This window comes from Leptodactylus fuscus, chromosome 11, assembly GCF_031893055.1.
Source record: "Leptodactylus fuscus isolate aLepFus1 chromosome 11, aLepFus1.hap2, whole genome shotgun sequence".
NCBI lineage: Eukaryota > Metazoa > Chordata > Amphibia > Anura > Leptodactylidae > Leptodactylus > Leptodactylus fuscus.
Genome location: NC_134275.1, coordinates 26490438 through 26562526, shown reverse-complemented (window position 1 = coordinate 26562526; position 72089 = coordinate 26490438). Strand labels below are relative to the sequence as shown.

General features: G+C 46.4%; 1 protein-coding gene across 1 annotated transcript; it reads left to right on the top strand.

Moving 5' to 3' along the window:
- Nucleotides 1–17392: 17392 nt before the first annotated feature.
- On the top strand, nucleotides 17393–65807 carry WDR38 (WD repeat domain 38). The gene is made up of 9 exons (XM_075260862.1): nucleotides 17393–17503; nucleotides 29910–30030; nucleotides 42306–42422; nucleotides 49254–49351; nucleotides 52055–52135; nucleotides 55492–55614; nucleotides 58838–58987; nucleotides 60458–60505; nucleotides 65715–65807. The coding sequence occupies exons 1-9, from the start codon at nucleotides 17435–17437 to the stop codon at nucleotides 65805–65807; spliced, it is 900 nt and encodes a 299-aa protein (XP_075116963.1). The 5' UTR covers nucleotides 17393–17434.
- The last annotated feature ends 6282 nt before the right edge of the window (nucleotides 65808–72089 follow it).

Sequence of the window (72089 nt, the reverse complement as noted above, 5' to 3'; positions counted from 1 at the left end):
CAATACCTCTAGGGGCAAAGCTAAAAAGACAAGATTGTGAAATTCTGGGCAGTTAATGTTGTTCATATGGTAAAGCAACAGATGCTCAATTCACCTTTCTCCAAGTATTATCGTAAATTCACTGTATCATATGATCTTACGGCCTCTACATGGTGATGGCGACCTCTGGCCTTCATTAGAACATCACACGTGCTGCAGCTCTACACCTACTGGCCTTCATTACCACACCCCAGTCTACCCTGTATGACATAATATTTAATACAATACAGCCCACCACCACAGTACTACACATACATGGCTCATACATGGCTCACCCTATGAAAAGGTTTCGATTTGGCTGAACCTGTTATCTCTTAAGAATAGAATTCTTTATCTTTGCTTGGAAACGTATGGCCAGAAAGAAAAAACTAAGTATAACACAAGGACAGGAAAAACCGAGCATAGAACAGAAATCTTTTCAACATACGGTAAATTTCTGTAGTGATATGAAACCTGTCACATCACAAGCAAATCATTTCAACATATACCCCATCAAATAGGGGAATGGATGAAATGTATCTATTGGAGAAAAGTTATCTGGAAACCATCAGCATGTAGGTCAGCTGCTAGCTATAGATTTGATTTATTATAATGTACTAGATTTGGAGAAAAAGAACTTTGAAGTGTTATGTAAATGAGGCAGCTGATGCACTGGGGGCAGACCTTCAGCTTTGGGAGCACTGCTCTTGTTAATTGAGTGGGATGGATGATATAGCAGCATAGAGCAGTGCAGACAGGAGATGGTAGGGCTTTGAGCGACAAGAGCAGTGCTCCAGGAAGCTGAAGGCCCACCCCAAGTGCACCTACTCCCTCAAGGCTTCACAGTTGTTTTTGTTCAAATCTACAAAAATGACATACGTAACAGAGATATGTTGTATAACATGGTGGTGGAATTTTATTATGCTTTGGGGAGGTAATAGACTCCCTTTCAATGCCACGGCTAGGCCTTATGCTACAGGTTAGCAGACCGATCAACTGACTGATCAACTTTAATATATGCTTTGTGTATTAAAGGGGTTTCCCCATTACAGACACTGATCCCCTATATACAGGAATGCCACGTCACTGGGGGCTTGACCCCTGCCCCTGTCTGTTATTACAATAACTGCTGCACTTTTCCCCTGTGCTAGTTTGCATAAATCTCTCCCAATGCATGTGAAGTGTCATATAGGCATACCCCCCAACCATCCCAGATTCTGTGGGGCAGTCCTGCACTCGGGGTTGTGCCCTGCAGTCCTGGTCGGTGGGAGGTTTGTCCCGTATTCAACTCATCCAGAGAGGATGCAGATGAGTTTAATACAGCAGTGAAGCGGGAGGGGCCTCTGAGAGGAGGGCGGGGTCTCTTCCATCATGACTCTGTGCTGTATTCTGGAAGAACTGAATGCAGTGAGATGTTTTGTGGGACTGCAGGAAGGAAGGGGAGTCAGAGGATTGTTTAGCATGGGACTGGTGTCTGGGGGATTGGATTAATGTTTACATAGTTACATAGTAGATGAGGTTGGATAAAGACATTAGTCCATCAAGTCCAACCTATAACCCTACAATCCCTACAGTGTTGATCCAGGGGAAGGCAAAAAACCCCATGAGGCTCATGCCAATCGCCCTATTTCAGGGGAAAAAAATCTTTCTTGACTCCAAATCTGGCAGTCAGTATAAAACCCTGGATCAACGTGTCCTTAAAATCTAGAATCCATAACCTGTTATATTTTCCTCTTTAAGAAAGGCATCCAGGCCCTCTTTGAACTTGTTTAATGAATCCATCATCACCACTTCCTGGGGCAGAGAGTTGCAGAGCCTCGCTGTTCTTACTGTGAAGAATCCCCTTCTATGTTTCTGGTGAAACCTTCTCTCCTCCAGACGTAGAGGATGTCCTCTTGTTACTGTCACTGGCCTAGGACTAAAAATATCCTTAGAAAGCTCTTTGTATTGTCCCTTCATGTATTTGTACGTTGTTATTAGATCTCCCCGTAGACGTCTTTTCTCTAAACTGAATAACCCCAAGTTTGTTAATCTATCGTTGTACTCCAGTGCACCCATTCCCCTAATCATTTTGGTTCCCCGTCTTTGCACTTTTTCAAGTTCACTTATGTATTTCTTGTATATCGGGGCCCAAAATTGCGCACAATATTCTAAGTGTGGCCGTACCAGTGATTTGTATAGAGGCATAACTATGTCCTTGTCATGAGAATCTATACCTCTTTTGATGCATCCCATAATTTTATTTGCCTTGGCATCAGTTGCCTGACACTGGTCACTAAGGTAAGCTTGCTGTCCACCAAAATCCCTAAGTCTTTTTCATTGACAGTCTTACCCAGTAATTTACTATTTAGTACATAGTCATACATTTTATTACATCGCCCAAAGTGCATTGTCTTACATTTGTCAACATTGAACTTCATTTGCCAAGTCTCCGCCCCCCTCATGCTTCCAGTTTCCTTAGATCCTCTTGTAATATTCTACTATCCTCCTCATTATTGATTGCCCTACAAAGTTTAGTATCATCTGCAAATATGGACACCCTGCTTTGTAAACCCTCTACCAGGTCATTAATAGAGATATTAAAGGGGTTGTCCCATCACAAGGATCCTATCTATACTGCTTGTTAATGTGAATGTAAGACTTTTCCTAAATATATTGCTTCAGCAAAACTGCTTTGTTTGTCCACTATCTTACTTTATTCATTTTTTTTTTTTTTACACATCCATTGACTTATCTGGTCATAAGTCAAGTGATGTAACTGCTGCTCTCAGGGGGGAGGGAGGAGGGGCTAAGAGCACGGGAGTGAGTCTGGAGGGGGGGTAGTTTACCCTTTGGGGGGAAGGGACCGCCAATACAGACTGTGCCGGCATCTACACTCCCCAGCATCTGCCTCTCTATTACAGCGGATGCCAGGGAGTGTAGACGCCAGCACAGGTGCCTGCAACATCGCTATGCTTCTGTCCTGCATGAAGCCAGCAGCGGCAGGAGTGATGCTGCTATTCCAGGGGGGGGGGGAGCAAAATAACAGGAGCTCCTGCCGCTGCTGGCTTCATGCAGGACAGAAGCATAGCGATGTTGCAGGCACCTGTGCCGGCGTCTACACTCCCCGGCATCCGCCTCTCTATTACAGCAGATGCCAGGTCTGTAGTCGCACTGTCAAGGCTACACTGGTCTCACTATCTATGAGCGTGCACGCAGGGCCAGCGGCCTCTCGCCGCTTGGCTTTGCATATGTGACCCCGCCCACCAATGACGCAACAAAACAGGAAGAAAGAAGAATTTATAGAAACGAAGACTGGTGTGTATACGACGTGGGACAACCCCTTTAAACAAGAGAGGACCTAATACAGACCCCAGTCTGAATATTTATCATTAACAAGTACCCTCTGTTTCCTATCAGTGAGCCAGTTGCTAACCCAAATGCATATGTTTTCTCCCAGTCCCAACATTCTCATTTTGCATACCAACCTTTTATGTGGAACAGTATCAAAAGCCTTTGAAAAGTCCAGGTACACCACGTCTACTGCATTACCCATGTCCAGGTACACCACGTCTACTGCATTACCCATGTCCAGGTACACCACGTCTACTGCATTACCCATGTCCAGCCTTGAACTGACCTCCTCATAGAAGCTGATCAGATTAGTCTGACAGGACTGATTCCTCATAAACCCATGCTGATTGGGTGTTATAAGATTATTTACATTGAGATACTCCAGGATAGCATCTCTTAGAAAGCCTTCAAATATCTTTCCCACCGCAGAAGTTAAACTTACTGGACTATAGTTTCCAGCTTCACTTTTACTCCCCTATTTGAAAATTGGCACCACATTTGTTATTCGCCAATCCTGTGGAACAGACCCAGTCATTACTGAATCCTTAAATATTAGATACAAGGGTCTATCTATGACCATGCTTAATTCCCTCAGAACTCGGGGGTGTATTCCATCTGGACCAGGCAATTTCGCTATTTTAGTGATTTGCAGGCGCCGCCGTACTTCTTCCTGGGTTAGGCGTTGGCATCGAGGGAGACATGATCTTTTGGGTTCTGCTGGCATCTGATGGAGGGCAGGGATCCTTAAACTGGGGGAACATTGGGGAGAACATTACAATGGAGATAACTGGAGGAGGACATTTAACTGTGGGGTTAGCTGGGGGGGACACTAAACTAGAGGAGGACATTAAACTGGGGCTGCTGGAGGAAGAAATTAATGTCCCCCTCTAGTTACCCCCAGTTTAGTGTCCCCCTCCAGCTGCCCCCAAAGTTTGTTCTCCTCTGGTTGCCCCAGTTTAATGTCCCCCACGAGCTAACCCCACAGTTTAATGTCCTCTTCCAGCTGCCCCAATTTAATGTCCCCCACCAGCTAACTCCATAGTTTAATGTTCCCCTCTAGTTCCCCCAGTTTAACTGGGGCAACTGGAGGGGGACATTAAACTGTAGGTGCACCAAGAGAGAGACTTTATACTATGGGGTCAATTTGAGGAGAGCATTATAATGTGCGGCATATAATATTAGGGTTATTGTGTGGGGAGCATAAAGAGAAATGGATTGAAATGGGAGGAGACAATTTACAAGTGGGTGGAACTACATTTGCAGCAGCACGCTATTTGTGCCACATATTTTGTCCCTCTTTTTGTCCTTTGAAAGTTGGGAGGTATGTATAAGTGTCACTTGATTACGGGGCAGAACTATAGGTCCACTCCACGGGCAGCATACAAACAACACTTATCACTGGGGACCTAGGTGTCAAACTGAGCAAGGGCGACCATTACACCATCCTGGCACTGTATATTTATATACCAATACACTAAGTAACATCTACACCCAGGGGCAATCCTGAGAGTGAAAGGCGATCCACTGCTTATCTCCACTATATTGTACTGACTTCAAATACAGAACCATACCGCCATCTGCTGGAATAATCTGCATATTTCCAGTATGAGCACTTTTTTCAGTTGTATTTTTCTGTGGGACCATTTTAGGGAATCTATCATGTTTCTGCAAATTTTTTAGAATATTTTCTGTCACAAAAAAACTGTTTTTTTGAAAGGTTTTTTTTAATAGTACAAAATATGTGGGTTTTTAATAGTGAATGGGGTTTACTTAATCTTTTCTTTAGAGGACTTTTCATTAACCTCTTTTGAAAGCCAAAACTCTTTGTAGTTTTCCATCATAGCTGAATGACACCAAACCATTTAAGGTAGATGCAGTGCCTGAGGAGCTAGGTTTAGGCCTAATGAACGTGGCCGAGTGTGCAGGCCAAGGGACTGTCCAATGCTCCTTTCTAATGATTATTGAGCAGGTCCTATCCTGCTCCATGTCATCAGAACAGATCGGACGAAAACTACTGTATTGGCACATGGCAGAGCAAAGAAGGCAGGGCGCACCAGTAGGTTTTTGGAAGGAAGTATCATTTTCAGGTGCTAATACAGTGGAAAGTATCATGAAGTGACTTCATTTTGGAAACTGTACCCCTCAAAGGGTATAGTGATCATTTTGACCACAAAGATGGTTTCCAAAAAGAAATATGCAGCAGATGGTGCAAAATGAAAATTGACACTTTCCCATATAGGCCATTTCAGTGGCTAATAGGTCCTGCCCATATCACGGCAATGTAAAATGTCATCTCTCTTGTTATTAGGCCATGTCTCCTGATTTCGGAAACATCCTATATGTGACTACTCTTTTGCCTACAAATATTGCAAGGCTTGGAAATTAAGAGACACCATATTTATTTGAGGCCTAATGTGGTTATTTGCATTTGCGAGCTATTGCAGAGGGACTAAGGCAAAAATAAAAAATGCACCCTCTATTTTGAAAACAACTACCATTCAAGGAATGTATGAAGAGGCATAGCGAGCATTTTTAACCCTTGAGTATTACATTATTTTAATTTAAAAAAAATAAATGCGCAGTGAAAAGTAAAAATTGCAATTTTTCCAGAGATACACCATTTCAGTGCCCGATATGTTGTGCCCGATTGTGACAGCAGAAACACACACTCCACAAACTATTCAGCAGGTTACCCTTGGTACAACAGCCTTTGGAGCGTTTGTCTCTGACACAAGCTGGACACAACATATTGTGCAATGAAATTATGGATTCCTGGAAAAATTGTGATTTTTACTCTGCGCAGCTGACGGTGAAATCATTACTAGAGAATAAATTAATGCAACACTTGGGGGGTAAAAATGCTCACTGTAACCCAGGATAAATTCCATGAGGGGTGTAGTTTCCAAAATGGGCTCACATATCAGGCGATTCCACTTTACTGGCATTTTAAGAACTCTGCAAAAGTGTCATGATGTCAAAAAACCAACTTGTTCCAAAACCCAAATAGTGCTACTCCTTTTGTGCACCCTGCTGTATGCCAAACAGCAGTTTGTACCCACATATATTGGTTAAGTGGAGTGTCCCAGGTACAACAATGTCAAATATGTCGGCATAAACTACTGCTGAGGCACACAGCAAGGCACAGAAGGGAAGAAGCGCAGTTCGGCTTTCAGAGCGCAGATTTAGATGGTTTGGTTTTGGACGCCATGTTTGCAGAGTCCCTAAGGTGCGAGTAAATTGGAAGCCACCAGAAAGTGACCCCTTTTTGAAAACTTCACCACTCAAAGAATTTATCAAGTGGTGTAGTGAGCATTGGTATCCAGAAGTGGATATGTAAGTTGTGCAGAGTAAATTGGGTACACCAAATCCAATGTTATTTAACCACTAGCTCATATGAAACTGGGGGGGGGGGGGGGGGGCAGAGCTCGTGTTTTCTCTCTCATAAGCTGAAAATCTCGGATGTGCCCTGATAACCAGTCGCACAGCTTATACATTTCCTTCCTGCTGCAGCCAGTTATGTCCTAGTGATTTTTCAATTTTGGGGGGTTTTGTCTTCACATTGTACAAGCTACATATATTTTTCTATTTTCTGATGATGTGGCCATATGATGGCTTGTTGTTTGCGGTATGAGATGTACTTTTCAATGCCACCGTTTTAGTACTCTTTCTGGGAGGGATGTAAAAGAAACATCAATTCTGTCATTGATTTTTAGCATTCATTTTTTTTTTCATGCAGCGTACAGCATAAGTAACATGTTACCTTTATTCTGCAGGTCCTTACTATTGCATAATGGAGGGTATGCTGTTGTGATGTAAATCTAAGCAGGTACTGAAGACATGTTCTCATACCGGACAGTAGTTCTATAGACAGGCAGGGTCTTCTTCTAGCACCATAGATAACTATGACATATCTCCCAACTTTCAAAGGACAGAAAGAGGGACAAAATGTGCGTAGCCCGATGTAGCAAATGTAGCTCCACCCACATCTAAATTCACACCGCCCATTCCCATTCATTTTTCTTTGTGCTCCCCACACAGTATAATGCTTCTAAAGTCACCCTATTATTTATTTATTTTTTTAAAATAAATTTATTTATAAAAAATTTACCAATAGACAAAGCAAGACAATAACCAAGCAGGGCCGCAACAACGGGGCCCGCGGAAACAAAACACACAGCTATAATCTTTTATGTGCAAATTTGAGAATTCTGGCACATTGTGAGTCAGTGAAAGACAAATTCAGGTCCGACTCCCATTTGGCCAAGAAGGAGGGGAGGTGGTCTGGAGGAGGGGAAACCAACAGCAGATAGAAATCCAAGAGGGAGTGTCATATTGGGCCAGAACCAGAGCAGGCCTCCTCAAACCTAGTGAGTGGTCTATCAAAACCCAGAGAGCTGGGTAGAGAGGCGAGGAAGTGAGACAGCTGAATAGGAGATCACGATACGACCGCTAAGTTCCTGAAGTGGGTGGCCCTCAGCTGACCCGAGTCCCTCCACAACTTGAAAGGGCCAGGAGAAAGACCCGCCGGAAAGTCCGGGTTACCCAAGATCGGAAAAAGGGGGATGGAAAAGGGGAAAGCTGGGTCTTAGGGAAAAGCAGCCTACACACACGGAGGGTGGGGTGGGGTGGGTTGGTTGGGGTGGGATCTCAGAGAGGCTGGACACGGGGCATCCAACCAAGGGAGCAAACACAAAGGAGAATCATGGAAGGAGTTCTCAAGAGAGACCCACTGTTTGAAAAAGGAGTGGCGGCATCAATCCAGAACTCTCTGTAGCATGGAGGCTTAATAATACCTACGAGGGTCAGGGAGTCTCAAACCACCCTATTGTTTAAACAACGTCAAGGCAGAGCGAGACAATCTGGGGTGCTTACCCTGCCAAATGAAATTCAGAAGGTCACTATACAATAACTTGAAAAAACCAGGGGGAACATGAATAGGCAGAGTCTGAAGAATATACAACAGGCGAGGCATTACGTTTATCGTATAGATGGCGCAGTGCCCAAATCATGTGTACGTCCCTTTAGACCATCGTCTTAAATCAGACCTGATAGCTCGAGAGAGGGGCAAATGGTTATTATTGTACCGCTCTCCTAGGTCTCCAGATATCCAAACCCTAAGATACTTGATAGCCGAACTGGCCCACTTAAAGGGGATGGATGCCTCCAGGAAAGACTGGAGGCCCTGCGGAAGTGAGACATTAAGAGCCTCAGATTTCTGAAAATTGATTTGAAAATTAGAGAGGTGGTGGAAAGCTTCCAGTTCGGACATCAAGGCCGGGAGGGAGATAGCTGGGTCTTGTAAGAAAAACAGAAAATCATCCACATAGGCTGCAATCTTCAGAATCTGACTACCCATATGTCTCCGTACTGCCTATGTAGGCATACACTCTCCCTGATGTGTACGATTATCCCCTGACCCTGGTCTATAGTCTCTCACTCTGCCAAATCAGTATCCCTGCGCTATGCTGAGGAGGCCCAATAGGCCGAAACAGCGCTGTCCATAGCTGGGAATCTGTTTCTTTTGGAATAGAAATACTAATTTGGCAATTAAATCCGCATCATGACAGTAGGACTTTTTAACTGAGTCATGCATGATGTTAAGGATGCTGCCCTCTAGAGGGCAGCATACAGAGTACACTGTTCTCCTAATTACATCCTGGAGAATAGATTTGCATATTTTTTACCCATATGTAGACTGTAATGACAAAGCAAAATTCAGAGGGGAGAGGGGACAGCCCTGATGTTCTCAATCGAGAAGGAAGAAGACAACACTCCATTAACTCTCGTAGAGGCCAAGGGGTTGGAATACAAAGAGGAGGTCCAGGACCGCATAGATTGGCCTATACCCATGTGATCCAATACCACAAACAGGAAGGGCCAACCGACTCGATCAAATGTCAGCATCAGTGAAGAGAAGGCATAAAGGAAGGTCACGAGCATGGGCACAATGGATGGCATTAAGCACCTTAACAGTGTTGTCTCTGGTTTCCCGAGTGGGAACGAAACCAACCTGGTCAGAATGTACTAGGTCAGGGAGATAGGGGGCCAACCTCAACGCCAAGATCTTAGAAAAAATTTTTAGATCAACATTAAGGAGGGAAATGGGCCTATAGTTTGCACACAGTGCAAAATCCTTGCCCTCCTTGTGTGATGTGAGCCCTAGTAAATCAGGGGGAGGGGTCCCACCTGCCAACAAAGAATTCAGAGCCCAGACTAAGAGGACACCAGAGTCTGGGAGTATTTCTTGTAACATGAGGCCGGCAGACTGTCCAGGCCAGGAGCTTTGCTAGGTTGCATCGACTGCAGCGCCAGGGCAACCTCCTCACCAGTAATGGAGAGTTTGAGAGCGACCCGAGCCTCTGAGGGAAGAGTAACCGAACCCTCAATATATTGCTTAATCGCATCCTAAAAAGGGGGGGGGGGAGCGCTAAGGTCAGGAGCTGGGGAGGGGAGGTTATAGAGGTTGTAATAAAACCAGGCAAATTTCTCCGCAATATGGTGCGGATTCGACATGCGGCCGCCTGTCATGTCGGATATTGTGGGAACATAATTACGGGTTTTCTGCTCTCTAAGGGACCGACTGCACTTGTTGCCAAATTCGTAAAAGTGCCTGCGGCCCCTGGCAAGAAGGCACCTGGTACGAATGTCAAGGCGCTCTATCAGTTTTTACGGGCCGGTAGAAGAGCAGCTTGAGTATCAGGGGCAAGCGTGCGTTTGTGCACCTGTTCCAGGGAAACCACATCTGCAATCAAAGACACCACTTCACGTGACCTCTCCTTCTTTAGCCGGGTAACATGCTGCACAAACACCCCCCAGAACACACACTTATGGGCGACCAACTTGCGTCGACAGAGACTGGATCTCAGATTTAAATTCCGTCACAATCTTTTCCTGTGGCTCCTCAACCCTGCGGACCATGGCTTCTAGGTCCATTCTAGTAGGCAAAGCATGGGGAAGGTGCCATATGTCGGTCAGGTTTAGGACGCTTAGAGCGGTGCGACTGCGAGGAAGCATCCTGTTGCGAAGAATCAGAGGAGTCCGAAGAGAGTGGGGTGCGCAGGGCAGCAGGGGTGTAGGAATAATCCGGGTCAGGGCCAGAGGAGGCAACAACAACAGCAGCTGAGGCAGGAGCAACTTGTGGGTGACCCCGGGGTGGCCTCTGGGGCAGTGAGATACCTGCATCAGGAGGGATAACGTCCATGTCCCTGGGGAACACAGAAGAAGGCTCAGCAGGGGGAGGCAAGGCAGAAGGAGAGCCCCTGGTATCCACTGCAGCCAAGTTCACCATAAGGGGCTGGGGGCTGAGCAGGCCATAAACTGAGGGTACTCCAACGTCTGGGAGGGGAGGCTGCTGAGGCATCAGTGGAGAAGGAGAGAGTCCAGGTATGCAGGCCTAGATCTCCAGGCCCGGATGCAGGGAGAGCCACAGGCGGCAGGGGCATCACTGAACTTTGTGCCTGACCTGGAGGGGGTGGGGGGAGAGCGGGCTCACAAATGCGGCCACCATCTTGCAAGGCCAGAGGGGGCACCGCCGGCGATTTTGGAGGAAGTGCAGAGTTCGGAACCATAGAGGCTTGAGGGATCGGCGCTGGAGGAGCCGCTGAAGAGGGAGTCGGGGCAGAGCAGGACATCGTAATAGCCACCGGCACCTGAGAGAGCTGGTCCGGTTCAGCTGCTGTGGCACCTGTCGGTGCCATTTTGTAGCCGCCGGAGCAGGCAGGAGCGGGAGAGGAGGCCATGGACATCAGAAAAGGGGCCAGCTGCGGTTCCTTGCGCCCCAGATGATGTACCATCGCCAGGAGAGGTGCTTGGAAGGTTCAGACCTCCAAAAGGTGCGGTAAAACTGCTTGGGGCCCAGTAACTGAGAGTTTGTGCGCTTCACACTAACATGGCTCAAATCACCTTATTATTATATGCTCCCACATTATAACATACCTCCCAACTTTTGGAAAACATAAAGAGGGACAAAATGTGCGGTGCACTGTGTACGCCGCAGGAAAATATAGCTCTGCCCGCTTTTAAGTTGACTCCGCCCATTTTCATTAATTTTTCATGTGCCCACACACAGTATGATCCTCCTACAGTCACCCTTAAATTATATGTCCCCACATTATAATGTTCCCTTCCAACTGCCCCACAGTATTAAGTCCCTCTCCTGGTGCCACAGTTTAAACTGGCAGAAAGTATAAGTGGACATGAAACTGGGGCAGCTGGAGGGGGGCATTAATCAGTGGGGGTAGTTGGAGGGAAGCAATAAATTAATGGCAGCTGGAGCAAGACATGAAACTGGGGGCAACTAGAGGCAAACAGATCCCCCTCTAGCTACTCCCATGGTTTAATGTCCTCCTCCAGTGACCCACATTGTTTAACATCCCCTCCAGTTGTCCCCATTTTAATGTCCCTTTTAATTAATCCCCCCAGTTTAATTGCCACTAGTTTAATTGCCACCTTCATCAGTCCTCAGTTTAATATTCCCCTTCATCTGCCCCAATTTAATATCCCCCCTTCATCTGCCCCTAGTTGAATGTTTCCCCTTTGTCTGCCCCAGTTTAATGCCCCCCTTCCTCTGCTCCAGTTTAATGCCCCCCCTCCATTTCTGCCCCAGTTTCATGTCCCCCCTACATCTCTGCCCCTAGTATAATGTCCCCTCTCCATCTACATACCTCCCAACCGTCCCGATTTCCGCGGGACATTCACGATTTGGGTGACCTGTCCCATGGTCCCGGTTGGAGGGAGGTATGTCCCGATTTCAACTCAGATCTGCGTCCAGAGGACGCAGATCTGAGTTGAACACATATGCGGCTGAAGCAAGGAGCTGACACAGGTACATCTACAAGCCAGGAGCCGGCAGCAGCGGCGAAGCGAGGAGCTGACACGTCAGCTCCTCGCTTCAGCCGCATATGTGTCAGCGAGAGAGACACGCAGCGGCGAAGCGAGGAGCTGACCTGTGTCAGCTCCTTCCTTCAGCCGCATTTGTCAGCGAGAGGCGCGCAGAGAGCGGCGAGGGAGCGGAGGAGAAGGTAAATTTAATGTGGAGGTGGAACGTGAATCTGGGGGCAGATGAAGGAGAGGACGGCATGACACTGGGGGCAGATGAAGGAGGGGACGGCATGACACTGGGGGCAGATGAAGGAGGGGACGGCATGACACTGGGGGCAGAGATGTGGGGACATGAATCTGGGGGCACAGATGGAGAGAACATGAATCTGGGGGCAGAGATGTGGAGACATGAATCTGGGGGCAGAGATGGGGGACATGAATCTGGGGGCAGAGATGGAGGGACATGAATCTTGGGGCAAAGATGGAGGGGACAAGAATCTGGGGGCAGAGATGGGGGGACATGAATCTGAGGGCAGAGATGGGGGGACATGAATCTGGGGGCAGAGATGGGGGACATGAATCTGGGGGCAGAGATGGAGGGGGGACATAAATCTGGGGGCAGAGATGGGGGGACATGAATCTGGGGGCAGAGATGGGGGACATGAATCTGGGGCAGAGATGGAGGGGGGACATGAATCTGGGGGCAGAGATGGGGGGACATGAATCTGGGGGCAGAGATGGAGAGGACATGAATCTGGGGGCAGAGATGTGGAGACATGAATCTGGGGGCAGAGATGGGGGACATGAATCTGGGGGCAGAGATGGGGGACATGAATCTGGGGGCAGAGATGGGGGACATGAATCTGGGGGCAGAGATGAGGGACATGAATCTGGGGGCAGAGATGGGGGACATGAATCTGGGGGCAGAGATGGAGGGACATGAATCTTGGGGCAAAGATGGAGGGGACATGAATCTGGGGGCAGAGATGGAGAGGACATGAATCTGGGGGCAGAGATGGGGGGGACATGAATCTGAGGGCAGAGATTGGGGGACATGAATCTGGGGGCAGAGATGGGGGACATGAATCTGGGGGCAGAGATGGAGGGGGGACATAAATCTGAGGGCAGAGATGGGGGGACATGAATCTGGGGGCAGAGATGGGGGACATGAATCTGGGGGCAGAGATGGAGGGGGGACATGAAACTGGGGGCAGAGATGGGGGACATGAATCTGGGGGCAGAGATGGGGGACATGAATCTGGGGGCAGAGATGGAAGGGGGACATGAAACTGGAGGCAGATGAAGGGTGTATATGAAACTGGGGGAGAGATAGAGGGGGGACATATAATTTACGGGTGACTGTAGGAGGATTATACTGTGTGCGGGCACATGAAAAATTAACGAGTGGGCGGAGTCAACACAAAAGTGGGTGGGGCTAAATTTGCCGCACACTTTGTCCCTCTTTCGGTTCTTCAAAAGTTGGGAGGTATGCATCTATGCCCCCAGTATAATGTTCTCTCTCCATCTCTGCCCCCAGTTTAATGTTGCCACTCCATCTCTGCCCCCAGTATAATGTCCCCCCTCCATCTCTGTCCCCAATATAATGTTCCCCTTCCATCTTTTCCCCCAGTATAATGTCCCCCCTCCATCTCTTCTCCCAGTATAATGATCCCCTTCCATCTCTGCTCCTAGTTTCATGTCCCCCCTCCATCTCTGCTCCCAGTATAACGTTCCCCTTCCATCTCTGCCCCCAGTATAACGTTCCCCTTCCATCTCTGCCCCCAGTATAACGTTCCCCTTCCATCTCTACCCCTACATTACTGTCCCTCCTCAATTTGCCGTCAAAGTTTAATATAAAAACACTGATACTCACCTTTCCTCAATCCCATGTCTGCAGTCTCAGTCTGTTCTTAAAACCTACGGGTGTGATGTGAGTGGCGTCATCACATCGCGCCCAGAGATGCAGCACAGTGCTGAAGCAGGAGCTTCCTTCTACACTGTATTCAGTGAGACTGTGGGACATGACCCTGAATCCGGGAATGTCCCATAGAATCTGGGAGGGTTGGGACGTATGATTATAATTAGAGATGAGCGAACACTAAAATGTTCGAGGTTCGAAATTCGATTCGAACAGCCGCTCACTGTTCGAGTGTTCGAATGGGTTTCGAACCCCATTATAGTCTATGGGGAACATAAACTCGTTAAGGGGGAAACCCAAATTCGTGTCTGGAGGGTCACCAAGTCCACTATGACACCCCAGGAAATGATACCAACACCCTGGAATGACACTGGGACAGCAGGGGAAGCATGTCTGGGGGCATAAAAGTCACTTTATTTCATGGAAATCCCTGTCAGTTTGCGATTTTCGCAAGCTAACTTTTCCCCATAGAAATGCATTGGCCAGTGCTGATTGGCCAGAGTACGGAACTCGACCAATCAGCGCTGGCTCTGCTGGAGGAGGCGGAGTCTAAGATCGCTCCACACCAGTCTCCATTCAGGTCCGACCTTAGACTCCGCCTCCTCCGGCAGAGCCAGCGCTGATTGGCCGAAGGCTGGCCAATGCATTCCTATGCGAATGCAGAGACTTAGCAGTGCTGAGTCAGTTTTGCTCAACTACACATCTGATGCACACTCGGCACTGCTACATCAGATGTAGCAATCTGATGTAGCAGAGCCGAGGGTGCACTAGAACCCCTGTGCAAACTCAGTTCACGCTAATAGAATGCATTGGCCAGCGCTGATTGGCCAATGCATTCTATTAGCCCGATGAAGTAGAGCTGAATGTGTGTGCTAAGCACACTCATTCAGCACTGCTTCATCACGCCAATACAATGCATTAGCCAGTGCTGATTGGCCAGAGTACGGAATTCGGCCAATCAGCGCTGGCCAATGCATTCTATTAGCCCGATGAAGTAGAGCTGAATGTGTGTGCTAAGCACACACATTCAGCACTGCTTCATCACGCCAATACAATGCATTAGCCAGTGCTGATTGGCCAGAGTACGGAATTCGGCCAATCAGCGCTGGCCAATGCATTCTATTAGCCCGATGAAGTAGAGCTGAATGTGTGTGCTAAGCACACACATTCAGCACTGCTTCATCACGCCAATACAATGCATTAGCCAGTGCTGATTGGCCAGAGTACGGAATTCGGCCAATCAGCGCTGGCTCTGCTGGAGGAGGCGGAGTCTAAGGTCGGACCTGAATGGAGACTGGTGTGGAGCGATCTTAGACTCCGCCTCCTCCAGCAGAGCCAGCGCTGATTGGCCGAATTCCGTACTCTGGCCAATCAGCGCTGGCCAATGCATTCTATTAGCCCGATGAAGTAGAGCTGAATGTGTGTGCTAAGCACACTCATTCAGCACTGCTTCATCACGCCAATACAATGCATTAGCCAGTGCTGATTGGCCAGAGTACGGAATTCGGCCAATCAGCGCTGGCCAATGCATTCTATTAGCCCGATGAAGTAGAGCTGAATGTGTGTGCTAAGCACACACATTCAGCACTGCTTCATCACGCCAATACAATGCATTAGCCAGTGCTGATTGGCCAGAGTACGGAATTCGGCCAATCAGCGCTGGCCAATGCATTCTATTAGCCCGATGAAGTAGAGCTGAATGTGTGTGCTAAGCACACACATTCAGCACTGCTTCATCACGCCAATACAATGCATTAGCCAGTGCTGATTGGCCAGAGTACGGAATTCGGCCAATCAGCGCTGGCTCTGCTGGAGGAGGCGGAGTCTAAGATCGCTCCACACCAGTCTCCATTCAGGTCCGACCTTAGACTCCGCCTCCTCCAGCAGAGCCAGCGCTGATTGGCCGAATTCCGTACTCTGGCCAATCAGCACTGGCTAATGCATTGTATTGGCGTGATGAAGCAGTGCTGAATGTGTGTGCTTAGCACACACATTCAGCTCTACTTCATCAGGCTAATAGAATACATTGGCCAATCAGCGCTGGCCAATGCATTCTATTAGCTTGATGAAGCAGAGTGTGCACAAGGGTTCAAGCGCACCCTCGGCTCTGATGTAGCAGAGCTGAGGGTGCACAAGGGTTCAAGTGCACCCTCGGCTCTCCTACATCAGAGCCGAGGGTGCGCTTGAACCCTTGTGCAGCCTCGGCTCTGCTACATCAGAGCCGAGGGTGCGCTTGAACCCTTGTGCACACTCTGCTTCATCAAGCTAATAGAATGCATTGGCCAGCACTGATTGGCCAGAGTACGGAATTCGGCCAATCAGCGCTGGCCAATGCATCCCTATGGGAAAAAGTTTATCTCACAAAAATCACAATTACACACCCGATAGAGCCCCAAAAAGTTATTTTTAATAACATTCCCCCCTAAATAAAGGTTATCCCTAGCTATCCCTGCCTGTACAGCTATCCCTGTCTCATAGTCACAAAGTTCACATTCTCATATGACCCGGATTTGAAATCCACTATTCATCTAAAATGGAGGTCACCTGATTTCGGCAGCCAATGACTTTTTCCAATTTTTTTCAATGCCCCCGGTGTCGTAGTTCCTGTCCCACCTCCCCTGCGCTGTTATTGGTGCAAAAAAGGCGCCAGGGAAGGTGGGAGGGGAATCGAATTTTGGCGCACTTTACCACGCGGTGTTCGATTCGATTCGAACATGGCGAACACCCTGATATCCGATCGAACATGTGTTCGATAGAACACTGTTCGCTCATCTCTAATTATAATGTTCTCAAATTAACCCCACAGTATAAAGTCTCTCTCCTGGTGCACCCACAGTTTAATGACTCCCTCCAGCTGCCCTAGTTTAATGCCCCCTTCATCTGTCCCAGTTTAATATCCCCCCTCCAGCTACCCCAGTTTAATCTCCCCCTTCATCTGCCCCAGTTTAAACTGAGGGCAACTAGAGGGGGACATTAAACTGGGGTAGCTGCAGGGGGACATTACACTAGATAGGTTCTCTCATAATTTCAGCTGGCAAAACATCACCAAATAGAACCCACATAAAACTGAGGTTCCCTTTCTGATGTGAACCTAGATTCCACTGCAATAGGATGACTTAGTGAAAAGTTTTCCAGTGACTCCATTACTACAGAATCCTGCACTTTACAAGGAGAGGAGGTGACAGAGTGTTTGCTGCAGGCCCAGGCTACAATGGAATGTAAATAGCCTCGGTCCAGCCTACCATTCAGCTAATAGTTACCGAGGTGACAGGGAAGCTTTCTGTATACGGCAAGGCCTAGCTAATAATCTAACACAGCCTGGCAACTCAAGAACATGAGGAGAAGATGTGGAAGAATCCATCGGAATACTTCACAACAACAACAATGAAATATTTTGAGAGGCATAAAGGGGAGGTTAGTAATAACTAAATCTAATATAGAGGAATCTTCATTTTATGATGTTCTCTATAATAATTCCTATAGGCTTGTGCTATCCAGTGAAACTTGTACGCAATAAAGACAGTTGTGCGGCTTGTCTGCAACTTACTACAGCAAAACTTTTTTGGGCTAAGGCTCCACGTAGCGGGCCACAGTCTAAAAGCATTGTAGGAAAAACCATGGCAGAAATGCGTCGCAGCTCTTCCCACAGAGCTTTTCAGAGAAAGTCCACAGATTTTTCCTCTGCGGACTTTCTGCTTCTTTCTATGCAGAAAATGACAGCTTTTTTTGTAAGTATAATTGACATGCTGCATTTCCATGGCAGGGTTTTATTGCACTTTGCAAATATTGTAGGGTCCCAGACTTACAGCTGAAATTTGGCGGTAAAAACACTGTCAAGTTGCAGACTTGTTGCATGTGAGTCGCACTCATATGTGACTTCAATTAAAGTCCATAGTAAAAAAGTCACACAATTTGTGACCTGTGACTGAAATCCAATACGTATTAGATTTTCTGCTGTGGTCACATCGCATTCACATAATGATAAATTTCACAATGCGATACCATTTTCACATAAGGCTACGACTAGATATCGACCTTGGCTGCGACTCCTACTGCGTGAACAAGGATGTTAGTAAATGGAGTCACACTGTAATCCCTAGGGTGTTGCTAAATTGTGTAGTGTTCAATATTTTTGCAACTAAAAGTCGACATGGCGGAATCATTGGTGTTACAATGTAATCTTTGGGCACGTCAGCAGTTGCAGGTAAAGTCACCTTGTTGCCTCATCCTTTTGGTTGCATACAATTATTTTCTTATTTTTAGATTGGAAACAGTAAAGCCGTGGTGCCTTTGATACACATTGATACTCTATGAGATTTGTGGTGATCAAAGTCACCATGTAACCGCAGCCTAAGAAGTATTTGGGTCCAATCATCTTGTACTAGCTTTTCAATGTGATTTACCATTTTCCACTGTGAAAACGCTGTGTTTTTTCTCACGGGTTCTGATCATGTGATCAGATGGGGTCGCAAACAGCTAGGTAAAGCATCTAAAACCACCACAGAGGAAGTAAGCCTAGAAAGACTCCCTGGAAAACCCGAGGCATACAAACTAATGGTAGATGATCAAAATTGTGATCTGAACAGTGCCATGCACATAGCTGAGATCGGGAAAATATGAATTTGCATGCAAATAGTGGGGCCAAGTTTTCAAATGATATTACCAGAAAGCTGGTGCTCTTTATTTATTAAAGAGTTGCGCCATTTGTCCCAATACATTGTGGCATATATGATAGATTTTAAAGGGAGTCTGTCACCAAGATGAGGCATATTAAACCAACAGCACAATCGGATAGGCCAGGCTCACCTGACTGTAATGCTTTTATTCCCTGTGTAGCAGTTTAGAGCAAACAAGCCGCCCTCAGTGCTCCAGACTGCTCATTTGCATATTGTGACATAAATTAATATTGTAGCAATAACTGCAAAAACTTTCATGGGGAAAAAGGAGTTACAGGTGACTCTGACCGTTCGGTTCACATCTGCGTTCGGGCCTTTCTGTTGCCCTCTCTGCATGAAAAATGTGGAAAGAAAAGTCCTGTAAGCCGCACATTTCTCCCCGCATTTTTCGTGCGGAAACTGAGTGGAAACCACATGCACCCCATTATAGTCTATGGGTTCTGCGGGTTTCCTTAGGTAACCACTTTTTTATGCTGATTAGGTTTCCGTTCGGGGGGTCCCCAAGCGGACTTCCCGAATGGAAACCCGAACAAAGATGTAAACCGGGCCTAACTGTGTTGCTGGTTTGATATTCTCACCCAGTAACAGAATACCATTACGAAGATGCATTCTGTGACTAAAGTAAATGCTACCTGTGTTACACCTTGATGTGACTATTGCAGCTGATTTTTCAGGGACTTTATCCTTTGCATGAAAATCCACAGCATATCTGCAACAGAATGATCATGCATGTGGTTTGGGCATACTGCAGATTCTTTTTTCACTTCTTGGGTATTTTACTGTAAATTGTTTGAGATTTTCAGTGTAGTGAACATACACAACAAATCCTTGAGATCTAAACAGTCAGATAAAGAGTCACCGCTCTGAGACAATAAAGCGGTCATAAGAATGTATCACTTCTAAAGGAGTTGGCAGTAGGGATGAAACAGGTAACCATGGGGCCCTGTTGCAAAATGAAGCAAGTTCAGAACCTGAAAAGAGTAGGATTATTTTGGTCTCCACAACATCCACAATGATGTCACAGTACATGGATAATATAAACATTGATCTCACAGTACAGGGATAATACACAAAGTGATGTCACAATATAGCAAAAATATAAACAATAATGCCACAGTACAGGGATACAGTACAGGAATATTGCGCACACACACAGCATACCTCCCAACCGATATACAAATATACAAAAAAGTATTCAGCTCACCAAACTTTTTTCTCCTGACTTCCCCTGGGAGACCAGAAAAACGGAATGGACGTCCGACACCAAGGTAGCAATGAATGTGAATAAAATTCGGCTCCAAAAAGAGTGAAGAAAATTTCAAAGATCCAAGGTTGTAAAAATTAAAACTTTCTACTTTATTGAATATCCATTTAAAATAGTGAAGATAGGTCACGACACAGCTACGTGTTTCGGTGCACCTACCGTGACGAAGGTGCAGGTGCACCGAAACGCATAGCTGTGTCGTGACCTATCTTCACTATTTTAAATGGATATTCAATAAAGTGGAAAGTTTTAATTTTTACAACCTTGGATCTTTGAAATTTTCTTCATTCTGGTTGGAGCCGAATTTTATTCACATTCATTGATACTTCCCAACCGTCCCGATTTCCGCGGGACATTCACGATTTCAGTGACGTGTCCCGCGGTCCTGGTTGGAGGGAGGTATGTCCCGATTTCAACTCAGATCTGCGTCCAGAGGACGCAGATCTGAGTTGAACACATACGCGGCTAAAGCAAGGAGCTGACACGGGTAAGCTCCTTGCTTCGCCGCTGCACGCCGCGTACTGGCTGTGTAGACACGATGTGATGACGTCACATCGCGTCTACAACTGTGTCAGCGAGAGAGAGAGAGGCGCGCAGAGAGCGGCGAGGGAGCGAAGGAGAAGGTAAATGTAATGTGGAACGTAAAACTGGGGGCAGATGAAGGAGAGGACGGCATGACACTGGGGGCAGAGATGTGGGGACATGAATCTGGGGGCAGAGATGTGGAGACATGAATCTGGGGGCAGAGATGGGGGGACATGAATCTGGGGGCAGAGATGGAGGGGACATGAATCTGGGGGCAGAAATGTGGGGACATGAATGTGGAACGTAAAACTGGGGGCAGATGAAGGAGGGGACGGCATGACACTGGGGGCAGAGATGTGGGGACATGAATCTGGGGGCAGAGATGGAGGGACATGAAACTGGGGGCAGAGATGGGGGGACATGAATCTGGGGGCAGAGATGGAGGGGACATGAATCTGGGGGCAGAGATGGGGGGACAAGAAACTGGAGGCAGAGATGGGGGAACATGAATCTGGGGACAGAGAAGGAGGGACATGAAACTGGGGGCAGAGAAGGGGGACAAGAATCTGGGGGCGGAGATGGGGGACATGAATCTGGGGACAGAGATGGAGGGACATGAAACTGGGGGCAGAGATGGGGGACATGAATCTGGGGGCAGAGATGTGGGGACATGAATCTGGGGGCAGAGATGGAGGGACATGAAACTGGGGGCAGAGATGGAGGGGACATGAATCTGGGGCAGAGATGGAGGGGACATGAATCTGGGGGCAGAGATGGGGGAACAAGAAACTGGAGGCAGAGATGGGGGGACATGAATCTGGGGACAGAGATGGAGGGACATGAAACTGGGGGCAGAGAAGGGGGACAAGAATCTGGGGGCAGAGATGGGGGACATGAATCTGGGGACAGAGATATAGGGACATGAAACTGGGGGCAGAGATGGGGGACATAAATCTGGGGGCAGAGATGGAGGGGACATGAAACTGGGGGCAGAGATGGAGGGGGGACATGAAACTGGGGGCAGATGAAGGGTGTATATTAAACTGGGGGGAGAAATAGAGGGGGGACATATAATTTACGGGTGACTGTAGGAGGATTATACTGTGTGCGGGCACATGAAAAATTAATGAGTGGGTGGAGTCAACACAAAAGTGGGCGTGGTTAGATTTGCACATTTTGTCCCTCTTTCAGTTCTTCAAAAGTTGGGCGGTATGACACAGTGATGTCACACTACAGGGATAATTCACACAGTGACGTCACAGTACAGGGATAATAAATAAGGCGATATCATAGTACAGAGATTCTAAACACAGTGATGTCACAATACAGAGATAATACACCTAGTGATATGATAATAAAGGGATAATAAATACAGTGATGTCACAGTACAGGGATAATAAAAACAGATTTCATGGTACCAGGATATTGCACTCTATAGCATCATAGCACAAGAATAATGTACACACAAAAAATGTGTATACTGTGACATCACAGCATATGAAGAAAGTAATTATAATTATGTCAGCTGCAAACATTACGATAAAGTGAAATAATGGAGGTGCATTCAGCTTTTCACATCCCTTTCCATTATCTATAGATATCACTAACTGCACCCTAGTTCTCAGTGGAAATGGGCCCCTTAGTTATTGGATCCCATAGCAGCTGTTTACGCCTGCTACCTTAGTAATAGCACCCTTGGTTCTCAATATCCATATTAAATATTAGAGCATATGGACATCATATAGGATAAAAGGAGCATTACAGGTAGTCTTAGACTTACGACGTTCTTACGTGGCATTGTAAAACGAATTTCGACGTAAGTCGGAAACATGTACCATACAACGCCGTGTAGGAACGGATCAACGTGATTCAGTGTGCAGCGGCTCGGAACCGAGGAAGACTTTACCATATACAGTACAGTACAGTACAGTACAGTCTTCCTTGGTTCCGAGCCGCTGCACACTAAATCACGTACTGTACAGGGAGAGCTGGCAGCTTGCGTATATGCGGGAGTTGACTTTTTCTCATAGGAGTGCATTGGCCAGCGTTTAGTGGCCAGTGCACAGCATTTGGCCAATCAACACTGGTTCTGCCGGAGGCTCGTCTGTGAGGAGGCGGAGTCTAATATCGGACCACAATGGAGACTGCTGCAGTCCGATCTTAGACTCCGTCTCCTCAGAGACGAGCCTCCGGCAGAACCAGCGTTGATTGGCCGAATGCTGTACACTGGCAAATAAACGCTGGTCAATTCATTCCTATGAGAAAAAGTCAGCTCCCCCAGCTAGCAAAGACGAGCCTGTGGCAAATCAATACTGGTTCTGCAGCAGGCTCGTCCTTGCTAGTCAGGAGAGCTGGCAGCTTGCTGTTACAAGGGAGCTTACTTTTTCTCATAGGAATGAATTAAACAGCGTTGATTGGCCAGTGTACTGCATTCGACCAATCAACGTTGGTTCTGCCGGAGACTCGTCTGTCAGGAGGCGGAGTCTAAGATCGGACCACAGCAGTCTCCATTGTGGTCCAATTTTAGACTCCGTCTCCTCTCAGATGAGCCTCCGGCAGAACCAGCGTTGTTTGGCTGAATGCTGTACACTGGCCAATGTATTCCTATGAGAAAAAGTAAGCTCCCTCATAACAGCAAGCTGCCAACTCTCCTGGCTAGCAAGGACCTACTCGCTCATCTCTAGTCGTAACCACGAAACGTCGTAACCCGAGACCGTCGTAACCCTAGGACTACCTGTATACTGTGTGGGGGCTAGTTAAGGGAGTCTTATACTGTGTGGACATCGGTAAAATGGATTTTACACTGTGTGGAGACCAAGAAAGAGATGTTATAGTGTATGGAGGGCCAGGCAAGGGGATTCTATACCAGGTGGGGGCTTGGGGGCACTGGTCAAATGTTTGTTAATGGGGCCCAATCTTTCCTAGTTATGCTCCTGTTTAAAGCCAAAAACGCAATTCAAAACCCTGTGTATAAAAGCTCTGAAATTTATTCAAATCTATTTTAAATATTTATCGATGAAATAAATGATTAAGATAAAATAATAATAATAATAATAATAATAATAATAAATAACAGGGCTTGTGGTGAGAATGTCAAATCTCCGCAGAATTTTTATTTTGAGCAAAAGACTGACTTTAATTTACTCACCTTCAAAAGGTCCATAGAACTAAATAATGACTAAAGTACAACCATCTGGGTAGGATTAAGGGCACATATGGAATATCCATCAGGCATCCACCTTTTTGGGGCCGTCACCTACACTCCCTAAACAGGCTAGTGCTTCTGATCCAATCCTCAAAGTTACAACCAAATAAACCAAAAAACTTGCCAGTGCCATATGCTTACCATTGTGCAGACCATAAAGAGAGATGTTGTTTCACACAGTCTTTGCTATGGGGCCTTGCATTTTCTTATTATGCCCCTGGCATGTATATGGGGTAGTAAACACTTCTCCCTAGGAAGACCACCTATCAAAAAGTAGAAGCCCTGATGATTTTTGGCAAACCTCTTTAACAAAAGAGGTGGAATTGTTAGCATGTGACTCTACTGAGTTGTTGGTGGCTTCCACAGAGTTAGGTCCAGTGATAAGGAGATAGGAAAGGCATGGGGTTTCCACCAAGGTTTTTGCCCAGAGGCCTCCACCAACCCAATCCTGTCCATCACGTTTATGAATAATCTACACAAAGCAACAAATTGGCTTCATGAAACAACATGGGATCTAGAATTTACTTGGGGTCAGCAATTCAGGTCCATAATGTATGTGCTAATTTTTTTGCTAATGAACCTCAGCTTGTGTGTATTAACTGAGGCATATTCACCTGCTCATTAGATTGAGGTTGTGGCCTGCAACGCAAGCTGGACTTTTTTAAGAGTTCCCTGGACCACAGCCAAGTCATGATATAACCACCATACTAAGAAGAGTGTGCACACATCATACTAAATGATTGGAGAATTCACCCTGGGGATCATTTTGTCATCATTAGACATAATGAAACTCCTGAAGTCATCGGCCATTTTAAAAAATTGCACGCTTGGCTATTATGGTGTGAATTAGCCTCAATGGCACAGACGTCAGCAAATATCAAACCAAATTAAGTAAAAAAGTATTTCCAACTCAGAGGTATTCAGAATGTATGTACAAAGAAAATAAGGAAAAACCTTCAGTGGAATTTTAATGCTTAGAATGGGGCTAAGAGGCCTGACTTTACCATTCATTGCAGGGGAAGGTAAGTGATAGCCCCTATGGGGAATCACGAACATTAGAAAATTGCCAGAAAATTGTGCAAGTAGAGCCTTTTTTTTAAATTTCCTTCTGAAAGCATTCCCATAAGCTGCCATTATAAACATGGGAAAAGGAATGGGGAGTAACTTTCATCCAATATTCTGTTCAAAAATTCCCAGCCAGAAAGTAACCTATCTTCAGAACATGTGCAAGACATTGGTGTCAGACTGAACTTTTATGGTCCCACTAAATAATGTGATTCAATAACCCCTACTATATGGATCATAGCAGGTCTTGAAATTTGGATATATGGACCATTATTGTGTTCGAGTGTCTACCTGCCAGAAGCTCCTCTGTGTCTCAAGACATGTCCAAACCTAGGCTCTGTTCGCATTATGTTTATGTATATGAAAAACGTAACACCTCGAGTTATGCTATAGTGGTTTATAAAAAGCTCAAACCTGCAAGAAAAGATCAGAGAGATCACTCACTGTGCTAAACCTTCAACCAGACTTATAAGTGAACCCAATAACCCTTGACCCTAGAGGTTGGGTGCTCAACTTTAGCAGTTGTGTTAAGCCACAATAATTGTAAGCACATAGAGATGGCAATGGAAAGGCTGTGGTCTGTGGTGTAACAAGTGTCTTGTGGGCCTGGGTGCAAACTTTGTCCAGGCCAACCTTCCCAACGCCCCTTTCCCCCTCACAGTACTGCCCCCCTCCCCCACAGCATCCCCCAGTGGTCCCCCCCCCACAGTATTATATGCCCAGCAGTGGCCCCACACACAGTATTCCAGTGTTCCCTTCACAGTATTAAATACCCTTCAGTGTTCCCTCCACAGTATTATATGCCCAACAGTAAGGCCACAGTAATATATACCCATCAGTGTCCACTGTATCTTACCGGGCTTGGTAGCACACCCTGCGACCACGATTGTTACGCCCATGGCTGTGGTCATTGGTAGCCAGGGGTGAACCTAGCTTTATTGCCGCTTGAGGCGGACGACAGAAAGCCCCCCCCCCCCCGGGAAGAGGGGGCGGAGTTAGCAGGCATAGAGCAGGCAGGGAGCGGACCTGCTCTCTGCTAAGCGTGAGGGGAGGCCGCTGGAGCAGCGCTGCGTCCACAGGGCCTCCCCAATCCACCACTCGCTTCCCGTGCCTGGCTGCCGAGACGGTGACGCTAAGCCAGTCCAGTCCAGCTTGTATGCATATGAATGGTGCAAGGGGTTCCTTAGTTATGACAGATATTGAAAACTCCTTTAGTAAGTATATGGTGGTGTGGGGAGGGCGATCACTTGTATTGTTTGAAGTTCCCATTTTGCTTTGAGATTTGTTGCTTTGAGATGCTGCCCCTCTCTCCATGTCACTCAGTCCTCACTAGTGCTGTCCCTCCTCCCTCTCTGTCACCAGGGCCGGCGTTAGGGGAAGGCAAACTGGGCAATTGCCCAGGGCACCGACAGCTTAAAGGAATCCTATCTTTTAAACACGGCCACAAGAAAAATGGCCGCCTCCACAGTATTGTAAGCGTCCATTTTCTCGTGGCCGGCGGGCATGCGCAGTTGGCTTGCCTGAGGCCTAGAAGTAAGAAGACGCCGCCAGAACAAGACGCGGTGAAGACCTCGTCGCAGAAGAAGATGGAGGCGTGCTGAAGAGCTCTCTGGCAGTATTGGGGACGCCCCCAGTGCTGTTTGAGTGCTGGGGACCACCCCCAGTGCTGCGTGATAGCTCATTTGCATACCGAGAAAAAACGGGATTGCAGGCGAACAGCGGCGTGGAGAAGACAAGGAAAGGTAGGATAAGAATAGCCTTTCTTAAGGCTATTCCGACATGTTAGGAAGAAAAAATTGTGTTTAAACGATAGGATCCCTTTAAGGGGCCCCCTGGCTTCAGCACTGCACCACCATTAGCTGAGCCAGGCTATGAACAATGATTTGGACTGTCAGATTGCAGAAGAGCAGGAGCATTGACGTGCAGCTATGGAGTACTGATAATCCTTTGTTTACTTTCACTTTGTAGAAGCAGCTTCCTGGCTGTTATTTGTAGCTCCGCCTACAGACCAGCGGGGGAGGGGGTCTCAGCAGAAGTCCTTACCTGCATATCTCAGCACACAGTGTCTCCTGCCTCAGTCTCACTTCCTATGCAGAGTAGTAGTTGAACAACATGAAAGGCAGCCATTAGCTTTACAGCCAGCAAGGCCCGGGATACCGTTGACATGACAGCGGGGAGTCTTGTGAAGGCTCCCCAGCCTGTCATTCAGTGGATTCAATTGCAGGTTACTCTGTGTAGCCTACAGTAGAAGCCCCGGTATTTTGCAATGCATTAGCATTGTAATGCATTGTATTAGTGATCAGACCCCTGGGGTTCAAGATCTCTAGGGGGTCTAATAAATGCATAAAAGAAAAAATGTAAAAAAAAAAAATTATAATCACCCCTCTTTCCCCAGAACACATATAAAAGTAGTTAAATACTGTGAAACACATACACATTAGTTATCCCTGAGTCCAAAAATGCCTGCTCTACAAATCTATAAAACCAAAAATTCCTAAGGCCCAGTACACATCTGGGTTCAGTATTCCATTCAGGGAGTCCACTTGGGGACACCCCGAATGGAAACCTATACGCATTAAAAAGCAGTTAGCTAAGAAACCATGCAAAGACAATAGATTATAATGGGGTCCATGTGTTTTCCACACGGTTTGTGCATAAATCATGTGGAGAGAAAAGTATTTTATAGTGATTATATGTTTTTGATTACTCCTTATTTTGATGGTGAGACTTACGTATTGAAGGTGTGGTCAAGGGATGTGACCCAAAATAGGTAATAACATACAGACACTAGACAGAGGGTGCTTTGTCTGCATCTGTCTGTGAAAAAGCAGCATTTTATAGTGCCTGCAAAGTGGATGGAATCCTGATTAATCACATCCACACATTACAGAAAAAATCCACAGTGAAAAACTCTGCAGACTTTCTGTAAAAAAAAAACAAAAAAAAACCGCAGCAGAAAAAAACACAATACAATACGTTTCCACAGTATTTTTTGCTGCAGCTTTCTACATGGAACCTTAGCTTAAATGTCCGTTGTTCTCATCCTGTGATGTGAGCAATGGACATTAAATGATGGTAGTGTGAAAATACCCTTACTGGTTTAAGAAAAATATAATTGATCTTCACGCATCTATATATGGTGTATCAAAAGATTTTGCACATACAATTGTTCCTAGTAAACAACTATAAAATTAGACAACTCTGGGTCTGTGTGGGAAAAAAATTGCAGAATGCACTGTTCCATTCTATATTATAAAGGACATGGACATCCAAAGAGCAGTCTCCTTCAGAGACATACATTCATGTGAATCAAGCCATTAGAATGCTGAATTTAAAGTTCTATTAATAGTACTTGGCTTATATTTCATTTCTTTAGTTTAATGTAATTAAAAATATATGTTTTAAATGATCATGTATTTTCATTTACTGAATTAGTTGTGTGTTGTTGGTATAGTATCTTGGAATTTAGCGCTCCACTTGTAAACTTGCCCAGAACCCCACTTTATCTAAAACCAGCCCTGCCTGTCACCCAATCCTCACTAGTTCTGCCCCTCTATCCCTGTCACCCAATCCTCACTAGTTCTGCCCCTCTATCCCTGTCACTTTATCCTCACTAGTGCTGCCCCTCTCTCCATCATTCAGTTCTCATTAGAACCTTTGCAACCTTTAGTCACACAGTGGGAGTTGCGGTAGAAAGGTGTAGCTCTAACCCAGGGGTAGGGAACGTACGGCTCTCCAGCTGTTGCAAAACTACAATTCCCAGCATGCATTCTTGCTCTGTTCTTCTTGGAATTCCCATAGAAGTGAATGGAGCATGTTGGGAGTTGTAGTTTCACAGCAGCTGGAGAGCCGAAGGTTCCCTATCCCTGCTCTAACCTTAGTGAATGGGTGATGACCTATATCAGCATGGTTTTCCACTATATAATGCATGAAGCCATTTTCTTCTGGCTCTGTACACTGCATAGTACTGGGCTTGTCAGCAGTCACGAAAAGGGGCTGGTTGTTGCAGGTGCTGAGTATTGGCTGTCCCAGATTTCATATATTAACAAGAGGCTATCAAAAGACAAAAAACAGGACAACTCCTTTAAGGCTTGTGCGACTAATGACAGCCTCTGTCCGCGACTTCATCTGCATGTTGTTGGCATCAATTATCTGCCTATATTCAGCAAATTGCTGTTGTCAATGGTTGGTGTCGATGATCCGTATACTCCGGTGTTTTGGCAGTCCTAAAGCTGGCCTGCCGCTGAACTTGTGTTTCGCACCATGCCTGTGATTGTTACCGCATCTCAGCAGCTCGCTGGGACGCCATAAAATGAGTGTGTTGTCGGTGTTAATGATTTGCCTGCTCTGGTAATTCGGCTGCTCTAAGAGCCTCTTGAAGCCTAGCTTGCTCAATCCCCCTGAGCTCTGCTTGAGGAGAAGTCTGTGACTTATGGCTACCTTCATAGCCCTCCTGGTTTTAGAATTTTGCGACAAATTAGTTTTCTTTTTCCCAGCATCTTTAAAATTGGCAAACTGCCAATTCGGATTAAAGGGAAATCTGCCTGGAGCAGATCAGATAATATGCAAATACTTGTTCACAATGGACTCTGGGTTATCTGTGTGTTTACATAAAGAGATAACAGAGCAGCTTTATCAGCAATCTCCAATTATCTGAGAGAGTCCTGCTGGCAACAGCAGTTTAATATAGTATATTAACATAAATTCATAACAGTCATGAGGCCATGTTATTTACCGGGATAAAAAGTAGCCTATGTTTTAATCGAGGTTACAAACTATTTATGTTCCAAATTTCATCCAAATCGGTTCAGCCATTTTTGTGTGATTGAGTAACAAACATCCAAACACATATTAGTAGGATTAGTAGGATAGGATAGGATTTTTATAATATTAGTAGGATTAGTAGGATATGTTGTGGATAGGGAATCTAAGTATCTGATCACTGGTAGTCTGACCACTGTTATCTCCAGTCATCAGGAAAATAGGAGCCTGAAAGTTCCCCTGAATGCTCCATCAGCCCCATAGAAATAAATGGCGCACTAGTCACACATTCACACCACCCCTCCATGCATATGCTTTTTGCAGGTGAATTGCTGCACTATCTCTCCAGACTACCAGCTTGTCCTCACATGTTCAGATGACAATCGAATCCATTTGTGGGAAGCAAAAAGTGGCTTATTGAGGCATAAAGTGACGGGGCACACAGGTAAGGGTCTTAGATATCTCTATGGCTAGCAGATTTGTGTGTATTAGAGATGAGCGAGTACTGTTCGGATCAGCCGATCCGAACAGCACGCTCGCATAGCAATGAATGGACGTAGCCGGCACGTGGGGGGTTAAGCGGCCAGCCGCCGTCAAAGCGGAAGTACCAGGTGCATCCATTCATTTCTATGGAGCGTGCTGTTCGGATCGGCTGATCCGAACAGTACTCGCTCATCTCTAATGTGTATGATTAAAGGGGTTTTATGACTTTATCTGTATGGTGTAAATTACACAGTACATGGACATGCGATTACTTGAGTCTGTACTAAAATTAAGCCCTTTCTTGTTCTAAGGCTTGGGGGGTGGGCTGTGCGAGCGGTAGATGACTGGTTGGTGTCTGTTCATTGGTAAGCTCCTTATTCTATTGCATTGTTCCTTCTTAAGATGGAATCTTTGTAATTTTTTCTGTTTTCCTAACCTACCTGCACACGTACCCTGCTGTGTCCGTTCTTATTTTGCTGCAAAAATAAAAACTTTAAAAAAAATTCAGCCATTGAAAAACAATCTTAAAACTACTAACCCATACAAATAAAGATATGTTTTTATGCATTGTATAGGGCATTAAGGAAGTATTCAGAGGTGTAATGTGAAGTTACTGGGTCCCAACATGAAAACTAACAGGGGCCTCCATGTGTCATTGGTAATACTGACCTCTTCTTATGTAGTAGAGGGGCCTATGGATCCCCTAAGGTACCAGGATCTGGATACATCTGGTACCTCTGCACCTCCTATAGCTACACCACTGGATGTTACCCTCCCAATAGCCTATATAAGCACTTCATTCCACCTACAATTGCCTATGTAGGTTTGAGGGACACAGTTTATATGAACTACATAGGTACAATTGGGAAAAAGTGTTCAGATTTCTCCTTCAACTTGCAGTAATATCTTTCCATTGTTCTGGTCCATCAAAGTACCAGAACACCGGATAGTTGGACTGCTACAACAACACTCACATACAGAGCTCCAGGAACCCCAATTACTATAATTGGATCCATCGGATGTCTGTTCTTTAAAACACGAACAGCCAGACGAAAAAGTTGGATTAGAATTTTTTTGTTTTTCGTTTGGTGGTTTTGGTTGCACACTGTGACAAAGTCTCAAATTGGAGACTCCAACACACGTGAACACAGCCTAACCTGGAACATTGACGGATTTACCCAAGATGGCCATACACTTTAGATAGCTGTCAAGAGAAAGAACGTTCAGTTGAGAACTATCTCCCCTGACTCCACCATACACTTGCACACTCAGGAATACTGTGGAGTTAAACTTTGTACTCCCAGTGCATGGGTTAACCTTTATTCCCCCTACGCCCAACCAGCAGCACAACTGGGGTATTTCTGCCCCTGTGAGCTGTTAGGACAGGTGGAACTTTTAATTAACTAACAGCTTTAACCCCCTATAAGAGGCTGCAAGACCTCCTCCCCCCTGTGTTTTTTTCTGTCCTGTGCGGACAGGACAGGTGGCAGGGGGGGAGAGGTGTTGCAATCTCTTACAGGGGGCACCTCTCCCTCCGATTTTCAGCTTACCTCCTCTCCTTGCCTCCTCCCGTCTGTGGAGTGCTCATCTTCCCCCTGTGCCGGCGCGCATCTGCCGGCACTTCGGCGGGTCAGGAGACGGGGAGGAACTTCCTTTCTCCGGCGGCATAGGGGAACTGTAGTGCGCGGCCGTGTTCCCGGGCGGTGGAACTCCGCTTCCGGGTTTGCCGCGCATTCGCAGTTCTCCGCCCGCCGGTCACCGCTAACTGTGGTTTTTTTGTACTATTTCTCCCCCCTCCGTTGCGGATGGTGAGGGGGGAAGTATTCAGATCTCCTCCTGGATGTCTCCAGTTTCCAGGGGCCCCGGTTTAACGGGGTTTTCGGGTTTCTGTAGTGAGGGGGCGGAGCCTCATCGTAACCCCGCCCCTCTTGGTTTTGCCCGGCTTATTTAAACTCCCCCCTGTCATTACTGCTTTGCTTGCTCACTCTCTGGGTGCTCAGGCTGTCGGTTTGTTCCCTCAAGCACTTGTGGTGGTTAACCGTATTGTTTCAGGTTTGGCAGGGGGGGAGGGGCGGGCAGACCTGGTCACTTATATGGAGCCTGAATAACTTGGTATTTGCTTTCTCCTTAGCATGTCCTCCTCCTCTTCTTCCTCTGTGCTCCCTTCCCGGGGTAAGTCGACTTCCAAGAGGAAGCATCTATCCTGCGGTAAATGCAGGATTCCCTTACCCGACAGATATGAATATAGAGATTGCCATGGATGCAGAGGCCCCCCATCAGAGGATACCCCCCTGCGTGATGTGGTCGGCTGGGTAAAAGACTTTGTTCATCAGTCTATGAGAGAAGTTAAAGATACCATCTCCCACATGGCAAAAAGACCTCGATTGGAGCCCAGTGAGCTCTCTCTCCCCCCGTTAGAGGATCTCCATATTGGGGAGCTGGATTCAGAGGAGGAATCCGAGGAAGCGGAGAAATCTGTATTTCCATTGGAAAAGATGCCCAGGCTGCTCAAGACCATCCGGGCAAGGGACCGTGAGAGCGGGGAGGGATCCAGCAGAAGATCCAGATCCTTCAGGGCAAATTCGGATTTAGGGTGCATTCACACTGAGTAAACGCTAGCTTATTCTGAACGTAAAACACGTTCAGAATAAGCGGCGTCTAAAGCAGCTCCATTCATTTCTATGGGAGCGGGGATACGAGCGCTCCCCATAGAAATGAATGGGCTGCTTCTTTCACTCCGTGCAGTCCCATTGAAGTGAATGGGGAGTGCCGGCGTGTACGCTCCGGCATGAGCAGAGCTTGCCGTATACGCCGGCACTCCCCATTCACTTCAATGGGACTGCACGGAGTGAAAGAAGCAGACCATTCATTTCTATGGGGAGCGCTCGTATCCCCGCTCCCATAGAAATGAATGGAGCTGCTTTAGACGCCGCTTATTCTGAACGTGTTTTACGTTCAGAATAAGCTAGCGTTTACTCAGTGTGAATTCACCCTTAGTCAGAAAAATGGAGGCAGAATGGAGACGGCCGGAAAAAGCGTTTAACTCCACTAAACGCTTTAGATCCTTGTTCCCCATTGCCGAATCCCAGCAGGGAACCTGGGGGTTTCCCCCCAAAGTGGATATGGCCGTGGCTAAGCTATCTAAGCGCACGGTGGTGCCGTCAGAAGACGGATCGAATCTGCAGGATCCTATGGACCGCCGCATCAAGGGCTCCCTGAGGCAGATATATGCAGCCTCTTCCGCCCAGGCTTCGGTGGGCATCTCCGCCAGCGAAGTGGTGTCAGGCCTTCGGGCTGAGTTGTCTTCCCTGGCTAGGGACATCGACACCGGAGTACATCGGGACGACCTGCTATCGGCCATGTCAGATATTAATCTGATGGTAGACCACCTATCTGAGGCTACCTTTTACCAAACGAAGCTGGCTGCTAGGGCAATGGCGCTTTCCACCGCTGCCAGACGCCCATTATGGCTGAAGCCATGGAGAGCCGATAATGCGTCCAAATTTAATTTGTGCGCCCTCCCCTTCGAGCCTGGAAAGCTATTCGGTAGGGAATTAGACCGAATTATGGAAGGCCTCGCGGATTCCAAGGGGAAGAACCTCCCTCAACCCTCTAACAGTGGAAGACCTTCCTTTCGGGGCCGTGGATTTTCCAGAAGGGGTTCTCGAGGCCAGAGACGCTCCGGCCCCCAGGCCAGAGGGAGAGGTCGTGGTGCCTCCCGTGACCAGCAGAAGCGCTCATCCTTCTGACTATCCGACCTCCCTTCCCCGCGTCCCCGCAGCTGTAGGCGGCCAGCTTTCCTATCATTCGGCCGCCTGGATTCTTCATATTCAGGACCCCTGGGTCTTACAACTGATCCAGGAAGGATACAGAATAAGCTTCATCTCTCACCCTGCAGAGAAATTTATAACAACTCGCCCTTTTCAGGGCACCAAACAACTTCATCTAGAGAAGTCCGTTCAGGAGTACGTGGACAAAGCCGCGCTGGAACCGGTTCCTCTTACAGAACGCGGCCAAGGCGTCTACTCTCCAGTCTTCTTAGTTCCCAAGTCGTCAGGCGGATGGCGGATGATCATCGATCTCAGGTACCTGAATCAATTCATCCACAAGGTACGGTTCCGGATGGAAACCATCAGATCGGTACTCCCCTTCCTGTGCCCGGAGATCACTTCGTCACCTTGGACCTAAGGGACGCATCCCTCCACGTACCTATTTTTCCAGCCCACAGGAAATTCCTAAGGATTGCTGTGTACCTAAACGGAAGGTTGTCTCATTACGGCTCTCCCATTCGGCATATCCTCGGCCCCACACACCTTCACAAAGGTAGTGGCTCCGGTCGCAGCCACCCTGCGCCTCCAAGGGATCTTTATAGTTCCATATCTAGACAACTGGCTCCTAAAAGCCCGGTCAAAGGAGGTTCTCGCCACACAACTAGAGACCACAATGGCTTTACTAAACGAGCTGGGTTGGCTAGTAAACTGGCAGAAGTCAGTAGTGGTTCCAGCAACCCAGATCCAGTTCCTGGGATTCATCTTGGACTCTCTCAGTATGACGATCTCCCTGCCCTCTCCTCGCAAGGAGAAGATTGGTCGAGCGGCTCATCACCTATCCATTACCCGGAAGGTTACTATCAGGACGGCCATGAAAGTCCTAGGTCTCATGTCCGCCACCATCGAGGCAGTCCCTTGGGCCCTGTGGCACATGCGCCCCTTACAAAGCGAGATCCTGAGAGTCTGGAACCACAGTCCTTCAGGACTTCAGAAGCCTATCCAGTTATCCATCAGTACCCGTCGATCACTGGCTTGGTGGTCTCATCTCCAAGATGGGAAGTCCACGGTCCAGACCTCCTGGATCCTGTTGACTACAGATGCCTCCCTCACAGGATGGGGAGCACATCTAGGGGAGACCCCAGTACAAGGTACATGGAATCGTCTGGAGAAAACGCGCTCGTCCAATTGGCGCGAGCTTACGGCAGTTCACCGGGCACTTCTGGCGTTTGCACATCACCTGCAGGGACAAGCGGTGAAGATAAGGACGGACAACTTAACAGCAGTTCACTACATCAACAAACAAGGGGGAACCAGATCCCCCTCTCTCCTGCAGGTGACCAACCTAATATTTTCCTGGGCAGAAAGGAATCTGTCTCAGTTGTCGGCAGTTCACATCCGAGGTCGCTTGAACATCCTTGCGGATCAGCTCAGCAGAGGCCTGGTGACGTCAGGCGAATGGTCCATGGATCCAGAAATCTTTCACCATCTTACCGAGATGTGGGGTCTCCCCGAGGTGGATCTGATGGCCACCCAATACAACGCCAAAGTAGAAAGGTTTTGCTCCCTGTACCAGGAGGACAACCCTTTGGCTGTGGATGCCCTGTCAATACCTTGGAGGTTCAAACTGGCATACGTTTTTCCTCCCATTCCAATGATTCCGAAGGTATTGGCGAAACTCAGGCAGGACCAGACCTCGGCAATAGTGATCATGCCGTTCTGGCCAAAGAGGGCATGGTTTACCCACCTCATTCTGATGAGTCAAGGGATCTACTGGAGGCTTCCATCAGTCCACAACCTGGTAACTCTAAACAGACCGCTCTGCTAGGACCTGGACAGGTTCAACCTCACTGCCTGGAGGTTAACCGCGCCGTATGTGGAGATAGAGGATTGTCCCAGGGAGCGCTAAGGACACTAGCCCATTCAAGAGCGGAGTCTACCAACCGGAGCTATCAGAGGATTGCCCGAATATTCCGAGGCTGGTGTGAGGAGAACCAGCGCAATTCCGACAGAAATTCAATTGTGGAGTTCCTACAAGACGGCCTAGAGAGGGGGCTATCACCAGCCACCCTGAAAGTTCAAGTTTCAGCGCTGTCCGCTCTCCTGGAGACTCGGCTATCACAGGATCCTCTAATCAAGCAGTTCCTAAGAGGGGCCGCCAGGCTCCGACCCCAGGTACAACCTCCTGTCCCTCGGTGGGATCTAGCCGCAGTTCTACAGGGGCTCTGTGCTCCCCCCTTCGAACCTTTATCTGAGGTGGATTGGAGGTACCTGTCATACAAGGTTACCTTTCTGTTGGCAATAACCTCCGCCAAAAGAGTTGGAGAACTACAGGCCTTAGCGGCCTCGGAACCCTTTATAACCTTTTTCTCAGACAGGGTTCAGCTGAGGTTTGTTCCAGGATTTTTGCCAAAGGTACCTTCACTTCAGAATATCAACCAGGTAATTTCTTTACCGGCCTTCTTTCCCTCCCCCACTTCGGAGTGGGAGGAGAAGATGCACAAGCTGGACTTGGTTAGAGCACTGCGGATCTACCTGGACCGTACAGCCTCCTTCCGGAGATCAGAAAATCTGCTGATCAATGTGTTTGGCCACAATAGAGGCGTCAAAGCATCGAAGGTGACTCTGTCAAAATGGATCAAGGAGGCCATCACCTGCTCCCTGCGTGCTCAAGACCTTCCGGTACCTGAGTTTGTCCGTGCCCATGCCACCAGAGCGGTGGCAACGTCCTGGGCAGAAAGACGTTCCCTTTCCTTGGAACAGATATGTGCCGCTGCTTCCTGGAGTTCACAGCTGACCTTCGCCAGGCACTACAGGCTGGATTGGCGTGCGGCGGATTCCACAGCGTTTGGACAGTCTGTCTTGGCATCAGCCTGCCAGGATCACCCACCCTAGGGTAATAGCTATACTTGCTAAATCCCCAGTTGTGCTGCTGGTTGGGCATAGGGGGAATGGAAGATTATGAATGATAATCTGTTTTCCCTTAGCCCAAACAGCAGCACAAGACTCCCTCCCAGATCCTTGTCATGGTATATATTGGATTTGTATTTGTAATTGTATACTTTGATACTAACACAGGGGGGAGGAGGTCTTGCAGCCTCTTATAGGGGGTTAAAGCTGTTAGTTAATTAAAAGTTCCACCTGTCCTAACAGCTCACAGGGGCAGAAATACCCCAGTTGTGCTGCTGTTTGGGCTAAGGGAAAACAGATTATCATTCATAATCTTCCATTTCTTCTATCCATAAACTAATGGTCTTTACTAGAGATGAGCGAACAGTGTTCTATCGAACACATGTTCGATCGGATATCAGGGTGTTCGCTATGTTCGAATCGAATCGAACACCGCGTGGTAAAGTGCGCCAAAATTCGATTCCCCTCCCACCTTCCCTGGCGCCTTTTTTGCACCAATAACAGCGCAGGGGAGGTGGGACAGGAACTACGACACCGGGGGCATTGAAAAAAATTGGAAAAAGTCATTGGCTGCCGAAATCAGGTGACCTCCATTTTAGACGAATAGTGGATTTCAAATCCGGGTCATATGAGAATGTGAACTTTGTGACTATGAGACAGGGATAGCTGTACAGGCAGGGATAGCTAGGGATAACCTTTATTTAGGGGGGAATGTTATTAAAAATAACTTTTTGGGGCTCTATCGGGTGTGTAATTGTGATTTTTGTGAGATAAACTTTTTCCCATAGGGATGCATTGGCCAGCGCTGATTGGCCGAATTCCGTACTCTGGCCAATCAGTGCTGGCCAATGCATTCTATTAGCTTGATGAAGCAGAGTGTGCACAAGGGTTCAAGCGCACCCTCGGCTCTGATGTAGCAGAGCCGAGGCTGCACAAGGGTTCAAGCGCACCCTCGGCTCTGATGTAGGAGAGCCGAGGGTGCACTTGAACCCTTGTGCACCCTCAGCTCTGCTACATCAGAGCCGAGGGTGCGCTTGAACCCTTGTGCACACTCTGCTTCATCAAGCTAATAGAATGCATTGGCCAGCGCTGATTGGCCAATGTATTCTATTAGCCTGATGAAGTAGAGCTGAATGTGTGTGCTAAGCACACACATTCAGCTCTACTTCATCGGGCTAATAGAATGCATTGGCCAGCGCTGATTGGCCAGAGTACGGAACTCGACCAATCAGCGCTGGCTCTGCTGGAGGAGGCGGAGTCTAAGATCGCTCCACACCAGTCTCCATTCAGGTCCGACCTTAGACTCCGCCTCCTCCGGCAGAGCCAGCGCTGATTGGCCGAAGGCTGGCCAATGCATTCCTATGCGAATGCAGAGACTTAGCAGTGCTGAGTCAGTTTTGCTCAACTACACATCTGATGCACACTCGGCACTGCTACATCAGATGTAGCAATCTGATGTAGCAGAGCCGAGGGTGCACTAGAACCCCTGTGCAAACTCAGTTCACGCTAATAGAATGCATTGGCCAGCGCTGATTGGCCAATGCATTCTATTAGCCCGATGAAGTAGAGCTGAATGTGTGTGCTAAGCACACTCATTCAGCACTGCTTCATCACGCCAATACAATGCATTAGCCAGTGCTGATTGGCCAGAGTACGGAATTCGGCCAATCAGCGCTGGCCAATGCATTCTATTAGCCCGATGAAGTAGAGCTGAATGTGTGTGCTAAGCACACACATTCAGCACTGCTTCATCACGCCAATACAATGCATTAGCCAGTGCTGATTGGCCAGAGTACGGAATTCGGCCAATACAATGCATGGCCCAATGCCTTGGGGTAATGTGAGATATATACAGAGAAAGATCCACCACACAAAAATTTGGATATTACCTAGTGTCAGACTAGCAGTTTACAGGTCCTGTAATCTGACACTAGAGTGGGACCATGTATCTCAGAGATGTGTTTCTGGTGGGACACTTATTGTAGTGCACCTCAGATAGCAAGAAGAAGGGAGGTCCTACTCTCCATATTGATGCATGTCCCTTATGATTACAGGTACAGTGATTAATTGCTGCAGCCATGTTGTTGTTATATTCTCATATTGTATTGTTCAGTATATGTTGATACAGTCACTGATGTTAGGAATGACTGAGAATTTGATGCTAATGTATAACTACTAGATAGTATGTAAGGACACTTATTGTAGTGCACCTCAGATAGCAAGAAGAAGGGAGGTCCTACTCTCCGTATTGATGCATGTCCCTTATGATTACAGATAAAGTGAATAAAGAATATAAACCCCCCCAACCACACCAGTGTTAGTTCATTAGGTGTGCAACAGTAACCCAGGACTCCGACCTATACTTCAAGTCACACATTCAAACCCTCAACACTTCCTGCCACCTCCAATTTAAAAACATCCACCGAATCAGCTCCTTCCTCAGGGCTCGTTCACATCAGCATTGCCCTCTCCGTTCTGCAGGTTTCCGTTTCCTGCATAAAACAGAGCAGGATACGGAAACCTGCAGGAGTCTCTCTCACCCATTCATTTGAATGGGTGAGAGAGATGTCCGGCCGTGAGCTGCGGTGAGCGTTTCATGCTCTCCACCGCAAAACCGGGTTTTTTAATCCGGACACAGAGTCGGACATGCAGTACTCTGTGTCCGGATTAAAAAATCCGGTTTCGCGGCGGAGAGCATAAAACGCTCACCGCCGCTCACGGCCAGACCCGGTCTGTGCTTTCCGTCTTCTGGCATGCAGAAGACGGAAAGCACAGAACGGAAAGTAGAACGCAGGTGTGAACCTAGCGTCACCCCTGAAACTACTAAGATGCTCGTCCAGGCCCTCATAATCTCCCACTTAGACTACTGCAACTCCCTTCTCCATAGACTCCCAGCTAACACCCTCGCCCCCCTCCAGTCCACCTTAAACTGTGCTGCTCGTTTAATCCACCTCTCCCCCTGATCTTCATCGGCTGCTCCTCTCTGCCAGTCCCTCCACTGGTTACCCATAGCCCAGCGAATTGAATTCTAGCTACTAACGCTAACATACAAAGCCATCCACAACTTGTCCTCTCCATATATCTCTGACCTAATCTCCCGCTACCTGCCCACACGTAACCTCAGATCCTCCAATGACCTCCTACTCCGCTCTACTCTCATCCGCTCCTCACACAACCGTCTCCAAGATTTCTCCCATGCATCCCCCATACTCTGGAACTACTTACCAAGACACATAAGACTGACCCCCACAATCACAAGCTTCAAGAAGGCCCTGAAGACTCACCTATTCAGGAACATAGAGATTTATTTTACAATATAGTTAACGCCTTTTGACACAATGCAAAATATTGGCATAGAAAGACAGGCTAGATCAATTGGATATGACGTTTCGGTCCTTAGACCTTCATCAGACGCGATCTAGTGTGGTAGCAGGATCAGTATAAGTGTCAAGGCCTTGACACTTATACTGATCCTGCTACCACACTAGATCGCGTCTGATGAAGGTCTAAGGACCGAAACGTCATATCCAATTGATCTAGCCTGTCTTTCTATGCCAATATTTTGCATTGTGTCAAAAGGCGTTAACTATATTGTAAAATAAATCTCTATATTCCTTTGATCACAAAACAGTGTGTGCAGCAAAATCTATTTTCACTAGTATATTCTATTAGTATATTCTATTAGCCCGATGAAGTAGAGCTGAATGTGTGTGCTAAGCACACACATTCAGCACTGCTTCATCACGCCAATACAATGCATTAGCCAGTGCTGATTGGCCAGAGTACGGAATTCGGCCAATCAGCGCTGGCCAATGCATTCTATTAGCCCGATGAAGTAGAGCTGAATGTGTGTGCTAAGCACACACATTCAGCACTGCTTCATCACGCCAATACAATGCATTAGCCAGTGCTGATTGGCCGAATTCCGTACTCTGGCCAATCAGCGCTGGCTCTGCTGGAGGAGGCGGAGTCTAAGGTCGGACCTGAATGGAGACTGGTGTGGAGCGATCTTAGACTCCGCCTCCTCCAGCAGAGCCAGCGCTGATTGGCCGAATTCCGTACTCTGGCCAATCAGCGCTGGCCAATGCATTCTATTAGCCCGATGAAGTAGAGCTGAATGTGTGTGCTAAGCACACACATTCAGCACTGCTTCATCACGCCAATACAATGCATTAGCCAGTGCTGATTGGCCAGAGTACAGAATTCGGCCAATCAGCGCTGGCTCTGCTGGAGGAGGCGGAGTCTAAGGTCGGACCTGAATGGAGACTGGTGTGGAGCGATCTTAGACTCCGCCTCCTCCAGCAGAGCCAGCGCTGATTGGCCGAATTCCGTACTCTGGCCAATCAGCACTGGCTAATGCATTGTATTGGCGTGATGAAGCAGTGCTGAATGTGTGTGCTTAGCACACACATTCAGCTCTACTTCATCGGGCTAATAGAATGCATTGGCCAGCGCTGATTGGCCGAATTCCGTACTCTGGCCAATCAGCACTGGCTAATGCATTGTATTGGCGTGATGAAGCAGTGCTGAATGTGTGTGCTTAGCACACACATTCAGCTCTACTTCATCGGGCTAATAGAATGCATTGGCCAGCGCTGATTGGCCGAATTCCGTACTCTGGCCAATCAGCACTGGCTAATGCATTGTATTGGCGTGATGAAGCAGTGCTGAATGTGTGTGCTTAGCACACACATTCAGCTCTGCTTCATCGGGCTAATAGAATGCATTGGCCAGCGCTGATTGGCCGAATTCCGTACTCTGGCCAATCAGCACTGGCTAATGCATTGTATTGGCGTGATGAAGCAGTGCTGAATGTGTGTGCTTAGCACACACATTCAGCTCTACTTCATCGGGCTAATAGAATGCATTGGCCAATCAGCGCTGGCCAATGCATTCTATTAGCGTGAACTGAGTTTGCACAGGGGTTCTAGTGCACCCTCGGCTCTGCTACATCAGATTGCTACATCTGATGTAGCAGTGCCGAGTGTGCATCAGATGTGTAGTTGAGCAAAACTGACTCAGCACTGCTAAGTCTCTGCATTCGCATAGGAATGCATTGGCCAGCCTTCGGCCAATCAGCGCTGGCTCTGCCGGAGGAGGCGGAGTCTAAGGTCGGACCTGAATGGAGACTGGTGTGGAGCGATCTTAGACTCCGCCTCCTCCAGCAGAGCCAGCGCTGATTGGTCGAGTTCCGTACTCTGGCCAATCAGCACTGGCCAATGCATTTCTATGGGGAAAAGTTAGCTTGCGAAAATCGCAAACTGACAGGGATTTCCATGAAATAAAGTGACTTTTATGCCCCCAGACATGCTTCCCCTGCTGTCCCAGTGTCATTCCAGGGTGTTGGTATCATTTCCTGGGGTGTCATAGTGGACTTGGTGACCCTCCAGACACGAATTTGGGTTTCCCCCTTAACGAGTTTATGTTCCCCATAGACTATAATGGGGTTCGAAACCCATTCGAACACTCGAACAGTGAGCAGCTGTTCGAATCGAATTTCGAACCTCGAACATTTTAGTGTTCGCTCATCTCTAGTCTTTACCCATGTGACTCTCTGCAGGACCAGTAAAGTCATGCTGCTTTTCCCCTGATGGCTCTCTGTTTGCCAGCTCATCCCATGACTGCACAGTGCGGATATGGAGGGTGGATACTGCGGATTGTCTTCATATGTTAACTGGTAAGTTATAAGATACTCTAGTCTGATATAAGACATGGGTTGAGTTTCCTACAGTTTAGAATTTCTATAACAATTCCTATATCCCATAAAACTGACCAGCTAATATTGTTAAGTATATACAGTACTAGCAGTTACCCGCGACTTCGTCTGCGGTGTTTGGAGAATTGGGTGGAGACAGGTTGTACTTTGATTGCAGGCATGTTACTATTGAAGGTATGGGGGGGGGGGTTAAGTGTGCATGCCTGCAATCAAAGTACATTTTGATTGCAGGCATGAGGTATACCCGGCAAGCAAAGGAGATTGTATGTGTCTTACTATCGCGGTTGGTGTTAGGGCAGCCACGATGGTAAGATGTGAATGAGCGTGCTCGGAGGCGGGAATATGCTGGCGGCTGGAAGCGAAACAGGTCGGCAGGCAGGAGCCGGCCTGCGAATGAAAGGGTGGGTGGGTTAATGGCGGCCATGAGCAGCGGGGCTCCGCGTGTGGCGGAGACCCGGTTGCTATGGTCACCACAGGTTAGGAATTCAGGAAAGTAGCCGCTGTGAGGTGGAGCGTGGCGGGGGATGTGGCGGTGGGCCATGATGGTTGAGATGGTCGTCCCGTACGCCGTGGTGCACTGTGGAAGAGCTTGTGAGGTGTTTTTTTTTATTTTTGAGGGGGGGGGGGGGGAGTGGTGTTGTAGGCCGGAGGTGATGTGATGTGCCGGATGGCCGGGCGACTGTGGTGAAGGACAGAGGAGGAAGAGCAGGGCAGCTTGTGTGTGTGCTGCGAACTTACCGGTGAGTGTGCAGACAGTGAAGGAAAGTTGCCGGGTCGGGGCTGAGTGGCAGTGCGGGCCAGAGTGTGTGTGCGCTCTGCGGTCTGATGTGTACCGTGCGGGCCAGACTGTGTGAGGGCTCTGCGCGGGAACTGTGCGTTTGGCGTCATCAGTGAATCAGTGAAGTGCAGTTGGTGTCAGTGGCCAAGCGGTGGCACACGGCTGATGAGAGAAGATGGCGGTGGCAGAGCGGGACCTTTGTTTTTGGGGTTATGTGTGTGTGTAAGGTGTGGAAATACATGTAAATGTGATGGAGTGGGGTTAGGGCTACCGTAGAGGCAACAATATGGAGTGTGGAGGTATTTTGGGGCCGGAAATGCAAGGAAGTGTGTGTGTGTGGGGCTAGGAGTCCTATTTTTGGGACTGTCCTGCTAAGGAGCCATGTTGTTTAGCGGCACGAAAAGTAGCCTAGGTTTCAATCGCAAGGAATAACTATGTTTCTGGAAAATTTTAGGGAAATCCGTCTAGCCATTTTAGCGTGATTGAGGAACACACATCCAAACTTTATAATATTAGTAGGATAAGCAGAATCGTAGCTAATGGGGGTAGAAATGGGGCCGGGGGGGGGGGGGAGGGGGGCGATGGTCGCATTTACTGACTTTGTGGGGCCCACTCCAGGGCCACGGCAAGTACACACAAAAATTTCAACTTTATCAGCATCTACAGGAGCCCATTGAAATACATACTTCCTGTTCTGCCATTTTATAACCTGTACTTACAGAACAGTGATGAGGTGAGCGGGATCTCCTACTGCACATAGCCTGCGCACATCTTCTATTTTCTTGCCAGTGGTACCATAAATATGGGGTCAAGGTTCCAGGAGGTAAGTAGAAGATGCGCACAGGCTGTGTGCAAGAGAAGATCCCCCAGAACCTTCACTCCTATTCTGTTTCCAGTGGGAAGAAAATAGAAGATGCGCACAGGCTGTGTGCAGGAGGAGGTCCCCCCCACCAATCACTGCTCTGTAAGTACAGTATAACTATCAAAGCAATAGTATATGGAATGGTAAGATGGGGAGGGGGACTATTAGCTCACTATTACAGTAATAGTGCCCCCTACAGGTAACAGTATTACTTATGTGAAGGAGCCTGTGTGTGTATGGGGGAGGGGGGGGCACTATTACTGTAATAATGCCCCCATAAGCATACCTCCCAACCGTCCTGATTTCCGCGGGACATTCACGATTTTGGTGTCCTGTCCCGCGGTCCCGGTTGGCGGGAGGTATGTCTCGATTTCAACTCAGATCTGTGTCCGGAGGACGCAGATCTGAGTTGAATACATACGCGACTAAAACAAGATGCTGTCACAGCTCAGCTCCTTGCTTTGCCGCGGCGGCGGGAGGTACTGTATGTCCCGATTTCAACTCAGATCTACGTCCGGAGGACGCAGATCTGAGTTGAATACATGCGCTACTAAAGCAAGGAGCTGTCACAGCTCAGCTCCTTGCTTTGCTGCAGCGCTCCAATTAGTGGCTGACACAGGCCCAATGCCTTGGGGTAATGTGAGATATATACAGAGAAAGATCCACCACACAAAAATTTGGATATTACCTAGTGTCAGACTAGCAGTTTACAGGTCCTGTAATCTGACACTAGAGTGGGACCATGTATCTCAGAGATGTGTTTCTGGTGGGACACTTATTGTAGTGCACCTCAGATAGCAAGAAGAAGGGAGGTCCTACTCTCCATATTGATGCATGTCCCTTATGATTACAGGTACAGTGATTAATTGCTGCAGCCATGTTGTTGTTATATTCTCATATTGTATTGTTCAGTATATGTTGATACAGTCACTGATGTTAGGAATGACTGAGAATTTGATGCTAATGTATAACTACTAGATAGTATGTAAGGACACTTATTGTAGTGCACCTCAGATAGCAAGAAGAAGGGAGGTCCTACTCTCCGTATTGATGCATGTCCCTTATGATTACAGATAAAGTGAATAAAGAATATAAACCCCCCCAACCACACCAGTGTTAGTTCATTAGGTGTGCAACAGTAACCCAGGACTCCGACCTATACTTCAAGTCACACATTCAAACCCTCAACACTTCCTGCCACCTCCAATTTAAAAACATCCACCGAATCAGCTCCTTCCTCAGGGCTCGTTCACATCAGCATTGCCCTCTCCGTTCTGCAGGTTTCCGTTTCCTGCATAAAACAGAGCAGGATACGGAAACCTGCAGGAGTCTCTCTCACCCATTCATTTGAATGGGTGAGAGAGATGTCCGGCCGTGAGCTGCGGTGAGCGTTTCATGCTCTCCACCGCAAAACCGGGTTTTTTAATCCGGACACAGAGTCGGACATGCAGTACTCTGTGTCCGGATTAAAAAATCCGGTTTCGCGGCGGAGAGCATAAAACGCTCACCGCCGCTCACGGCCAGACCCGGTCTGTGCTTTCCGTCTTCTGGCATGCAGAAGACGGAAAGCACAGAACGGAAAGTAGAACGCAGGTGTGAACCTAGCGTCACCCCTGAAACTACTAAGATGCTCGTCCAGGCCCTCATAATCTCCCACTTAGACTACTGCAACTCCCTTCTCCATAGACTCCCAGCTAACACCCTCGCCCCCCTCCAGTCCACCTTAAACTGTGCTGCTCGTTTAATCCACCTCTCCCCCTGATCTTCATCGGCTGCTCCTCTCTGCCAGTCCCTCCACTGGTTACCCATAGCCCAGCGAATTGAATTCTAGCTACTAACGCTAACATACAAAGCCATCCACAACTTGTCCTCTCCATATATCTCTGACCTAATCTCCCGCTACCTGCCCACACGTAACCTCAGATCCTCCAATGACCTCCTACTCCGCTCTACTCTCATCCGCTCCTCACACAACCGTCTCCAAGATTTCTCCCATGCATCCCCCATACTCTGGAACTACTTACCAAGACACATAAGACTGACCCCCACAATCACAAGCTTCAAGAAGGCCCTGAAGACTCACCTATTCAGGAACATAGAGATTTATTTTACAATATAGTTAACGCCTTTTGACACAATGCAAAATATTGGCATAGAAAGACAGGCTAGATCAATTGGATATGACGTTTCGGTCCTTAGACCTTCATCAGACGCAATCTAGTGTGGTAGCAGGATCAGTATAAGTGTCAAGGCCTTGACACTTATACTGATCCTGCTACCACACTAGATCGCGTCTGATGAAGGTCTAAGGACCGAAACGTCATATCCAATTGATCTAGCCTGTCTTTCTATGCCAATATTTTGCATTGTGTCAAAAGGCGTTAACTATATTGTAAAATAAATCTCTATATTCCTTTGATCAGAAAACAGTGTGTGCAGCAAAATCTATTTTCACTAGTATATTTGGGTCGAAGGACCTTTTTTCACTAGCACCACATATAATTTTAGAGTGTGCGGTACCATTGACTTTTTTGTCACCTATTCAGGAAGGCCTACAACCTCCAATAACACTATCACCACACTGCCATCTGTACAGTCTCCCCCTCTCCTTCTGTCTCTACCCCCTTCCCTCATAGATTGTAAGCACTCACGGGCAGGGCCCTCTACCCCACTGTGCCAGTCCGTCATTGTTAGTATTATATCTACCTGTATATTCTGTGTACTGTATATAACCCCCAAATGTACAGCACCATGGAATTAATGGTGCTATATAAATAAATAATAATAATAATAAATCGCGCTTACAACTTTGTGAGTGAAACTGCGGAGAGAGCGGTGGGGGAGCAAGGAAAAGGTGAGTATAAGTGGTTTTTTGTGTTAAACACTGAGGTGGAACATAATGAAGAGGGTCCATGAAACAGGGGGCAGATGAAGGGGGGGGACAGCATGAATCTGGGGGCAAAGATGGGGGGACATAAATCTGAGGGCAGAGATGGGGGAGACATGAATCCGGGGGCAGAGATGGGGGGCACATGAATCTGGGGGCAGAGTTGGAGGGGGGACATGAATCTGAGGGCAGAGATGGGGGGACATGAATCTGGGGGCAGAAATGGGGGAACATGAATCTGGGGGCAGAGATGGGGGGACATGAATCTGGGGGCAGAAATGGGGGAACATGAATCTGGGGGCAGAGATGGGGGTCATGAATCTGGGGGCAGAGATGGGGGGGACATGAATCTGGGGGCAGAGATGGGGGGACATGAATCGGGGGGCAGAGATGGGGGGCACATGAATCTGGGGGCAGAGTTGGAGGGGGGACATGAATCTGAGGGCAAAGATGGGGGGACATGAATCTGGGGGCAGAAATGGGGGGACATGAATCTGGGGGCAGAGATGGGGGGACATGAATCTGGGGGCAGAGATGGGGGGGACATGAATCTGGGGGCAGAGATGGGGGACATGAACTTCCCACTCTCACCCTGAGAGTGTCCGGGTCTTATAGGCAAGTATAATGTGGGTCAGGTGTCTGGAAACTGAGGAGCCAAAGATGTCTGCGCTGCAAACTGTACAGAGACTGAAAGAAGTGGCCATGGTCAGTCTGGATGGAGGAGACGAGAAATGTGAATGATTAGTTACAGACGTCGCCTGTAAGTCACAACATGTCACTGTACTGTATTTACTTAAACAGTATGCAGTGCCTTGTGTACAGCCAGTATATCACTACAGTCACTGTATACTGATAGAATCAAGAATCAAAGAAGCTTTATTGGCACATCTGAATAGATATTTGGGATTGCCAAAGCAAGGAAAGTGGGGCGGGGGGGGGAGAGGTGGGGTTGGGGGGGGGGAGAATGGTCAGTATGGGGGGGGGTGATTTGGAGTATCATCTTCCCTTTAGTTGGTGGCAGGTGGACACATATTGGGCAGCGATCTCCACAGTCGACTCCTCTTCTCCCAGTAGGACGTAGAGCTTCCTCTTCTTGTCTGCAGTATCAGTATACCCTGGTAGGGGGCCCACTTGGATATGTTTGCGCCCCTAGTTATGCCTCTGATCTGATTATACATATATATATATATATATACTGTATATATGAAAATATATATGTATGCAAGAAAAAGTTCAGTTTAATAATACGGGTTATCTGAAGAGCCAGAACTATTGGCAGTGTATTCACTGTGGCAAAAGGTAAAACGTATTAAACAGCATCTAGTGGCATCTACTGTATATTAGGAAGTTTCACCTTCTGCTGCAATTAATATATTGCCGGCTGTTTTGTCTCCCCAAATAACCCTTTAAGTTTAGAATATTAAAAATTAGCAGATGATTATGTTTTATATCAATCAATGAACTCGTGTTAGGGTCTTTAAGAATGTGGATGCTCATCAACATGAATCATTGATATGGCTTGAGAAAGCGCCTAGACAGAGTGCGAAACGGCTGTTGCCCCGCAATGCTTTGTGCCTTCACGTCTCCCAATGTGATTTTACTTCTTACATAATAAAGGACTGTTTTATGCTACCATCCTAGATTGGTGAGTGCCCCCACTTCTTTTCTTTTTTTTTTATATTACATTTTTTTGCTGTATATGGGGTGAAGAGCACCACCTGCATAGGAGCTATGGTTTATCCTCTACATAAGTTGCCATTTAGTCCAAGCATAAGATTAGAAGTCACAGTGGTGCCGCCTGTTTCTTATTTTCTTGCTCTTGATTACTATTTTTCCATGTTAGAGTCTGTTCCCATTGTGTTTTTGGAGAACACTCCTGAACGCACTGAACACACCTGTAACATGAGTAACATATACCATACAGGTACATAGATCACTGATAAGACCTGGGTGAGAATAAGCGATGTGAATGTTTTTATTACCATGACCATAAATCAGGGGTGAGCAACTGGTGGCCTTGGGGCTGTATGTAGTTATGGATACATTAGGGACCCTTTACTCATCTGTATACTGGACATAATTCTATACCTGCACTCCAAATAAGTATACCTCTCTCTACTGCAATGGGACACTGAACTTAAGGTGAATTCGGAGGCTGCAGCTTTATGGGTAGGCAGAGTACCCCTGCCATAGACCTACATCAGCAGCCATTGTTTTCCATCGATTATAATTTTCTCCATTACTCATCAACTTCCCTCCTTCCAGATCATTCTAAAAGTGTAGAAACGGTTAACTTCAGCCCAGATGGCACATATCTACTATCTGCAGGATGGGATCGTCTTGTCATCTTGTGGACAGTGCTGGTAAGAAGCCTAAAGTTATAATCTCTTTTACAAAAATATTTATGATCAATTGCAGTTGATTTTTCAATATTGGGGTAAGACTCTGTATCAGGCTTTCCCTGTTTGCTTTAATAACAGGAGTCACAATGCAGTACTGGATTAGTCATATCGTAGATAACAACTGCATCCATAATACCCCTTAGACCAGTGGTTCTTAACCTTGTTTGAGGTACCGAACCCACCAGTTTCATACGCACATTCATCGAACCCTTCTTTAGTGATAAATCAAATATGATTTTTTCCAAATTCAAGACATAGGTATATGTTTTTTTACTGGTACACAAAATGAACCGTGCATATGGCCTAGGGTTCGATCAAACCCTGGTTAAGAACCACTGCCTTAGACCTATAATGGGATTCATCAGGTTCAGCATCTATTACATTATATTTGATGTAATCCCTAATGCAGATGTGAACAGAGCCTTGTAGTCCAATGTATCAAATATGCAGTATAGTAGAAAAATATATGAACGTACAGTATTTTAAAAAGTTTTCTATGGAGCACACATAGGCCGCACAAGTGTCATGTTTGCCATAGATCACATAGCTTTCCTGCAGGGATATGACATAGCTTGCTGTGCTATCAAGCATTCCATGTTTGCCATTGTGAGCAATAAAGGGAAGACAGACAAGTGTTACAGTTCCTTCACTTTGCAGATTTGCATTGATGGCCTGTCCAAAGGATATGCTAATGATGATAAAGTTTTTGACAACCCCATTAAGGCTGGTCTTACACGGCCGTAATGTAAGTCTGCAAATGGTCCGCAATTGAGGGTTTTCAATTGCGGACCATTTGCGGACACATTATATTCAATGCGGCCTCTTACACCACCGGATATTTTATCCGTGGTTTGGCCATGCCGCAACCGTGGTCCGCAGTTTATAGAACATGTCCGTAATGGCCGTGAATAGAGATGAGCGAGTGCTGTTCGGATCAGCCGATCCGAACAGCACGCTCCATAGAAATGAATGGATGCACCTGGTACTTCCGCTTTGACGGCGGCCGGCCGCTTAACCCCCCGCGTGCCGGCTACGTCCATTCATTTCTATGCGAGCGTGCTGTTCGGATCGGCTGATCCGAACAGTACTCGCTCATCTCTAGCCGTGAACTGCGCTTCCATCGGGGATTTTAACCCTTTGGATACAGCGGGCAAACAAGTCCGCTGTATCCAATGGGCTCCGCTGGGTTAAGGGGCCCCTGGGCACCCCCCGCAGTGAGATCGGGGGGTGCCCATATGACGTATCTGCAGCCCGGGCTGCTTGCAGACCTCACATACCTGGTTGATCCTGCCAGGAATGGAGGCAGTTAGTCTATGCCTCTGCATAGACTAACTTCCTCTATAGACTGCAATATAAGTGTATTGCACGTCTATAATGCTGAATCAGTGATCCAGTGGATCACTGGTTCAGGCCCCCTTGTGGGACATCAATAAAAAGTAAAAAAAAAAAAAAAAAAAAAAAGTTTTAAAAAAACAAGTCTATGAAAAATAAATAAATTAATAAATTAATCAAACGAAGAAATAATGATTTTTTTTGCCATCTCGTCTTATTAAAATGCTATAAAAAGTGATCAAAAAGTCACACATACCCCAAAACAGTACCAACAAAAAGCACAGATCGTCCCACAAAAAATAAGCCCTCAACCAACTCTGTCAACCGAAAAAAAAAAAATGCTACACATCCTACGACTAAGGAACATTTGTTCTGAAATGTGTCAGCCCGGACGCTCCTTTTATCTTGTAATTTGTGAGTCAAATATGGCCATACACAATATGGCATTTTTGTAAACTTTTTTTAATGAAGCAAAAATAAAAACTTGGATTTTATATAATCTTTAACCATTGATTGCTGGATACCTTTCTTGAAAGTTTTTTCTCAGATTCTGATTCTATCTATCTATCTATCTATCTATCTATCATCTATCTATCTACTGTGGGATAGGTAGATCGGTAGCAGCAATGGTGCAGGCCCAACCAGTCAGAGACAGGAACACAATGTCTGGTGCAAACAGGTTTATTTGAAAAAAAAAAAATAAAAATAAATAAAACTTCACCTCAGGTACAAAACTAAGCAAAATAAAATACAGCCTTAACTTCAGGCACAAAAACGTCAAATAAAAACCTGCTCATCCGAGCACTAACTAAACAGGATAAACCTAGCTATACGAGTGGCTTACTACCGGCCACACGAACAAAACAAAATAGTACAAGTCCCAGTTTGGTCTCACCAAAAAACTCAATTCTCCAGGACAGACCCAGCACCTCCTCTCACTCCCAGTATCTGCCATGAAGTGTAGGCTCTGCAGCCTTTTATGGCCCAGCAATGAGCCCAGAACCCACACCTGGGGCTGAGGCCTACTCTAGACCCTCACTGGACCACACATAAGTCAGATATCTGGGGGAGGTATACTGTGACTCCAGCACCCTGCCTGTCATCTTCTCATAATAAATATATACAAACACTCACACACACACGACTTTGTATCCTTTCCTTGGGTCTGTGTATTGTTTCTTCGTAATCACTTATTACTTGCTATTGACACAAGCCTAACAATACCACAACTCTTATATAACCATACAATTACAATACAATACAATACAATTGATATTATACAATATCTACCACTGATGTGTTATTAACCATTATCATCCATGTAACTGACAGACTGGTCAGAGATTGAAGACTTTCAGGGGACATCAGGATGCCATTCAGTGCAGCGCTTTCTCAGCAGATGATTCTTGCTTTGTAAGTACATTTTTTATTTAACCCTTGAATTTATCAAGGGGTATAGTGAGCACTTTTACCCTACAAGTGTTTCACTGATTTTTTTGCCATTGAAATGAAATTACCTTTTTTCCCCAATAAATTGTCCATTTAGCGCCAAATTTTTAATTTATGCAAGTAGTTAAAGAATTAAAAACACCATAATTTGTTACATAATTTCTCCTGAACACAGCAATACACCATATGTGGCCATGATCTGCTGTATGGGAACATGGTGGGCTCAGAGCGCTATTTGGATTTTGGAGGGCTGGTAAAGTTTTCAGGTGCCATTTCACATTTGCAGAGCCCCTAAAGTCTCAATACAATGAAAACCCCCTCAAAAGTGACCCCATTGTAGAAACTACACCCGTCAAGGAATGTATCAAGGGGTATTATCATTTTGAGACTAAAATGCTTCCCAAAACTGTATGTACAAAAAGAAAATTTACATTTTTAAAGAAATATGCCATGTCGGTGACCAATACGTTGCACCCACTTTGTGTTGTCAGAGACCTGCACTCCTAAAACTATTAAGTGGGCCATCCCGAGGGGCAAAAAATTATATATGTGGGTGTAAACTGCAGTTTGGGCACACAGCAGGGCTCAGAAGGGAAGGATTGCTATGTGGCTGTTGGAGTACAGATTCAGATGTTTGGTATCTGGTCGCCATGCCATCTTTGTAGAGTCTGTAATGTACCAGAAAAGTGGATTCCCCAAAGGAGTGACCTCATTTTGAAAATGGCACCCCTCAAAGAATTTATCAGGGGGTGTAGCGAGTATTTGTATCCCAGACGTGAATGCACAGCAGATGGTGAAGAGGGAATATGTAAACTGTGCGGAGTACATTGGGAACACCAAATTCCCTACTATGTCCCAGTAGCTCCTATGTTTGGGGAGGGGGGTCACTCTGGGGGTCACTTCCGGTGTCTTTTCCCTTATAAGCTGTAAATATGGGGTGTCCCCTGATATCCGTTCGCACAGTTTATATATTCCCTTCCTGCCACAGCCAGTTGTATTCTAATGATTTGGCGATTTGGCGAGTTTTTGTCTTCACATTGCTAGATGCTATATTTTTCTTAATTTTCTGGTGACGCGGCCATATAAGGGCTTGTTGTTTGCGGGATGAGATGCATTTTGTAATGACACCATATTTGGGTGCCTACAACTTATTGAATACATTTTATTAACTCTTTTTTGCTGGATTTAAAAAAAATTAATTCTGGCATTGCATTTTACCTTTTAAATTTTTCGCTATGCAACGTACAGTATAAGTAACATGTGACCTTTATTCTGCGGGTCGGTATGGTTACAGCGTAAAGTGTACAGTATAAGTAACATGTGACCTTTATTCTGCGGGTCGGTACGATTACGGCGATTCCTCATTTATATTATTTTTTAATGCGATACTAATTCTGCAGAACAAAAACTCATTTGGGGACATAACTCAGTGATTTTTGCATCGCCATCTTCTGAGAGGCGTAATATTTTTATTTTTCGGTTGACATTGTTGGTTGAGGGCTTATTTTTTGCGGGACAACGTGCTTTTTATTGGTACTGTTGTGGGGTAGATATGACTTTTTGATCACTTTTTATAACATATTTTGTAAGGTGAGATGGCGAAAAATCATTACTTTCGGCAGGTTTTTTCCGGGGGGGATTTTCCGCCGTTCACCGTGTACATTAAATATTGTTTCAGTTTTGTTGTACAGATTGTTACGGACGCGACGATACCAAATACGTATTATTTTTATTTTTTTATCTAATTCATTTCTATAGAAAAAGGGAATTTGGGGGCTTTATAACTTTATTAATTTTTTTTTAAAACACTTTATTTTTTTTCACTTTTTCATGTGTCCATTTAGGACACTTCAATCAGCAATGCTTTGATTGCTGATACTATAATGCAATGTGACGCACAGCCTGACGTCACAAGGTCCTGGAGGTTCACCAGGTAACGGGGGGCCTCTGGGCAGTGTGGGGTCACTGCCCAGACCCCAGGCTGCATAATACAGATACCGGCACCCCCCCGATCTTGCCGCAGGGGGTACCGGAGGGGGGAGGAAAGTTCACGGAAATTTATGGATGCGATGGCATTCAAAGGATTAAAACCTCCAGGGAGTGCAGCTCTGACCTGAGGTAAGTGGAAACGGGTGATAGCCGACTGTAAGAGCTAACACCCGGTTCCGATGCCGCCCGCCCGCTGAATGGGCGGGCTTTGCATGACGTAGTATTACTTCATGGTTCGCTAAGTACGTAGCTCCCATGAAGTAATAGTACGTCATGTGTCATTAAGGGGTTAAATGTATGTCAACTATTCAGTTCTATATAGGACTTATTTACACGGCATGGACCTTGTATGGTGTCGCCACACAGGGTGTGTCAATACACCGCCATATGGGGCCTCTGTGAGGAAATATATTCTCACCTAGAAACGTTTTTTCATGGATTTCATGTGAATCTGAGAAAGAGAAAGAGAAAAAACTGTATGCCTCTATATAAAATGGACACATAGCATGGATCCATAGTTGGCTATGGGCAGTGCATTATGGATCCATACAAGAAGGACCTGTAAATTACAGCCATGAATAACGTTACTATTACTATATACGTACTGTATATCAAAGTAGCTTGGATCTTAGATGGAATATGTAAAGAACATGAACACCATTGTACAGAGTGTATATACTGTATAAATATATCACAAACATAAGAAGTTCAATGGAATTGATTTGAAGGTATTGTTGTCTATATTGTAATCCAGAACTGCAGAATGGGCTGCAATGTAACATCAGACACCTCCACTAAACAAGATTGGTGCTATTTCTGTAAAGAATATAGCCACCCTTTTCAATGTTACATAGGGCCTTTAAATGGGTCATCAACATAAATAAACTTTACTCACCTCTTCCCTGGCCTCTGTCTCCAGCAGTGGCAGCTCCAGTCTTCAGTTTACATGTCCCTGAGCTGCTTGTGTCAGGTGACCTCTGCAGCCAATCACAAGCCACAGAGGCCATCTCTTCACAAAGGACACGTCATAGTATTCACATGCCATGTGTGAAGAGGTGGCCACTGAGGCTTGTGATTGGCTGCAGTGGTCAGCTGGCACAGTCTGAGGACCTGTAAACTGAAGAATGGAGCAGACACCACTGAAGACGGAGGTCCAGGAAGAGGTGAGTAAAGTTTTTTAAATTCATGGCCCCTTCAGTAGCCCTATGGACTTCTCCGTTATCTATATTTCAATATAGTATTTAAGAATCCAGACAAATTGTCATTGAGCCTATAATAAAGATAATATATGATCATGAGCTGCACTAATTTTTCTTTTACGTTACCTGCAGGCCACAGGGTCCTGGGATTACACTGTCAGAGTGTGGCGCCTGTGTGATGATGTGCCAGAGAAAGTTCTGAAAGGACACAAGGGAAATATCAGCTGCGTGATCTTCTCTGTGTCTGGAATGCTGGTAAGAATATGGCGTCGTTCATGTTGCTAGTTTCTAAACCCCAGGTCTCAATCACCTATGATCCAGCTTATTGATACAAATATATATATTTAAAATAACATTACATATATAATTACAAAAATAAAATAAATCCATTTAAGCAGTGTCCGCTGGGGTGCTGCAGCGGCAGGGTTGTTTACTGGGTTGAAGATGTTCACAGCAGACAAGACAGTACGGCAGCTAAGCAGTAGAACTTGATGGTCACAGCAGTTACTAGTTCAATCACAGAGACAGACTTCAGGCTTTCGCTACAGTGGGAAATGTGACATTCACCTCCTGCGAACCTGAGGCACTGCTAATGTGGTGATCAGATGTGGGTAACGCTGTAGTTGAAATTGCGGGATGCAGACAGTGCAGACTTGTCACATTCTCTGGGCTGGTGCTCTCCCATGTTACCAACACTGGTACCCATACCTCCCAACTTTTTAAGAACCGAAAGAGGGACAAAGTGTGCGGCAAATTTAGCCCCGCCCACTTTTGTGTTGACTCCGCCCACTCATTAATTTTTCATGTGCCCGCACACAGTATAATCCTCCTACAGTCACCCGTAAATTATATGTCCCCCCTCTATCTCTCCCACAGTTTCATATACACCCTTCATCTGCCCCCAGTTTCATGTCCCTCTTCCATCTCTGCCCCCAGATTCATGTCCCTCCATCTCTGCCCCCAGATTCATGTCCCTCCATCTCTGCCCCCAGATTCATGTCCCACATCTCTGCCCTCAGATTCATGTCCTTCCATCTCTGCCCCCAGATTCATGTCCCCCATCTCTGCCCCCAGATTCATGTCCCCCATCTCTGCCCTCAGATTCATGTCCTCTCCATCTCTGCCCCCAGATTCATGTCCCCCATCTCTGCCCCCAGTTTCATGTCCACTCCATCTCTGCCCCCAGATTCATGTCCCCCATCTCTGCCCTCAGATTCATGTCCTCTCCATCTCTGCCCCCAGATTCATGTCCCCACATCTCTGCCCCCAGATTCATGTCCCTCCATCTCTGCCCCCAGATTCATGTCCTCTCCATCTCTGCCCCAGATTCATGTCCCCACATCTCTGCCCCCAGATTCATGTCCCACATCTCTGCCCCCAGATTCATGTCCCCCATCTCTGCCCCCAGATTCATGTCCCTCCATCTCTGCCCCCAAATTCATGTCCTCTCCATCTCTGCCCCCAGATTCATGTCCCCCATCTCTGCCCCCAGATTCATGTCCCCCATCTCTGCCCTCAGATTCATGTCCTCTCCATCTCTGCCCCCAGATTCATGTCCCCCATCTCTGCCCCCAGTTTCATGTCCACTCCATCTCTGCCCCCAGATTCATGTCCCTCCATATCTGCCCCCAGATTCATGTCCCCACATCTCTGCCCCCAGATTCATGTCCCACATCTCTGCCCCCAGATTCATGTCCTCTCCATCTCTGCCCCCAGATTCATGTCCTCTCCTTCATCTGCCCCCAGTGTCATGCCGTCCTCTCCATCTCTGCCCCCAGTGTCATGCTGTCCTCTCCTTCATCTGCCCCCAGATTCATGTTCCACCTCCACATTAAACTTACCTTCTCCTCCGCTCCCTCGCCGCTCTCTGCCCGCACATCGCGTCTACAAGCCAGGAGCCGGCGGCAGCAGCGAAGCGAGGAGCTGACACAGGTCAGCTCCTCGCTTCAGCCGCATGTGTCAGCGAGAGAGAGATGCAGCGGCGAAGCAAGCACGCGAGCAGCTTCAGCCGCATGTGTCAGGGAGAGAGGCGGGCAGCGGCGAAGCGAGGAGCTGACCTGTGTCAGCTCCTTGCTTCAGCCGCATATATGTTCAACTCAGATCTGCGTCCTCTGGACGCAGATCTGAGTTGAAATCGGGACATACCTCCCTCCAACCGGGACCGCGGGACATGTCACCCAAATCGTGACTGTCCCGCGGAAATCGGGACGGTTGGGAGGTATGCTGGTACCGGTGATGAGAGGGCTGCATAAATGGTGGTGATTGTTCCTCCAGGGCGCTTCTCCTATACTGTGCCGACTGGAGGTGTTTGGGTTGCCCTGATGTTATTGGCACAAAGTCAGATGCAGAAACCGTTGTAAAGTCGAAACAGAGTTGAACTTTTACTGAAAACTCTTCCAAGGCTGTGGAGGCACCAACACTTACACAGGTTCTTCAATACGCAATAACAGGGCACACCTGGTGACACAGCAAAGTCCTGAGGTGCAGGATAGACATGATGAAAGGTATTCCTAGCTTTATACTTTAGTGTTACAGCCCTAAGGTCATCTGGATTCCTATTTGTCTCATAGGAGGATGCCCACTACAATACTAGCACACAATATTCCCACTCACGTTATGTAATCCTGATAGTTCAGAGTTTCGGGCCACAATAATCAGGGTGGTGGATGTTCCACAGCTCTGGCCTTGGCCCCTGGATCCTGTGATACTTGTTATGGAGCACATGTTTCGGAATGTTCTCTCCACAGTCTTATGCTTACAAAATGGTGACATTTGACTTCCTTCAGGGTGATGGCTAGGGTGGCAGGGAACAGAGACATTGTTTTCCTAATTACATCCTGGAAAACAGATTTGCATATCATGAGAGGTGTGATACATGTGTTAGTCACTAGGTGGCGTTGTGTTTTAAGACTCCGTATCCCCTGCTATGAATCACAGGCTGCAAAGTAACAGGAAATAATGCAATACAATGATAACAGAAATCACCCTCGGCCCAGCCACAGCCAGCTCTGCTATACCACATTTAGGCTGGGTTCACATCAGCACTTAAACTCCAATGGGGGTTTCCGTCCCCCGAACCCGTTAAAAAAAAATGCGGAGAGAAAAGCGCTGCATGCACAATTCCAGCCCTGCCTATCTATGTGACTGTTTGTGTGGACCAAGGGGAGAACAGCCAGTTATTTAAATGAGAATCCGCTCCAGCTTAGTTACAGTTACCTTACAGTTCCATAATGGCTGCTCCTTTTACTACAGATCACTTCCATTCACCCAATCTGTTGATCATGCAGGTGCCAACAGTTGGAGTCCCATCAATCTGATATTAATGGCCTATCCTAAGGATAGACTATCTATATTACTAGCCTGAAAGCTAAAGGCTTTCAATGTGGCAAGTGTTGGCCCTTTAAGACACCCATTGTATGAGGGGGTCTTCTGGATCAATGGTTCATTATTAATTAGGATATGTTAATTATTTGATCAGGCTTCTGGATCATGGGACAAAACAATAAGAGTGTGGAACCCGCGCAGTGGTGCCCTGATCTTTCTTCTGAAAGGACACATAGATTGGTTGAGAACATTGTCTTTCTCCAATGATGGCATCCTTCTGGCTTCCACGGGACATGACAAGATGGTAAGAGATGTCATATGTGGATGATGCGCATGTATTGATCATCCTTATTCTTGTAAATTTAGATTACTGGTAATAGAATGAGGTACATTTACATTTTATTTACTCTGTCTATACAGCCAACCAATATGACTGATCTGATACTATTCTAACATATTTGTCTGCCTTCCCAAGACTGCAAATATCTACCAATTATAGGAGTACAAGTATACGTAACTAGCATGATTGTATTTTTAAGAGACTTATTGTTTGATCATAAAACAAGCATAGCTGGAAAGATGACCGTGCTCTGAATATAATATACAGCTACTAATGTCCATCACATGACAGATCCAGCTTGTTAACAGACACCTACATGCCGGTAATTTATATGGCTTTTTGATCTAGTGATTGATTTGGAGTTGTGAAGGAATTTTACCTCTAAGATGATAAAAAACAAATGTATATTATTTTTTCTGGATCTACACGGCAGGACAATAGACTGACTTAGATGGACATTTGTCTTTTTTTAAAGGGATTCTACCATTAAACTACTTTTTTTTCTAATTACAACGTCAGAATAGCCTTAAGAAAGGCTATTCGGCTCCTACCTTTAGACGTGGTCTTCGTCGCGCCGTTCCGTAGAAATACCGGTTTTAACCGGTATGCAAATGAGCTCTCCGCAGTAATGAGGGTGGGCCCCACCGCTGAAAGGCCGATGAGCGCATCCCCATTGCTGCCCGAGAGCTCTTTCCTCCGCCGCCTCCTTCTTCTGCAGCAACTCCGCTTCTTCTGGCTTCTCTTGCTCTTGTAGTTCTATACAGGAGCATAGAGAGGCCACCCCCAAATGGCCGCCAGCTCCTGTATTGAACTGCAAGAGCGGCTACCCAAAAATGGCCGGTGCCAATTTTGGGTAGCCGCTCTTGCAGTTCAATACAGGAGCCGGCCGGTGGCCATTTTGGGGTAGCCGCTCTTGCAGTTCAATACAGGAGCCGGCCGGTGGCCATTTTGGGGTAGCCGCTCTTGCAGTTCAATACAGGAGCTGGCCGGCGGCCATTTTGGGGTGGCCTCTCTATGCTCCTGTATAGAACTACAAAAGCAAGAGAAGCCAGAAGAAGCGGAGTTGCTGCAGAAGAAGGAGGCGGCGCAGGAAAGAGCCCTGGGCAGCAATGGGGACGTGCTCATCGGTGTTTCAGCGCTGGGGCCCGCCCTCATTGCTGCGGAGAGCTCATTTGCATACCAGTTAAAACCGGTATTTCTATGGAACGGTGCGGCGGAGACCTAAAGGTAGGAAACCTAAAGGTAGGAGACGAATAGCCTTTCTTAAGGCTATTCCGAAGTGTTCATTAGAAAAAAAGGTAGTTTAATGGTAGAATCCCTTTAAGCCTTAAAAACTATCTAATAGTACACATCTTCAGCCAGTAAGGATTTTCCTTTATAATGCAACAGAAGGAGCTTTTATTATTTTATTAATTCTGTAATGTTCCTTTGCAGGTAAGACTCTGGGACTGTGAAAATGGAAGATGTATAAAAGTTGTCAAGGTAAGATTTACATCATAGAAGTAACAGACTAGTTTTCTCATGTGAAATTGAATAAATATAGGGTCACCATGTCTTAAAGAGATTTTTCAGGTCATTAATATGTGATTGGTGGGGATTGGTCTGCCAGGAACCCTGCCATTTAGCTGTTTGAGATATCACAGCACAAGTGCTGTGACCTCTAACCTGTACCAAGTACATCACATTCATCGCTCACATGGTACAGCAGCAGCTCAGTCCCATCCAGGAGTTCAAACACATGCTGTGGCCTCCTCAGCCTGATAATCTTTGAGGGTTGGACCCCCACCAGTTACATATTGAAGACCAATCTCAAGGAAAGTTCATCAATACAGTCCCTGACAAAAGTTATGTCGCTTATCCATGTTGTGGAATCAAAAGCTTATAACTTTATAACTCCAGCCAGTAACGGCCCATTAAAAAAAAAAAAAACGCAGCTGTCGCCGGGGCCCCTAATGTCGCCCTGTGGTAGTAGCTACCTCCGCTACCACGGTAGTTACGCCACTGATAAAAACCACTGATACTCACAAGATACATGAGACAAAGTAGTGATCATGGCTGCAGACGGAGCTGGGCCTTCATGTAAAGTCAGTCATTTCATCCAAATATCAGCTAGCATAGGACATAGCAGTGTCATATACAATAATGTTGTGCAGATTTTGTTGTACAAATACAACTTAGTTCAGTTGCAGTATTTTAGGTTGTTCACTTATTTGTTGTGGGCGTGCACTATGCCTGTGGTAGGCGTTCCCTATGCTTGTGTTATTGGTGCTTTATACTTGTGGTAGGCGTGCACTATCCCTGTGGTAAGCGTATACTATGCCTCTGGTAGGCGTATACTATGCCTTTGGTAGACGTGCATTATGCCTGTGTTAGGTGTATACTATGCCTGTTATAGGTGTGTCCTATGCTGATTTTAGGCGTGCCCTATATTTGTGGTAGACATGACCTATGCCTGTGTTAAGCATGCACTGTACCTTTGGTAGACGTGCACTATGCCTTTTGTAGGCCCTATACTTGTGTTAGGCATGCACTATGCCTGTGATAAGCGTGCACAATGCCTGTGGCAGCCTAGCACTATGCCAGTGTTAGGTGTGCACTATGCCTGTGGTAGGCATGCACTATGCCTGTTGTAGGCATGCACTATGCCTGTTGTAGTTGTATATAGAGATGAGCGAGTATATTCGATCGAATACCTCCCCTGCATAGTTTTTGGTGTACAAAAAAGCGCCAGGGAAGGTGGGAGGGGAATCAAATGTATACCATGTGGTATAAGAGATAAGATAAGATAATCCTTTAATAGTCCCACAATGGGGAAATTTCAGTGATACAGTTTCATGGATGGTACAGTAGTATATAACAAGAGAGAAACACATACAAGCTCATGGCAGATAGAGAAATACTAGGAATAATAGCAACTAAAAAAAGAAAGAAACAGACACACTGCAGGATCATTTAGTTCTCTGTGTGAAGTGATGTTAATAATACAGTCGAATGTGGTTGGAGGACATGAGGAGGGGGGGTCACAGCATGTAGATATAACAGGCAGAAAATGTTTTTTTGCAGAGGTGGGGGACATATGCAGCTATCATGATAACATGTGGCAGTTCCTTTGGTAGGTAGTGAGAGCTCATGCTCACAGCTGATAGTTCGGTATCTTGCATCAGCACTATTGTCCATTAACCACAAAAAATGCCCCAAATGTCCATCATCACAAGCCCTCCTCCTCCTTTCTTCTTACCACTGTGTTCTACTGCCCAAAGAAGTCTGAAGTCATCCAAGTAGACATGGTGCTGCTCTCTTGCCAAGCTTCCATAAACTCATGGGGTAGGTGGGTGATGGTAGGTTCCCAGGCTGTAACAGAGTCCCACGTGTCCAAGTAAAAGAAAGAAATACCAGTTGAAAGAAGAAGTCCGCACTTCCATGCAGGTTACTCTCCATGCTTTCTCTGCCGCACGGTGAAACATGCTGTCTTTAGCTCCTGGGGGGATGGTAACAGGCACATGTGCACACAGGAAACTCCAGATGAATCAGGTCTTGAGTCTTGTCCATGCTTTAACAATAGAAACAAAAGGAAAAAAAAATCTCCATAGGGTCTTCCATTCGATTTATAGTTGCTAATTCATAGTGCTAGTTTGCTTGGTTAGAGGATTCTTGAAGATACAGACAAAAAGAGTGAAAAAGGAAAGATAAAGGTAAAGATAAAGGTTGCTCTCAGCTTGGAGCTTTGTATCGAGGTAGCCACTCAATGCGGCGCCATCTTGGTATTCAACCGAGTACACCAATAACTATGCAAAGGGAGGTATTCGATCGAATACTACTCGCTCACCTGTAGTTGTATACTAAGCCTGTTATAGGCGTGCCCTATGCTTGTGTTAGGCGTGCCCTATGCTTGTGTTAGGCGTGCCCTATGCTTGTGTTAGGCGTGCCCTATGCTTGTGTTAGACATGTCCTATACTATTGTGTTAAGCGTGCACAATGCCTGTGATAGTCGAGCACTATGCCAGTGTTAGGTGTGCACTACAACAAGATTCAACAAGATACAAAGGAGCTTTATTAGCATAACCGAAGAAAAAACATTTGGTATTGCCAAAGCAAACAATGGTTGGGGGTGGGTGGTTTGGGGGTACGTGCGTCCTTGGGTTCTCGTCGTTCTTGTTTGGGACGTCTGGGTATGAGGGGCGTAGAGTGGATGGGTGGTGGGGGTTTAAAGGTGTTTGGGCGGTGGGTGGGAGAGTTTAATAGTCTTGTGTGACACGTAGCCTCGTACCATTACACAATCTGGGTGCATCCAGATTACACATGAGTAGAACAGGAACGCCAATCTTCAGTTCTAGTTTTATGTGAAGGGACGCCGGGTAATTCTACGGAGTTGGAGAATTCCACAGGGTGTCGCGGATCGTGAAAGGGGTGGAAGGTCGGTAAACATGGCTGCTCCGGAGCCTTGAAGAGGTAGCCTCCTGGAGTATCGTTACGGTGAGGGGCAAAGTGGTGAAGTATGTGTAAATGTGATTGTGTGGGGTTAGGGGCTAGGCTGTAGAGGGCAATAGGAAGTTTAGTGGTTTGCTGTGGTTGAAAGTGTGTGAGATTACAGAGATGGAGATGTGAGTTTGGGTTTTGTGGGGGTCCTGGGAAAAACGTTTGTGCGCTATTGTGACGAAAAGTAGCCTATTGCACAATCTAGTGTAGTAACTATGTTTGTGGAAACTTTCAGCCAAATCGGTGGAGCGGGTTTTGCGTGATTGAGAAACAAACATCCAAACATCCAAACTCACAAACTTTCACCTTTATAATATTAATAGGATACCGTATTTTTCGGACTATAAGACACACTGGACTATAGGACACACTTGGGTTTGACTAATGTTAGCATATATATATATATATATATATATATATATATATATATATATATATATATATACCTTTCTGGTTTCATCATATATGTAACTCTACAGTTCTCTCTGGGCATTGCCATTATATGTTTGTATATGCCATCTGACTTATCACAACCTTGTCTGTGATTTGTCTGTTGTTTTTCTCATTCATGCAATTTTATTCTGTATTTGACTTTCTGATTGGGATTGTTTTGTGTGTTTTATTGAAGAAAATTATACACTTGAGAAAGGGCTTTTTTAGCCAGAAACGCGTTGTGTGCCAATAAAGGAGTGTTTATTATCATATTTGGGCTAGCGCTGTTTTCATTTGGCCGAATCCTGAGAGGAGGTTGGTCCATACTTTCCTGCAGACGCTTACAGCTGCTGCCTTTGGCCCTTACCCATAGGGCGTTACGAGCTTCTAGAGCAGGGGTCCTCAAACTACGGGGGGGAGTTGTACTGAGGAGCATATAATACAGTGGGGGGTTGTATTGAGGAGCATATAATACAGTGGGGGGGGGGGTAATGAGGGACATAAAATACAGTGGGGTTGGGGGGGGCGTAATGAGGAGCATATAACACAGTGGGGGGGCGTACTGAGAAGCATATACGACAGTGGGGTGGGGGATCGTACTGAGGAGCATATAATACAGTGGGGTGTAATGAGGAGCATATAATACAGTGGGGGGTTGTACTGAGGAGCATATGATACAGTGAAGTGGGGGATCGTACTGAGGAACATATAATACTATGGGGGGGGCACTACTGTGGAGTATATAATCTTAATTTTTTTAAAGTATATTTCGGCCCTCCACTGGTTTGAGGGACAATGAACTGGCCCCCTGTTTGAAAAGTTTGAAGACCCCTGTTCTAGAGTGTTGTGCCATTTCGCAACCTCAAGTGAGGGGGCATTTGTCCTAACCTAATTTGGCCCATTGGTTTATTTAATACACGAGGATGTGGCTCTCTTTTCTTGTTTTTACATATTCGGGCGAGCGCAGTTTTCATTTGGCCGAATCCTCAGAGGAGGTTGGTCCGTACTTTCCTATACCTGTGGTAGGCATGTAGTATGCCTGTGGTAAGCGTGCACTATGCCTGTAGTTATTGTATACTATGCCTTTTGTAGGCGTGCAGTATGCCTTTGGTAGGCATGCACTATGGTTGTGGTAGGGGTGCACTATGGTTGTGGTAGGGGTGCACTATACCTGTGGTAGGGGGTGCACTATGCCTGTGGTAGGGGGTGCACTATGCCTGTGGTAGGTGTGCACTATGCCTATGGTAGGTGTATATTATGCCTGTTATAGTCATGCCCGATGCATTTTCCTCCAGGTGTATGGACCTTGATAGGCATGCCCTATGCTATTGTTAGGCATGCATTATGCCTATGGTAGGTTTGAACTATACTTATTGTAGGTGTGCATTATGCTTGTGTTAGGCATGCACTATGCCTGCGGTAGGTGGCCACTATGCCTATGGTAGGTATATACTATATTGTAGACATCAGGCACCCACGCAGCTCTACAATACTGATAATCTTGTTACACACAGATACCACACAGCATGTTCTGCACAGGATGCAAGCCACTGAAGAAGAGGAGCTTATAGTTCCATGTGATCACTCAGCACTGCCTCTCTGCTCCTCTTCTTCTATATACTTCTGTATGTGAAGTATAACCATCTCACATCAATATCCTAATCCTGGAAAATTCCTTTAATTCTAGGCTGTATTATATTATATTATATTATATTATATTATATTATATTATATTATATTATATTATATTATATTATGAGTTCCCCACCTTTCTCTATTGCAGGGCATGCTGGAGATGACACACATCTGTATATTTTCTCCAGAGGGCACCCTAATGCTGGCTGGTGCTATGGGGCTATACCAGTCACAGTATTAACATGTCGCTGACTTCACACTATATACTGCATGTCTGGTCACAGTATACATGCTTCATCAGCTTCTCGGAAAATATGGACTTTAAAGTTACTAACAAAAGCATCCAGTACTGTAGAAATGAACTGTATTGCCAACCAATTCAAGAAATATGAAATAAGCTCAAGAAAAAGTCCCATCCATAAGTGCAATGACACCAGCCATCTTAAAATACTATTATACCTGTAAAAGAATCACCAATACAAGTGGGACGGTTGTAGTGTGCTGCTCAATGGCACCGTTCCTTTACTATAGCTTCACTATTGGACCCTCATGAGGCTGTTGCCAAGATATTGCCCCCTGCAGGCCACCTGGAGTCTTCTGCCAGCCAAGAAAGGACACACACGACACCTGACTTGACACTTTGAGTTCTTTTACTGCAGCGGATGGTATAGTATGGCAGTAAGGGGTATTAGGGTGTCTATACAAGCCTCTGGGCTGCAGCACAGGGTTACAAGTGTTCACCAGAACCAGCTGACATCCAGATGTGTCTTCTCTGTGCAACAAGTTCACGGTGTGTGTCCTCACAAGATAATTATACCACCATGGAGGAATATTACCATCCACCCTTATTCTGCTTCCTACTCCAATCTTTGAAGCTAATGTGCAAAGTAATCCCATATTTCAGAAGCATTTAAGGGATGCATCACAAAGGGGTGCTCTAGATCCGGACCCAAAAACAAATATGATGATGATGATATACTCAAATTTCGTCTCTCATGCCCAGCAAAACTCCAGCCTAAAGATTTCCCATTCATAAAAAATAATTAAAAACTCAACATACACATACATTAGCAGGAGGACCAGGGTTCGCCATGCAGAAGAGGGCGCTATCATTCTGGACTCACATATATGGCAGCAGTCCTGGCTCTTACCACCACCAAGCCTGGCTGAGCCACAGAGCCCCGAGAAAAACTGATACCCCCCAACCAAGCATCAGCCATCTGCCAAGCCAAAACCCCCAACATGCCCTGAACAAAGCTCAAATAAAAGGAGTAATTGAGAGAGGCAAAGAGCGGTACATCGAGGAATGGAGAGGCGCAATAAATAACTCCAAAAAACTCACAGTGTACCAGTCATTGCAAAGAGACTATACCATGGCCACCTACCTGGAGAGAATACGCCACCGCAAACACAGACAGACCCTGAGCCAGTATAGACTGAGCACCCACCACCTGGAGATGGAGACCGGGCGACACAGGCAGATGTACAAGCAACGGGAGAACAGAGTGTGCCAGCACTGTGACCAGAGGTCCCTAGAAGACGAGACCCACTTCCTGCTACACTGCACCAAATACTCAGCTGTGAGGGCCGTCTACTTCCAAAGACTCTCTGCCCACATCCCAGATTTCATATCTGCAGACGAGAAGAGGAAACTCTACATCCTACTGGGAGAAGAAGAGGCCACTGTGGAGATCGCTGCCCAATACGTGTCCAGTTGTCACCAAACAAGAGGAAGATGAGACCCCACGGAATGTTATACCCCAAACCACCCACCCCACCTCCCCATATAGCGGCCACCAACTAAGAGGAAGATGAGACTCCACCGACTGTTATACCCCAAATCAACCACCCCACCCCATACCCACCACTCCCCCCCCACACACACACACTTTACTAGCTTTGGCAATGCCAAATATCTATTCGGACGTGCCAATAAAGCCTGTTTGATTTGATTTGACTTCGCACAGGTATATTACTTTTTTTTTTTTTGTTTGCGTAGTGGCCCCATAAGAATTGTCCAAATTTGCACTGGTGTATTTTGTATGTTGTTTGTGTGTAAGTCCATAAGCATCATGTGATTATGTGTATGTGTATATTTTGGATATCAGTGAAAAACCTGTGATCAGATGTTATGGATACCTGGAGTAAAGCTGTGTGAATGTGACCTTGTGTAACAGTGTCATCCACAGCGCCCTGCTTCTTTAAAGCTGACATACAGCAGTGAAGGAAAATGGCTGGGTTGCTATGGAAACTTGGAGTAAAACTCTAATGTGTGGTACTCTGTGCAGAGCCGTCTATCTAATCCTCCATCATATGGTACTGTGTGCTGAGGCACATATCTAATCCTACGGCTTGTGGTACTGTGTGCAGAGGCACGTATCTAATCCTCCCTGTGTGTTATTGTGTGAAGAGGTGCGTATCTAATCCTCTGGCGTGTGGAACTGTGTGCAGATGTGCATATCTAATACTCTCCCATGTAATACTTGTGTAAACGCACGTATATAATCCTCTGGCGTGTGGAACTGTCTGAAGACGTGCACATCTAATCCTCCAGCGTGTGGTACTGTGTGCAGAGGCACGTATCTAATCCTCCCCCGTGTGGTATTGTGTGCAGTAGCGTGTATCTAATCCTCCTGTGTGTGGTATTATGTGAAGACGCGCATATCTAATCCTCTGGCGTGTTGTACTGTGTGCAGATGCGCATATATCTAATCCTTCCCCGTGTAGTACTGTGTGCAGACGCAAGTATCTAATCCTTGTTGGTGTGTTACTGTGTGCAGATGCACACATCTAATTCTCCGGTGTGTAGTACTGTGTGCAGATGCGCATATCTAATCCTCCCCCCCATGTGGTATTGTTTGAAGAGGCGCATATCTAATCCTCCAGCAAGTGAAACTGTATGCAGACGCGCGTATCTAATCTTACGGCATGTGGTACTGTGTGCAGACGCGTGTATCTAATCTTCTGGCATGTGGAACTGTGTGCTGAGATGCGTATGTAATTCTCTGGCATGTGGTATTGTGTGAAGAGGAATGTATCTAATTCTGCCCCGTGTGGTACTGTATGCAGACACAGGTATCTAATCCTCACCTATATGGTATTGTGTGAAAACATGTATCCAATCCCCCGGCGTGTGGTAATGTGTGCAGACGCACATATCTAATCCTCTGGTGTGTGGAAATGTGTGCAGACGTGTGTATCTAATCCTACGGGATGTGGTACTGTGTGCAGATGTGCGTATGTAATCCTCTGGTGTGTGGAACTGTCTGCAGATGCGCATACCCAATCCTCTGGCATGTGGTACTGTGTGCAGATGCATGTATCAAATCCCCTGGCGTGTGGTACTGTGTGCAGACGCGCATATCTAATACTACGGCATGTGGTACTGTGTGTAGACGTGCGTTTCTAATCCTCTGGCGTGTTGTACTGTGTGCAGATGCGTGTATCTAATCCTCCCCCATGTGGTACTGTGTGTAGACGTGCGTATCTAATCCTCTGGTGATGGTACTATGTGAAGACATGCGTATCTAATCCTCCGGCGTGTTGAACTGTGTGCAGATGTGCGTATCCAATCCCCTGGCGTGTGTTACTGTGTGCAGACGCTCATGTCTAATCCTCGGTCGTGTAGTACTTTGTGCAGAGGCACGTATCTAATCCTCCCCCGTGTGGTATTGTGTGGAGAGGCATGTATCTAATCCTGCCCCATGTGGTACTGTGTGCAGACGTAGGTATATAATCCTCACCTATGTGGTATTGTGTGCAGTGGTACGTATCTAATCCTCCGGCATGTGGTATTGTGTGGAGAGGTGCGAATCTAATCCTCCCCCGTGTGGTACTGTGTGTAGACGCGCGTATCTAATCCTCTGGCGGTAGTACTATGTGAAGACATGCGTATGTAATCTTCTGGCGTGTTGAACTGTGTGCAGATGTGCGTATCCAATCCTCCCCTGTGTGGTATTGTGTGAAGAGCTGCATATCTAATCCTCCCCCGTGTGGTACTTTGTGCAGACACACGTATCTAATCCTTCAGTGTGTGGAACTGTGTGCAAACGCGCATATCTAATCCTCGGTCGTGTGGTACTGTGTGCAGAGGCACGTATCTAATCCTCCCTGTGTGTTATTGTGTGAAGAGGTGCTTATCTAATCCTCTGGCGTGTGGAACTGTGTGCAGATGTGCATATCTAATCCTCCCCTGTGTGGTATTGTGTGAAGAGGCGCGTATCTAATCCTACGGCGTGTGGAACTATGTGTAGACGTGCATACCTAATCCTCCAGCGTGTGGTACTGTGTGCAGAGGCACGTAACTAATCCTCCCCGTGTGGTACTGTGTGCTGTGACGCATATCAAATTCTCTGGCGTGTGGTACTGTGTGCAGAGGCATGTATCTAATCCTCCAAAGTGTGGTACTGTGTGCAGAGGCATGTATCTAATCCTCCCGTGTGGTATTTTGTGAAGAGGCGCGTATCTAATCCTACGGTGTGTGGAACTGTGTGTAGATGTGCGTATCTAATCCTACAGCATGTGGTACTGTGTGCAGACGCGTGTATCTAATCCTATGGCATGTACAACTGTGTACAGTCGCGTGTATCTAACCCTCTGGCGTGTGGAACTGTATGCAGACGTGCGTATCTAATCCTATGGCATGTCGTACTGTGTGCAGACGCGTGTATCTAATCCTCTGACATGTGGTACTGTGTGCAGATGCATGTATCCAATCCCCCGGCATGTGGAACTGTGTGCAGACGCACGTATCTAATCCTTCAGTGTGTGGAATTGTGTGCAGTATTTAATCCCTTGGTGTGTGGGACTGTGTGCAGATGTGTGTATCTAATCCTCTATCTAATCGTGTGTATCTAATCCTAATCTGTGTGACACTGTGTGTTTATCTGTGTATCTAATCCTCTAATGCGTGTCTCTCAGCTTGGATATCAGTGTTGGGTTGTGTATGTGGAGCAACCGTGTGTATTGCAGTTGGAATATGAGTGAAAGACTTGCAGGTCTGTATTGGTTAAGGGGGGGGCATTGTGTTGGGAATGCTGTGTCTCAGCAACGGTACGCCCGAGCGAGTTGGAATCTCGTCTTAAACCTTCCCGGATACCTGAAGTATTGGTGAAGAACGGTCCAGTAGTTTGGTCGCGCATAGAGAACAGACAGACAAGAATTAATTTTTATAATATTATTATTATTATTATTATTATTATTGTTTATTTATATAGCACCATTAATTCCATGATGCTTTACATTTGGGGGTTTACATACAATACACAAAATATACAGGTAGATATAATACTAACAGTGACCGACTGGCACAGTGGGGTAGAGGGCTCTGCCCATGAGGGCTTACTATCTATACATATATAAATAAGATGAATATAAAAGCAATTGAGTGATTAAAACTTCTAGCAGCGTTTCCAGGAATCTGAAGTAGAAGGTGCTCATTAAAGGGATTCTATCATTAGAATCCCTGTGCTGTCTGAAAACTCATTTACATAAGGAAGAAAGAAGCTATTTCTCAGGAATGGCGGTGCAGATCAGAATAATAAAGGTAAGAGAATAGCCTTTCTTAAGGCTATTCCTATGTGTACTTAGTTAAAAAAAAAAAGGGATTCTAGTGATAGAATTCCTTTAAGGCTACAAAGACACTAACTATAAACTCCACCAGATCGAAGGAGCATATGAATAAAATTCTACTGTCCGTATGGCATACTGACACTATGGACCACCAGTGGTAATTTGAGTGTCCAAATAATAAGGGAGCACACTCAATGGCTTCCCTTTGATATGGGCTAGTAACCAACTTGTTTACAAGGTCCACTGTTATGGTCTATTACAGGTACAACTTGATAAACTCTATAATCGATATCACACTATTAGTGTGAAGGAGAATTGATCCCCATCTTAGAGGGAACACCGATTCCCCTGTCAACAAAACGTTTGATCACTTTATGGACAGCGGAGATCCAACATCTCAAGCTGATTTCCAGGATTGGTGGAGGTCTCAGAGGTCGGATCATCAATGATACATTACATACAATATGTTAGACAGCAGAACACCTTTAAAAGGAGTGTGTTGCCAATTTTTGTATTTATTTATTAAAATCACATAAATTTCACTATCACTTTTTCATAATCAGTTTTTATTTTCTAATTGTAGATTATATTTATTCTATTTTCTGTTCATGATTATGGGGGTAGCCATCTTGCCTGAGCTTTTTCTTTGCACAGGCAGGGGCCCCATGTGGCGCAAATGCCACTGCAAAACCACAACTTTTTATAGTCATTGCAAGTTCTAGTGAATCCCATCCACAAATTGCAGAAAAATACACGCTGTGGTTTTGGAAATCACAATAGGCAAACGCCAGTGGTTTCCCTATAGGTATAATTGAAGCAGAAAGTTGGCAGAGGAAAACCTCCCCTGCAGACTTTCTGTGAAAGGTGCTACGGGAAAAACAGTTTCCACCGTGTTTTTTCCTGCAGGGCTTTTTCGCTGTGACCTGCTACATTGGACCTTAGCCTCAACAAC

Bases quoted from the DNA above. Each gene is read 5' to 3' on its own strand.
- WDR38 (XM_075260862.1), top strand. From the start codon at position 17,435: ATGTGGAAGAATCCATCGGAATACTTCACAACAACAACAATGAAATAT. The intron at 42,423-49,253 runs GTAAGTTATAAG...CCCTCCTTCCAG, and splicing joins TTGTCTTCATATGTTAACTG to ATCATTCTAAAAGTGTAGAA. The intron at 60,506-65,714 runs GTAAGATTTACA...TCTCTATTGCAG, and splicing joins GATGTATAAAAGTTGTCAAG to GGCATGCTGGAGATGACACA.